Raw genomic sequence first — 57,040 nt, forward strand, 5'->3', positions numbered from 1 at the left:
GAGCGGCACCCCGAGGCGACGTGCCCCCGGACGCCGCAGTTGAAACACCGCGGGAGCCCCGGTGGAGATGATGGACGGTCGAAACGGCTTGACCCGTCCCGGCCCGACCGTGCTCCTTGCGCCTGCTGCCGTCGATGGTCGACGGCGTAGAGCTCCTCCGTCGGAAGGGTGGCTGCAGCCACCGCACGCCCGGCCGATGCCCTGCTGGCTTTCCGCCGCAGGGACAGAAGGTTGGCGTGAAGGAGGCGCGCCGCCTGGAGAGAGGTCATCTCGGCGTCCTCTTGTGCGACGACAGCGATGTCCAGGTCGTCTGCCAGGAGGAGGATTTTCTCCGTGACCATCGCGTCCACACCGTCGTCGTCCATACGGGGAAAAGCCGTCTTAGCCAGCGCCAGGAGACTCGTCCTGTATGCCAGGGGCGACTCCTTTTCACCCCGCTTGCGATCGTAGAACTGCTGTCTGCATTCTGCTGAAGGTCCATAGACCCCGGACAGCAGCTGTAGCGCCCTCGGCAGAGTAGAACGCTTCTCTCTCGGCGCCGATGTGAGGGCGGCGAGCGCGTCGGCGTCGAGGAGCGCCGGCAGCGCGCAGAGAGCTTCAGCGTCCGACCACCTTGCCATTTCTTGGTGGGCGATGAAGCGTCGCTGGAAGCCGCCCCAGTCGCCCTCCGCGCCAACAAATTCTTTAAGCGGAGGCAGCCGTTGTTGCAGCGCAGCGTTCGCCTTGGAAGCCTGCAGGCTGCTATCCCCGGGACTCGGCTGTACGTCGGCGCGAATGGCAGATGGAATCGCCTGTCGCAGCCGTGATGATGCTCCCTCCGCTGGCGATGATGCGGCTGTCCCAGCGAGAGCGGTGTCGGACCCAAGGTTGAGCCCGGCCACGCCGTCTGCAGCTGCCGTGGCGATGGCGGGAAATTCAAAGTTTGAGTCTTCAGAAATGGCGGGAAGGCGCTCCGGTCGTCGGCTCCCCTCGCCCCGTGGTGGACCACCAGCCCCCAGCCGCGTGATGTTTTCCAGCGTGGCGGCAGCGGCGTACAGCAGCTCCGCCAGCCTTTCGTGAGCCAGCCGTAGCGCGTCTGGCTGCGGCCCCTCTTCATGCCGATGCCCCGGTAGGAACGCGTCAGGCCCCGGCTGCACCATGTCTTGGTGAGCCGTCTCGGGCTCAACGATTTCAGCAGTGTCCTCCTCCGGTACTCTGGCTCGAGCTGTCTGGCGTGTTTCCATGTCCGTAGTTCTTCTGACACCAGATGAAGTACCGGTGAAGACGCTGGACACCCAGGTTGAGGCACACGTATATGTATTACAAGTTATTATTACAGGACAGCACCAGAGGGGGTATCGGCCCCCTCACCCGGATAACTGGGGATACACCCTAGCTAATCCTGACCTACCCCCAAGTCCTCCACTAACGGGCTAGGGGAGGCTATCTGGCCCGACACTGGTGAGTCGGGCTACGGTCTCCGGAGTCCCAGGGTACTGACCCTGGTTCACGGGACCACGCCTCTGGCTCGGTCCTGCGCAGCCCTTACAAGGGCGGCGTCTCAGGGGAGTCCAGGGCTCTAGCTAGAGGATCTTCTCTCTTCCTCCTTCGTTCCCAGACTGAGCCACGAGCTCTCTCTATCATCCCCCTTTATACCCCCATCAGGATCACAACCCCCCAGGCTGCCCGATGCGGACGTCGTTGCGGGCACCGCCCCGTGTACTCCCAGAGCTCCGCCCACTGTGTTTGTTCCCCGTTGGATCCTATGCACATACAGCCCTCCCGCAACAGCCCTACAACAGTATAGACGGTCTAGAGAGTCTAGTTGGTCTAGAGAGTCGAGATGTTCTAGATGTTCTAAATGGACTAGATGGTGTAGATGGTCGAGATGGTCTAGATGGTCTAGACGGTTTAGTTGGTGTAGACGGTGTAGATGGTCTAGACAATATAGACGGTCTAGAGAGTCGAGATGTTCTAGATGGTCTAGATTGTCTAGATGGTCCAAATGGTCTAGTCAGTATAGACGGTCTAGAGAGTCGAGATGTTCTAGATATTCTAGATGGTCTAGATGGTCTAGTCAGTATAGACGGTCTCGTTGGTCTAGACAGTGTAGATGGTCTAGACAGTGTAGATGGTCTAGTTGGTCTCGATGTTGTAGATGGTCTAGATGGTCTCGTCAGTGAAGAGGGTCTTAGTCGGTGAAGATTGTCTAGGAGGTCTAGATGGTGTTAGTGCTGAGTGCTGCACTGTAGTGTGGGAGTTTGGTTCTTTATCATCGTGGTCTTGGGGTCCGGCTGAGAAAGAAAAGCTGTGTTCACTTTACTCAGTTACTCTCTCAATAAAATGTAATCACAGCGGCGACGCCTGTGTGTGTGTGAGTAAATATGAGTGTGTGTAAGTGTGAGTGTGTGTGAGCTTGTGTGTGTACCTGTATGTGTGTTTGAGTGGGTGAGTGTGGTTGAGGGATGGCTCCCTGTTGCTCAACCATGTTATGTATGCCCACGACCTGGTAATTGCAGGTTACTCAGAGGAGGAGTTGGAGGTGCTGCTGCTGAACCTGGAACGTGCCACTAAGAGGTGGAACCTTACCATCAGCCCCAACAAAACTAAGTACCTGCCTGGGTATTTTGCACTACCAGCCACTCCACCCCGAAAAGTCCCAATTGGAGATGGGGCAGTTGTGGAGATAGTGGAGAGTTTCTCATACCTAGGCAGTTTGCTCCTGACCAGCTCCGGTTTGACAGCAGAGGTTTCACTCCGAATCAGTTGAGCGGCATTATCTTTTTATCGGTTGCGTAACATTGTATTGAAGCTACCTGGTCTGTCACTCCACACGAAGCTTCAGGTCTTTTTGGCTCCGGTTATGCCCTCCCTTTGTCTACGAGTGAAACATGGACCCCCTAATGGAAAATATTTGCCGGGAGAAAGGTTTAGGCCAGTCTGCTATGATCCATTTTGGGTTTAACCAGGCTGGATTGTGTGAGGAGCTCACACATCCTTGAAAGACCTGGACAAAGTCCTATCGTTCTCTGGGTCATGTAGCCCGCATATCCAGCCACCACATGCCGGATGGAGGGGGCTAAATGGGCGTGGCACGGGCTAGATAAGAGATGGAGTGATGTGGTACAGGAGGACGTGGAGCTGATTGGACTTGCGAATGACAGGTACCAGCGGTGTCAAGATTGGCCTCTGTGGAGGAGGCTCGTGAAGGATGCTATTGGGCAGTTGAAGGCAGTCGCCTTCCAGCAACAACGGAGGGCAAAGGAGCGATGTTTACAACAATGAGCAGAGCACCGGGCGGATAAAGCGCAGCAAGTGGGCATAGTAGGGGGCACAGGTGGTGCATTGGCCAGTCACCTCAGTCGACCCATGGCACCTTGGTCTGCCCCGTGACCTCCTGCCAACAGGCGTTTGACACTTCCCGTGGCCTTAACATGCACGTAGCCTGACACAAGCGTTGTGGTGACGTCACCACCACTTAGTGGCGAATGGTGGTTGTTGTTGTCTGTGTGGATGTTACGTGTGTGTGTGTCTGTGTGTGTCAGAGTTTGTGTGTGTGAGAGTCTGTGTGTCCGTGTGTTTGTGTGTGCGTCTGTGTGTGTGTCTCTATGTTTCTGTGTGGGTGTACGTGTGTGTGTCTGTGTGTATGTGTGTGTGTACATGTGGGTATGGTGACTCCACTATTGCAGACTCACAGGGAAGTGAAACAAAAAAAACATTCTTTCTTCCACTGCTGTCACTTCATTTTACGTTTTCATTTTTTTCTTATCATGCAATATCTACGATGGTATCACGTGGGAGAATGTACGACACCTCTTCTTAATTGGCGAGCACCACAATGCCTCCGCTCTTTGTTGTTCAGCCCCAACACGTTCCATTAATAATAATTATTTGCATTTATTTGTAAGGCGCCTTCCACTAATGTCTCAATGCGCCCTGTAAGACATAGGTTAAGGAAAGACCAAGAGAGAAGGAGGAGCTAAATAGAATAAACGGACTTCGGAAAATGTATTTTTAGACGCGACGTAAGAGTTTCCACATTGTCGGTTAAATGAATGTGCAATGATAGCGAATTCCACGACCGAGGTGCAGACACAGCAAGTCGCCCATTCACCCCATGAACACAGCCAGGGATCGAGGAATGCACAGAAGGGTGCAGAGTCTGCAGATCTTAACGACCTTGAGGGGGTGTACCGAACAGGACCCTGCGGGGTGGGCTGGCAGGAACGAATAACCAAAGAATATAAACATAATGTATTATTACACTTGTTTAGCCAGGAAAGCCCCACTGAGTCTAAAGGTTTTTCTAGGGTCCTGCCAAGTGTTTTCAGTAGGGGGCGATGTTGCTACACCTAATCGGACGATACGAAGGGAGAGTTTGAGGCCTAGTTATAGGCTTTAGGCCTAGCTGTAGGCTTTAGGCCGCTGTGAGATAATTTTTAATTTAAATGTTTAAATTATTTATGTAAAAGCTTTAAATGTAAATGTTTCTATTTAAAAACATCAGGGAATGTAACATTGTTAAACATTAACTCCCTTTCACACACGCGGGGGTACGATAGGAAGGGAGAGTTTGATGCCTAGTTCTAGGCTTTAGGCATAGCTGTAGGCTTTAGGCCGCCGTGCGTTAATTTTTAGTTTAAATGTTTTTATTATTTATGTAAACGCTTTAAATTTAAATGTTTCTATTTAAAAGCATCAGGGAATGTAACATTGTTAAACATTAACTCCCTTGCACACACACGGGGGTACAATACGAAGGGAGCGTTTGAGGCGTTGTTCGAGGCTTTAGGCCTAGCTGTAGGTTTAGGCCGCTGTGAGTTAAATTTTAATTTAAAAGTTTTAATTAAAAGCTATCTAAGGGAATTATAAGGGAATGTTACACTTGTTTAGCCAGGAAAGCCTCATTAATTTAAATGTTTTAATTAAAAGCTATCTGAGGGAATTATAAGGGAATGTTACACTTGTTTAGCCAGGAAAGCGTCACTGAGTCTAAAGGTTTTTGTAGGGTCATGCCAAGTGTTTGCAGTAGGGGGCGATGTTGCTACACGGACGGACGGACGGACGATATCATCTATTGTAGGCTGGTTCACTTCGTTCCTACCAGTATTCATTATCGCGTGAATATGTGGTGGTGAAGCCGGCCCATATAAGGTTTTGAAAACAAGTAGACCAGTACAAGGGCAATGCCAAGAACCTAAACACCACTTAGAGCTTGATGCTGTTTGGAAGTCAGAACACGACAGTGCGCCGCATTTAAATTGCACATACGGTCAGCGTTATGGGAATATGTTGCGGGACCTTTTTTTTGCCTGTTATCAAACAATGAAGAATAAGAAAGGAGTTGTGTACCCTATCTGGCAGCAGCAATACAACAGGGAGTTGTGGTTAAGATGTTCAAACACCACAACCGATAATACCTCTGCATTAACCACACATGCAGTAGTTGTGGTGGACGTGTAAACAAACATGGCTGTGATAATAATGTTACATGCATTGTCTTTAATAATAATGTAATTATATAATTATACAGATAGTGGGTTCAACTGAGTCGCAGACGTAGACTTGGAGGAAACACATTTATTCAACTCCAACACACGGGGTAACTTTGCCCCTTAACAGAATAACAACCTACAGTGGTGACCACCAGGCTAACGGTTTCTAGTTACAACGTAACTGCTACTACAGACCGGGACCAACAGCTTGGGGATGGGTCCACGTGTTGGAGACTCGTAGAACGTAGACGAAGGTTCCTTCAGGATGAACAACAACCCCAGTCCCTCTGGGGACCCGGCTACTATTCTCTGTGTCGTGGTTGGCTCCGCCATTAGCCACGTCCACCTTCCAGAATCCTCGGGAAGAATCTGGGTCCCAATCAGGTGACCACCCCTAGCCCCCAGTTGGGGCTCCTTTGTAGACTTAACTGGTCACGTGTCCTCCCGGGTCAACCAGAGTGCCATGGCCTCGAGTAACCTCATCTCTCGGCCGGCACACACACATGGGACTGTACGCAAAGCGTAGTGCCATCTAGAGCTATCATTCAGCGTTTACCAGGCCCCTCTAGGGCCGGTGTAACAGGCTAAAATAACCCCTGCGCCGATTAAACCCGGGTGTAGTTTGGCCCAGGCCATAGTATACCCGGGGGGATAAAGTGTCCTAGGCTAATCTATACCCCCCGGGGGATTAAACTAGACTGGGCCAGACCATACCCCTCCAGGCCAAAATATGCCCCATGAGAAAGTTCAAAGAACTTCAATCGACATCTAAAAAGCGTATAAATGGAAGTAAGAATCTCAATTTGATCAATTGAAGCATTTTTAGGGTTAGGAATAGGGTTAGGGTTATGGTAATAGTTAGGGTTAGAGTTAGGGATAGGGTTATTATTAAAGTTTTTTTTCTGGTTGAAGCAATCAAAGTCTATGTGTTTACAGTTTTAAATAAAATGTTGGAAAAATTTAGCAATTCATGTGTATATCGCTCAACACTATTACTATCATGGGGGTATAATTTGGCCTAGGCCATAATATACCCCAGAGTATAAATTGGCCTAGGCCATAATATACCCGGGTATAATCTAGCCTAGGCCGTTTTAACCCCGGGTATACTACGGCCTGGGGGTATACTACGGCCTCTTACACTGGTACTACACCCACACCCCTGTGGTATCCGCAATGTCGCTACAACGCACGCCGTGCCCCTTTAGGGCCGGCACTGCACCCAGCATGTTGACATCCAGCGATGTCACTACATAGGCATTGTCTTTGAAACGGATTGGTCTGCACCAGAGACAGCCTTCTTTAGGGCCTAGTCTCACTACCAGTGTTAGACCAGAGAACGCCAAAAGGCGAACAGCACAAAGACAATGCCATCTATCATCAGGGCATGTTTTTGATTTAAAGCTTTCGTGACTGCAGGGATTCATATTCTTGGTTCTTTCCGTAAAGTCACGTAGAAGGGAAACAATAAAATAATAAAAGTATAAAACAATAAAATTCTCACGACGTTTTGACTGCAACACAAGCAATCATCATCAGGTGTGTTAGCTGCCGGCTCTCTCCGCAGCTGGATGACGAGTCGGCACGACGCTCGCCGTCGGCGGTGCGCGATGATTCCGTCGTCAGATAGCGCACGCAGCTCTTCCGCTGGGCCGCCATTCCTCACTCTTGCTCATTCTCTTTGAGGCAGCAGCAGCAATGTTGCTTGTCCGCTGCTGGATGTCTTGGTTCCCAGCTGGTGCTTGTCGGTGTGTGTGTGGGTCGAACACACGGCGCTCTCGCTGGCGCTGACATTCTTGCTCACGGGCGGCTGGTCGGGCTCTTTCCACTGCTCCGTGCTCTCTCTCTGATCGTGCAGCTGCCAGCTTCACACAGACACCCGCCCTTACTTCAGGGCTGCGCTGGCTCAGGCTCTTCCCACTGCTCTGTTCTTCTCTGGCGATGCACGATGGCTCTCGTCGCTCGTCCGCTGGTTGCCGGTGCCGACGCCCTTGGTTGGTGGATGTGTAATAAAGGTCGTTGAAGCGACTTCTGGAATCCGGTCTTTATTCGTCTTTCATTACAGCACTTCCTTCACGCTGCTGACAGACAGCGTGAGAGGGATAGAAAGAGAGAGTCGCGCGCAGCCACGTGGCAGCCTGGACCACGTGGCAGCCTGGACCACGTGGCAGCCTGGACCACGTGGCAGCCTGGACCACGTGGCAGCCTGGACCACGTGGCAGCCTGGACCACGTGGCAGCCTGGACCACGTGGCAGCCTGGACCCCCGCTCTCGCGTGGCCTCTCCCCTTCGTTCGTTCCAGTTCTGACCACGTGTTGTTCGTCTCCACCCCTATTTAATACCCGGGTCACGTGGTACGTTTCCACCAATCCTGGTTAGCCTCTATGGAATCATTCCAGACTCCACCGTAGGCTCCCGGGACCACGCCCCTGACTCGTCTCCCCATTGGCTGTGGCTAAAGCCAGCAGAACCAATCCTCTACCTACTGCTGTCACCTTTCCATTACGTCAGGGCCACGCCCCTAGGCTTCCCCCCATTGGCTATGGATCAGGACCGGTAGAGCCAATCATCATGACGAGTTGTAATCCGTCAACGACCCGGATATATCCTCACATTACAGATGCTTGGTGCTTTCCGCCCTCTCTCCCTGTTGATTGCTCGTTAGCTCAACTCCAGCTGCGGCTGCTGGCATTCGCTCTCAAAACTTGTAATTGTATTCGCATACCTCTTAGCCGACAGTGAACGTTTAGTGCAATCAAACTTGTCGCAATCCTTGACTTTGCGAGCGACTCAACACATCAGGATAAATGTGAAATAAAACTTTCAGCGATACTCTGTCGGCTCATGCCGAACTCTGCTCTTAACGACACATCGTCCCTTCTCTCTGCGAGACACGACACCCATGGTTGATGTCGAGGCCGTGCCCCAGAGGCTGCCCCTCGCAAGCCTCCGTCACAAGAATAATGAGACTGCACGATCTGTGTTTATGCTTAAACAAAAAAAACGTGAAATTCTCTCCCCTCTTCACGCGACTTCTCGCAAAGGACCCAAATTCCCTTTGATATTGCTTTGCTGTTGGGGAGGGGGAGTGGTATGTGTGTCTGTGTGTGTGTTTGTTTTACTTTATTGGGGGTGATCATTTGCTTCCTAGAGTCATCCCGACAACAATGGAAGTTTGAATTTCGATTTAAAGCTTTCGTGACTACGTGACTGCAGGGATTCATCTTCTTGGTTCTTTCGGTAAAGTCACGTAGAAGGAAAATAATAAAATAATAAAAATAAAACATAATAAAATAATTATCACGACGTTTCGGCCACAACTCAAGCAGCCGTCCTCAGGTGAAGAAAGGTATGTCGGGAAGACAGCGTCTGAATGAAACACCCCAGGCTTGGAGCGTATATTTAAGCTGGGTTGGAGGTGGAAGAGCGCCTTGACCAAATAGTTTGCATATCAAGAGGAATTTAGCATATTTGTGGGAAATGCAGATATGGGATTAGTACTACTGTAGTACTCTTATGACTCGTTCACACCGGAGTTGGAGGCACACTTGTTTATTTAACACCACACGTTGTGACATACACACTGAGGGGGTATCGGCCCCCTCACCCGTCTATCTGAGGACACACCTCTAGGCTAAACCTAGCCTGCCTCAGAGTCCTCCTCTCGTGGACTAGGGGAGGCTATCTTGGCCCGACACTGGTCAGTCGGGCCCGGTACTCAGAGTCCAGACCAACCCTGGCTCTGGCTCTGGCACCACGCCACTGACTCGAGCCTGCGCGGTCCTGACAAGGACGGCGTAGCAGGGGGAGACCAGGGCTCTATCTGGGACGTCTTCCGTCTTCTCTTCTTAGCTAACCCAACTCTCCCTAGCCCCCCGATACATTTCCCTTTTATACCTGAGGGGTGGGGCCCCGGGGGATCGTAACGTCCGAAGCGCGGACGTCGTAGAGGGCACCTGCCCGTGCACTGACGTAGCCCCGCCCACTGTGCTAGTTTCCCGTTGGATCCCATACATATCAGCTCGACACATATTCCCTCCGTAAGACCCCTACATCACCCCCCCCTGTACAGCTCGCAGCCGTCCCGGCTGCAACATCGACAATAAAAGTTTATTCAGCCCTCGATACCCCAGCGTGTGCCTCATTTTTTTTTTTTTGAACAATAACGCAACGAGCATAACACCAGGAAGAAAGAAAAAAAATAATCCGACGAACCCCCCCCCGCGAATAAATACGAAAACCGTAGGACGAGCGTATATACACGTGTATCTTTACCTGGAGTCCCCCTCCAGCCCCCCCACAGACGACGCACAACACACACAACACACACAACACACACAACACACACAACACAATAATCGTACAACGCAGCGCGGCACGTGCCGGGAACACAGCACGGACGCCCCACACCGTGAGCACAACATGCGAATGTACACCGGAAGAGAAAGCACAAAAGACCCAAAAAAAAAAAAAATTTTCTTCTCTCTTTTTTTTTTTCACAAGAGTCTGCGCATTTTTGCGCGCGTTCTCGCCGCCGGCCCGTCACACGGGACAGGCGCGGCCGGCAGGTCGTCGGCCGGCAGGTCGTTGGCCGGCAGGTGTTCGTCACAGAGCGAGTCTGTTGCCGACGTCGCAAGACCCTCAGCATCCCCTGCGGGGGTCGTCGGGCGTGAGCCCGTCACTCCCGGTGCGCCTGGGGGTGGGACAGCCGGCAGCACGTTAGGCGGGAGCAACGGAGAAGACCCCTCTGAGTCGGACGCCCCCCCACATGCTTGGCCACGCGCGTGTGTAGTGGGATCTCGCACCGCAACGAAGGGTTTTAGCCTGGCAGGGTGTACAAACCACCGGCGCCTCCCCCATTGAATGCGCACGCACTGAGGTCTCAGGACCTCAACCACCTCGACGGGACCCCGCCACGGTCGCAGCAGTTTAGAGGAGGACGCGAGCGGTACCTGGGGACAGTGCAACCACGCCCTGTCCCCCGGCTTCCACTGTATTACATGCGCGCGACCCATTCTGAGGCGCTCATTAGCCCTCTGCCGCCTGGCAGAATTTTGCATGGCAGCATCCCGAGCCTCCGTTAATTTTTCCAGGTTGAATTTAACGTGTTCGGCCAATTGAGTCTTTCCGTGTGGCGCCGGGATCTGCAGTTGGGCCTGAACAGGTGGCTCCGGCTCGCGGCCGTACATAAGGAAAAAGGGGGAAAATCCCGTCGCAGTATGGGGGGCCAACCGGTATGCTGACAGGACCCCCTGAATTTTCAAATCCCAATCCGTCTGTGAGTCAGAAACGTGCTGCGACAGCATCGACGTGATGGTACGATGCAACCGCTCGACCATCCCGTCGGTTTGTGGGTGATATGGAGAGGTGCGAATCTTTTTAGTGCCAAGGATGTCACAGACCTGTTTGAGCAATTTGCTTGAAACATTTTTACCCTGGTCAGTCAGCAGCCTCTCGGGAGCACCTTTGTCAAGGACGTATCCCTGGACAAAGGCCTCCACGATGGCTGCCGCCGACTGGTTGGCCAGGGGCCAGGCCATAGGCCAGCGCGTGAAATATTCAACCCCGGTTAGCAAATACCTATTTCCCCTAGGGGTGGCGGGGAACGGTCCTAGAATGTCCAGCGCGACGAGTTCGTTCACCCGGGAAACCCTGATAGATTGCAGGGGCGGGTTCGACTCCTTCGCTGGTGGTTTGCGCTGCGCACATCTAGGGCACGATGCTAGCAGATCCCCGACATCCCTTGTCATGCCCGGCCAAAAGAAATCAAGTTGGAGCAAGGCCAGGGTCTTTTGGGTACCCAGGTGGAGGAGGCGCTCGTGAGCGGCCCACACCACCCTACCCCGTAACCCCGAAGGGACCACTAGCCGGTGGCGATGGGATTTCCCGTCGCAATGCATTAACAACCCACCGAGCATTTCCCATGCGTCGGCATCACCCCTCCCCCGCCCCCGGTCCCCGACGCGGCGGCGCAACGCAAGGAGGGAAGTATCTTCCATTTGTAACCGGCCCCATTCCGTAGCAGGCAACCCCAACAGGGAATCAGAACCCTGTTGTGCGATAGAATTTGTCATTGATGCTGCGTCATCAGCAGCCGCCAAGACCGGGACAGGCAATTCAGCAGGATGCCTGCACCGACCCGACCCCAGGAGGCATGCGCATTCGGGGGTGGTCGGCATGCGTGACAGGGCGTCCGCGTTGGTGTGGCGAACGCCCTTACGGTACGTGGTCTGAAATTCAAAATCCTGGAGAACCTCCAGCCATCGAGACAATTGTCCCGATGGTTGTTGGACTCGCAGGGCGTACTGTAGCGCTGCATGGTCTGTACGGACGGTGAAACACTGTCCGTACAGATACGGCCGGTACTGCTGGATGAAGTAGACAATTGCCAGCAGTTCCCGACGCGTGACACAATATCGTTGCTCCGCCGGAGACAACACTCGGCTACCGTACGCGACCACCCGTTCGACGCCCTCGACCACCTGGGACAGCACGCCCCCAATACCTGTGTTGCTCGCGTCAGTATCGAGCACAAAGGGTTTTGAGAAATCAGGATAAACCAGGGGAGGGGCATTAACCAGAGCGTCCCGAAGTGAGCGAAACGCAGCCTCCTCCTCCTGTCCCCAATGGAAACGGACCCCCTTTGACGTCAAAGCGTGCAGGGGTTTAGCAATGGTGGCAAAGTCCGCGACAAAACGTCGGTAGTATGACGCGAAACCCACAAAGCTCCTGACCTCTCCCACCGAGGTGGGAGTCGGCCAGGAGCTGACGCACTGCGTTTTGGCGGGATCGGTAGCAATACCCGAGCGCCCTACGATGTGCCCCAAATAACGTACCGATTCGCGCAACAAATGACACTTTTGGGGTTTAAATTTCAAATTAGCAGCCCGCATTTTGAGGAAAACGGCCCGCAACCTCTGGAGATGCTCGTCGAATGTTCTGCTAAAGACGATAACGTCGTCCAAATAGATTAAACACGAATCCCACTGCAATCCAGCCAAAACCAATTCCATCAATCGCTGGAAAGTCGCCGGCGCCGAGTGTAATCCCATCGGCAACCGGTTAAATTGGAAGAGACCATGTGGCGTACGGAAAGCGGTTTTAGGCTTAGATTCATCATCCAGAGGAAGCTGCCAGAATCCCGAAAGCAAATCCAATGTGGAGAAGAATCGCGCCCCCGCCAAGGCGTCGAGTGATTCATCAATACGGGGAAGCGGGTATGCGTCAGCAACGGAAATTTTGTTGAGGCGGCGAAAATCGACGCAAAACCGCAACGATCCATCCTGTTTCTTTACCAGAACGATCGGTGCTCCCCACGGGCTGGTAGAGGGAGAAATGATATCGGCGGCTAACATGTCATCAACAGCCGATTTGACATGTTCCTTCTCGGCGGGACTCAGCCGGAAGGGATTTTGGCGTATGGGCGCGCTGTCACCAGTATCAATATGGTGACGCAGCAATTGGGTGCAGCCCAGATCGAATTTGTTTTGACTAAACACATCGGCGAATTCGCGCAACAGTGTCCTAAGTTTTTGACGCTCTACATCCGACAGGTCCGTCGATCCCGCACAAAGCGCCTCAAGCCACCCTTCATCGGTGTCCGAATGTGGAGTCGGCAGAGTGGCAGCATGCACGTGATTTGTGACAGACTCCTCACAGGGCACCGGCGTTGCGTGAGCAAGCACGGTCCCCTGGGGAATTACCACGGCCTGCGACCCCACATTGAGGACCGCGATGAAGGGGTCCCCGTCCCCCCTCACAATGGTCTGAGCGGGAATCAAATGCGGCCCGCTAACCCCAGCCCTAGATGGGCCGAGCAGGACACCCTGGTCCCCAAGACCCTTAGCGAAGGGCCTACGAAGCTTCAGGGGTACCAACATTTGTGCCCCTGGCGGCACGCGAACCGTCTGAACTACAAACGCGGGTACCGTCGCGAGCGCCGAACGATCCGTAGTAGGGGAAGGCAAAAACGCCATCCGCCGTCCCGACGGGAGTTCAATGCAACCCTGATTAATCATGATCCGAATCGGCATTTTGCCCAAGAAATCCGTCCCCAGCAGGCACGGAACCGCCAGCGAGGAGGACACAAAAATAGGGCCGGACAATTTAATATCACCGATCGAAATTTGCGCGCGAATCTGCCCCATGATACCCAGTGAGCCCCCGTTAGCAGCGTAGAATGGCACATTAACCGGTAGCAAGGGACGACTTTGGACAGGGAGAATGTTGTATATTAGTTCCGAAATGATGGTTGCCGACGCACCTGTATCGACGAGGATACGCACTTCGATCCCGTCAATATACCCTACTACGGCCGACGAGCCCGACGGCGCAGCTAGAACGCGATGGGCCAACACGGACCACTGGGCTGGTTCGAATTTGGTCCCCATAGTGGTTCGTGTTGGCCCCATGGCGTGCAATGTTGGCCCCCCGTTCGTTGCGGTGTGTACATGTGTAACGGGTGTGTGCTTTGGCCAAACATGTGGGGTGCCGCGACTCGCCGGGTCATGTCGGTGGAGCTTGGGAGGAGGAGGAGGAGGGCCGGCGTCCCGGCGAGGCGTCGTCCCCCGCTGTCGAGGAGAACGGCACCCCAAGGCGACGTGGCCCCGGACGCCGCAGTTATAGCAGCGCGGGAGCGCAGGTGGTGAAGACGGGCGGTCGGGGCGGGTCGGGCCATCCCGGTCCGCCCGCGCTCCCATCCGTTGCTGCTGTCGGAAGTCGGCGGCGTAGACCTCCTCCGTCGGTGAGGTGACGGCAGCCACCGTACGGCCGGCAGCTGCCCTGCTGGCCTTCCTTCGCTGCGACAGGAGGTTGGCGTGGAGGAGGCGCGCCGCTTGGAGGGAACCCATCTCCACGTCCTCCTGCGCGACGATGGCGACGTCCAGGTCGTCCGCCAGCAGAAGGATCTTCTCGGTGACCATGGCGTCGACGCCTTGGTCATCCATACGAGGGAAGGCCGTCTTTGCGAGCGCCAGAAGGCTGGTACGGTAGGCGAGGGGCGACTCCTTCGCACCCCGCTGGCGGTCGTAGAATCGCTGCCTACACTCGGCCGATGGTCCGTAAACCCCAGCCAGCAATTGCAGCGCCATCTGAAGAGTAGAGCGCTTGTCCCTCGATGCGGACGTAAGAGCGGCGAGGGCGTCGCCGTCCAGGAGCGCCGGTAGTGCGCAGAGGGCTTCGTCGTCTGACCACCCCGCCATCTCTTGATGCGCGAGGAAGCGCCGCTGAAATCCCCCCCAGTCGCCCTCCTCAGCCACGAACTCCTTCAGCGGGGGTAGTCTTTGGTGTAGTGCCGCGACCGCCGTGGAGGACCGCACTTTGATGTCCCCGCGACTCGGCCGAGCGTCAGCACGAACGGCAGCTGTAATCGCCTGTCGCGCAGATAGTGACGCTCCGTCCGAAGGCGGTGACGCGGCAGCTCCAGCGGAGTCGATGTCGGACCCCAAGTTGAGGTTGGCCACGCCCTCGGCAGCTGCTGCGGCGATGGCGGGACTTTCAAAAGTGCCGACGTTAGAAATGGCGGGAAGGTGCAACGGCCGTCGGCTGTCCTCGCCTCGCGGTGGTCCAGCAGCCCCCAGCCGAGTGATGGTCTCGAGTGTGGCGGCAGCAGCGTATAGCAGCTCCGCCAACCTCGCGTGCGCCAGCCGCAGCCCGTCGGACAGCGACTCCCCTTCCTCCCGATGGCCCGGTAAAGACTCATTCGGTCCCGGCTGCTCGTTGGCCCCCTCAGCCGTCTCTGGTACCGCACTTCCCGCGGTGTCCTCCGCCTCCTGTACCCCGGCCCGAGCTGTTCGGCGCGTGTCCATGTTCGTTGTTTACTTCTGACGCCAGATGTAGTACTCTTATGACTCGTTCACACCGGAGTTGGAGGCACACTTGTTTATTTAACACCACACGTTGTGACATACACACTGAGGGGGTATCGGCCCCCTCACCCGTCTATCTGAGGACACACCTCTAGGCTAAACCTAGCCTGCCTCAGAGTCCTCCTCTCGTGGACTAGGGGAGGCTATCTTGGCCCGACACTGGTCAGTCGGGCCGGGTACTCAGAGTCCAGACCAACCCTGGCTCTGGCTCTGGCACCACGCCACTGACTCGAGCCTGCGCGGTCCTGACAAGGACGGCGTAGCAGGGGGAGACCAGGGCTCTATCTGGGACGTCTTCCGTCTTCTCTTCTTAGCTAACCCAACTCTCCCTAGCCCCCCGATACATTTCCCTTTTATACCTGAGGGGTGGGGCCCCGGGGGATCGTAACGTCCGAAGCGCGGACGTCGTAGAGGGCACCTGCCCGTGCACTGACGTAGCCCCGCCCACTGTGCTAGTTTCCCGTTGGATCCCATACATATCAGCTCGACACATATTCCCTCCGTAAGACCCCTACACTACTTGTGAAATGCGTTGGTGGGCGGGGGGTTTCAAAGTAATATTATGCCCGTGCATTATGCAGGATTAGCAGCATCAAAGGGAGGGGATAGGAGTAGCATTAATAAAGGGAAGGAATGTTAATAGTATGTAGCTGCAGTAACTAAACCACCACGTAAAAAGCTAAAGTACAAACTACATAGTAGCATCAGTATACTAAATATACTCTCTAATAAGCTGAGCTACTAACAGTATTATGTTTTATTTATATTATTTTATTATTTCCCTTCTACGTGACTTTACCGAAAGAACCAAAAAATATGGAAGTTTGCTCCAGATGGCCCCCTGGTGCGTCCCCTCAGTCCCCCCACCTTTCCTCGCGGTGTATTTTTAAAATTATATTTTATGGTTCATCTCCGGCTCTTTGTTTCTGAAAGGCAGCTGTGGTGTGGGGTGGTGGTTTCATTTTGTCTGTGCTCCAAACGACCCCGCGATTGATTATATGAAAAAAAAAAAAATTGGCAGAATTATTCTTAATATTGATAATGGAAAAATACATTTAATATGAGGATATAACCGGCTCACTGACGTATCACTAATTGTCATGGTGATTGGCTCTGCCGGTCCTGGTTTACAGCCAATGGGGAAAAGCCTGGGGGCATGGCTCTGACGTGATGGAAAGGTGACAGCTATGGGGATTGGGTCTGCTGGCTTTGGCCTCAGCCAATGGTCAGATGAGTCAGGGGCGTGGTCTCGGGAGCTGACGAGGGAGCCTGGAAGATTCGATGCAGGCTAACGAGGATTGGCGGAAATGTACCACGTGACCCGGGTATTAAATAGGGGTGGAAACGAACGACACGGGGTCAGAACGGGAACGAACGGAGGAAGGGGCCACGCGGGAGCGGGGCTCCGAGTTGCCACGTGGCAGTGCGTCTCTCTCGGTCTATCTGTCCCTTTCACGCTGCCTATCAGCAGCGTGAAGTAACTGTAACATAAGTGAATAAAAGACGGATTCCAGAAGTCGTTTCAACGAGCTTTATTACATACACAACAGCCCTCAGCAGGGGCGCTTGCCTGAAACTGGAACTACAAAGGTGGAGGAAGTCGGGGCTGACTGTTGTTGGAGCTGTGTCTACAAATGACTTTGAAAATGAAGACTTCACCTTTTTTTTCAAATGGACGTCTCCACGGAGCTTCTTTACAATCCTAACACAACTCCTGTTTTATTGTCAGAAAGGCCTCCTCTTACACTGGTCAACACACTTTGTTCTGGCATAAGGTATTCCAACGATTTCACGGTAATTTTGGGGTGCTGATTCCAAATCTGGCATCAGTTTTTGTCTATCACATCAGGTTTTTGAGATATAAAATATTGCATTTTCAATAACGACTGAAGAAGAAAATATTAAATAGATGTGGATATCTACATAAAATTATATTATAAACACACTATCCTAAAAATACAGCACCATATTTAACACTAAAGCAGTCACTGACTCGCAACAACTTGTGATCACAAGTGACAGAGTTAATTTCGGGTAAAATCAATGAAAATTTGGTATGCCAATAGCATAAAATGAGATGTGATAGAGCAAATCTGAGATCAGATTTGGAATCAGCACCCTGAAATTAGTCTAAAACAGCTGCAAAAGTCCAGGCCAGAAAAAAAGGTTTTTTTTGGTTGAACGGTGTTATTACTGTTATTTTTATCAGATGATGTTTATTGTTTGCATGTTCACTGCGAGTATTTGTGTGTGGGCGTTAGGGACTTGGATTCCTTGAGGTGTTTGGACCTCTTTATTTATCATGGTCATATTTTGCGACGGTGTTTGAACATCATTGGAACCTCATTTGCCAGTAAAAAATATGATAATTGGTTTTTCACCCTTCTATCTGGCAACAAAACTGACACCTTTTTTTACAAGGAGTCATGTTTGCATAGACCACAATACCTGCAGTCATAATGCAAACAAAAAACATAACTCCGATAATGTATGCACTGTCCTTGAAGTTGATTGGTCCACACCCGAGACAGCTTTCCTTAGAGCCTAGTCTCATATGGGTTGGACCAGATGACGCGAAAAGGCGCCTTTTATCGGAGTTGTGTTTTTTGTTTGCATTATGACTGCAGGTATTGTGGTCTATGCAAACATGACTCCTTGTAAAAAAGGTGTCAATTTTGTTGCCAGATAGAAGAGTAAAAAAAAAACAATTATCAACGGTCTTTGAACATCCTAAGCACGTAACTCTCTCATCGCCAGCGAGAAGTATAAAAAAAATCCTGGCTTCTCATTGTGTCCCCCATGACTTATCTCAACAGAACTGCATGGCCGGGCATTCTTTTGGTGGCCGTGCTCCGAGCGTAAGGGGAGGTTTAACGACCATCTATCTTCCCCTCACCCCGCTCTGGACACGTTTGCCCGTGCAGATTTTTCTGATATCGTTGCCAATTCCTCGCTTTTGTAACCTGTGGAACACCGCAACAACAACACGAAACTCACGTTACACATGAATAATAATATACATAGGTATGAGCGTTGGTTTTGTATCACGATCAACGAAACCTCAGCGTGAAGTGCTTGCTTAAACGTGGTTACTGAACGGGGAATTGGTTAGAGGTTCGGGGGGAGGGGAGATCTACAACACTGGAGAGTGTAGAAATACAACAAGGATGCGAAAAGGGCGGACGATTGACCATTCGTGAGGGGACAGTGAAGAAGTGATTGGGGAGGGATATATGAAGGGACGCACACACAGAAACCCGCATATACAAAGACAAACACAAATATTCCCCGTATAGCCTTAACAGACTGTAGGGGCAAGTGCTGTTAGCGAGCACCTATGAAGGCAGACACGGCACACGAGAGGGTGGGTAGCAAGTAGACATGAAGACAACAATCCCCAGGTAGCCTCTAGCAAGGCTGTAGGGGCAAGTGCTGTCAGTAGCAAGTAGACATGAAGACAACAATCCACATACTCTCTGGTTCTTTCGGTAAAGTCACGTAGGTAAAAAAGTGATCTGAAGAAACAATGTGGGTGGCACGTGACCACCCAGGTACACCCACAAAGACAAAGATCCAGGTGCTGTTAGCGAGCACCGATGAAGGCCGGAACGGCGCACGAGAAGGTGAGTGGCCAGCACCACGCCCGTCCGCCTTTGTCTCCCCAGTGGCGACGTTTACACACCGCACCAGGTACTCATTTGAGGCTGAGTCGACCTAGGGGAGGCCCAGGACCGGTTCAGATAATCGTCACTGGTGATGGCCATGAGCGGAAATCGAACCCGGGTCGCCAGTTTCATAGTGCAGCGCGATAACCGCTAAACTACTGTTCCCCATATACAACAACAACCGCCATTCGCCACTAGTGGCAGTGACGTCACCACGACGCTTGAGCCAGGCCATGTGCACCTTGAGGCCACGTGAAGTGTCGAACACCCACTGACAGGAGGCCACGGGGCAGACCCAGGTGCCACGGGTCGACTGACTGAGATGACTGGCTGATGCACCAACTGTGCCCCCTACTGTGCCAACTTGCTGTGCTTTAGTCACCCGGTGCTCCGCTCATTGCTGTGAGCATCGCTCCTCCGCCCTCCGTTGTTGTTGGAGGGCAACTGCCTCCAATTGCCCAGTAGCGTCCTTTACGAGCCTCCTCCACAGAGGCCGATCTTGACACCGCTGGTACCAGTCATCGGCAAATCCACTCAGCTCCACAACCTCCTATAACACATCACTGCATCGCTTCTCTAACCCGTGCTGCGCCCGTTTAGCCCCCTCGATCCGGCCGAACAAAAGCTGTTTGGGCATGCGGTGGCTAGGCATGCGGGCTACATGGCCCAGCCAACGCAGCCTTGCCTGCTGGAGGTGCTCACCGATGGGAGTTTTCCAGATCTTTCGAAGATTTGTGAGCTCCTCATACAATTCAGCCAGGTTAACCCCAGGAATGATCGTAGGCAGGCCAGCCTGAATGTTTCTAACCGGCGAAGATGTTCCATTAGGTGGGTCCACGTTTCGCAAGCGTAGAGAAGGGAGGGAATAACTGTGGCCGAGAAAACCCAAAGCTTCGTGCAGAGCAACAGACCAGGTTGCTTCCACACAGCGTTACGCAACCGATGAAAAGATAATGCCGCTCGACTGATTCGGAGTGAGACCTCTGCTGTTAAATTGGAGCGGTCACAGGTACACACACACAGACACACACACTAAAACACACAAACGGACACACACACACATCCAGACACACAAACGGACACACAGGCACACACACAGGTAGACACACTGACACATACACACAAATGGACACATGCATGGGACACTGCAAATTCGATCTGTCACTTCTGATCCTTCCCCACACGCCTGTGTATCTTTGATAGTTACACGGGGTATACGCGTTACGCATGGGTTACATAGGTTGTATGGGCTGCAGGCGTTGTATGGTACATCTTCGTGCACCCACCAGAAAGACGGCGAGCATGAGCGCTGTGATGGCGAGAATGGCGTAGCAAACGATGGCTTCCATCGAGAAACAATCAAAGCCACCGCCACCGTGATCACCATCACCACCACCGGCGCCACCAACTTCACCATGACCAAGACCACCACCATCAAATCCATCACCACGGCTGGTTTGAGACTCTGGTGCAGCGTCCGTGAAGCGTTTGGCCTGAACAGCCAAATCGGTGATCGTCTCTGCCACTGGGAAATGGAACGTACGGGTACACACACACAGACAGACACACAGACAGACACACAGGTAAACATACACACAGGTTACACACACAGGTAAACACACAGGTACACACAGTTTCACACGCAGATACACACACAGGTACACACACAGGTACACAAAGATCAAAGATCCCCTGCATAGCCTGTAACAGACTGTTTGGGCAAGTGCTGTTAGCGAGCACCTATGAAGGCCAGACCGGCACACGAGGGGGTGGGTGGCCAGCACCACGCCCGGTCGCCTTTGTCTCTCCAGTGGCGATGATTACACACCGCACCAGGTACTCTTTTAAGGCTGAGTCGACCTAAGAGAGGCCCAGGACCGGTTTAGATAATTGACAAATTTACTGTCCTCACTTGGTACATTAAATCTAGCTTTGACGGTCCCACCTGATGACTTGTGTTGCATCCGAAACGTCGTGATTTATGATTATATTTTGTTTCTATTATTACTTTTATTAATTTTCATTTTTTTGCCTACGTGACTGATGGCCTTAATCTAAGTTGTCTTGTGGTTGTTGTTGTTGTTGTTTGACTTCCATCCCCACTAGGATTTTTGCACACAGCGTTGGTGTACGGTGCTTTTATCTGCAATATTTTGCCATCTTTTCTTGGATTTTCTGTTTGCACTCAGTCACGTATTCACTTTAAGATGTTTTCTTGTTCAAGTTTTAGTTTTTTGTTTGTTGCGGTTGCACCCGATTCAAGAGCCGAATGGTTCACAGGGCGACATCAAATAAATGAACTTGAACCAAAAAAAACCTCAGAGCATAAACCACCCAGGCAAAGTTCATGGAAGGGGCCTTCTGGAAGCCCCGGGAATCTGCCAGTAGGTTCCAGAAGGGGGGGCATGGTGAGGGCAGAGCAAGACCACGTGGTGAGGGCGGAGCAAGACCACGTGGTGAGGGAGGAGCAAGACCACGTGGTGAGGGCGGTGCAAGACCACGTGGTGAGGGCGGAGCGAGACCACGTGGTGAGGGCGATGCAAGACCACGTGGTGAGGGAGGAGCAAGACCACGTGGTGAGGGCGGAGCGAGACCACGTGGTGAGGGCGATGCAAGACCACGTGGTGAGGGAGGAGCAAGACCACGTGATGAGGGTGGAGCAAGACCACGTGGTGAGGGCGGTGCAAGACCACGTGGTGAGGGAGGAGCAAGACCACGTGATGAGGGTGGAGCAAGACCACGTGGTGAGGGCGGTGCAAGACCACGTGGTGAGGGCGGTGCAAGACCACGTGGTGAGGGAGGAGCAAGACCACGTGCTGAGGGCGGTGCAAGACCACGTGTTGAGGGAGGAGCAAGACCACGTGGTGAGGGAGGAGCGAGACCACGTGGTGTGGGCAGTGCAAGACCACGTGGTGAGGGCGGTGCAAGACCACGTGGTGTGGGCGGTGCAAGACCACGTGGTGAGGGTGGAGCAAGACCACGTGGTGAGGGAGGAGCAAGACCACGTGGTGAGGGCAGAGCGAGACCACGTGGTGAGGGAGGAGCGAGACCACGTGGTGAGGGCGGTCAGAGGTCGCAAACGGGTACCCATTTGCGAGCCTGGTGCAGCTGGGTACGGGTACGGGTAGACCGTGAATCACCGGTGAGTCACCGTTTGTCACTCATTTCCCAACGTCTTGCCTCTTCTCACAATTCAAGTTCCTAGAATCAACCCACCCGCGCCTGCAACATGGCTTCATCCCAGAGGTCGCAATCAGGTACCCGATACCCGTACCCTACCCGTACCCGGCCGGGTACGGGTACGGTACGGGTACGGCCGGGTACGGGTACCCGTTTGCGACCCTGGTGCGGCCGGGTACAGGTACGGGTATGGGTAAGGAATCAAAACCCGTTTGCGACCTCTGCCATGCGAACATGTCACCACCATCGTCGCCGCCGTACTTCGACGTCGCTGGACGCCGCTAGCTCGAAAGCCTGCCAAACTTTTATAGCTAGATAGTGCGGCCAACGATGGACGGTTGCGTATGCGTGAAATATATATATGTGTGTGTGTGGCATACACCCAGTTTAACACGTAGGCATTCGCGACCGACTGCCGGTGTCAGAGGCCTCTCCTACATTAACATTAGCTGCCCCATCGATCTCTAAACCTTTATAAACAGCTCTCTGATTGGTGTAGACCTACTGCAGGTGTCGGAGGCCTCTCCTACATTAACAACTGCCCCGCCCATCTCTAAACCTTTATAAGCAGCTCTCTGATTGATGTAGACTTACTGCCCGTGTCGGAGGTTTCTCCGACATTAACATTAGCTGCCCCGCCCATCTCTAAACCTTCATAAACAGCTCTCTGATTGGTGTAGACCTACTGCCCGTGTCGGAGACCTCTCCTACATTAACAACTGCCCCGCCCATCTCTAAACCTTTATAAACAGCTTGCCCTCAGAGGCTAACCTCCCTTGTTTCTGATGACGCCCCCTTGCGTTGCGATTGAAACGTCGTGATATTTTTATTGTTTTCTATTCACTTTATTTTATTTTTTATTATTTTATTCTTATTATCTTTTTCTTCTATCTTCGTTACTTTACCGAAAGAACCATATAATGGTATTATTCATAATGACGTTTTTTGGGTTAGATCGCCTAAGTTTAAATGTGTCGCAACCCTCCTCCACGCGACATGGCCAATCAGTAAGAAATGTGTCACGTTAACAAAACGCCAATTAGTTACTTCTTCAGCCCACCGGTGTGCTTGAAGAGTGAATCCACAACATTTCGAATTTGAGGAACACGACGTTTCGCTGGCGATTGCATCCAGCATCTTCGTACACAGCCAATTTGTTACCAGTCCGGGTACAGGATGCAGGAATAGCTGCCCTCACCACTCACCTTAACTCACCAGCTCACCACTACCTCACCAATCCTCACCACCAGCTCACCTCTCACCACCACGAGCTTCTGCTTCTCCACGTGGACCACTCCACTGATCTCTGGGTACAGGATGTAGGAGTAGCTCCATTCACCACTCACCTTAACTCACCAGCTCACCACTACCTCACCATTCCTCACCACCAGCTCACCTCTCACCACCACGAGCTTCTGCTTCTCCACGTGCACCACTCCACTGATCTCCGGGTACAGGATGCAGGAGTAGCTCCATTGACCACTCACCTTAACTCACCAGCTCACCACTACCTCACCACTACCTCACCATTCCTCACCACCAGCTCACCTCTCACCACCACGAGCCTTGTCCTCTGCACGTGCACCACTTCGCCGAGCTCTGGGTACAGGTGGCACGAGTAGCTCCCCGCATCTCCTAAGCCGGCCCCGTCAATCTCCAGCGAGTTGTCGGGCGCCAGGCGGAAGCGGGGTCCGTACGCAGGGTTGTACTGCACTCCTACGTCGCCGCCGCCGCTATCACCGAGGTGCTTCACCAAGATGGTGTCATCGGCGCCCTCACCTGTCACCTGCGCAAGCACGCGGCCAAATCGTGATTATTGCAGGTGTAGTGCTGTAGTGTATAGTGCAGTGTATAGTAGTGTAGTGTATAGTGTAGTGTATAGTAGTGTAGTGTATAGTGTAGTGTATAGTAATGTAGTGTATAATGTAGTGTATAGCAGTGTAGTGTATAGTGTAGTGTATAGTAGTGTAGTGTATAATGTAGTGTATAATGTAGTGTATAGTAGTGTAGTGTAGAGTGTAGTGTATAGTAGTGTAGTGTATAATGTAGTGTATAATGTAGTGTATAGTAGTGTAGTGTATAGCGTAGTGTATAGTAATGTAGTGTATAATGTAGTGTATAGCAGTGTAGTGTATAGTGTAGTGTATATTAGTGTAGTGTATAATGTAGTGTATAATGTAGTGTATAGTAGTGTAGTGTAGAGTGTAGTGTATAGTAGTGTAGTGTATAATGTAGTGTATAATGTAGTGTATAGTAGTGTAGTGTATAGCGTAGTGTATAGTAGTGTAGTGTATAATGTAGTGTATAGTAATGTAGTGTATAGTGTAGTGTATAGTACTGTAGTGTATAATGTAGTGTATAATGTAGTGTATAGTAGTGTAGTGTATAATATAGTGTATAGTAGTGTAGTGTATAATGTAGTGTATAGCAGTGTCGTGTGTAGTAGTGTGGTGTACAGTAGTGTAGTCTATTGTGTAGTGGATAGTAGTTTGGTGTATAGTAGTGTATAATGTAGTGTATAGTAGTGTAGTGTATAGTGTAGTGTTTAGTGGTGTAGTGTATAGTTTCGTGTAATGCATCGTGTAGTGTATAGTAGTATCGTGTATAGTGTAGTGTATAGTACTGGTAGGAACCACCTGGTTCCACCAGCCCACAGGGGATTATTGTGTCCGTCCGTCGTCGTGTATCCAAAAATGGGATGGGTCGGGCTGGGTGGAGAGGGGAGGGTGGGGAGGGGCTGGGTGGGGAGGGGCTGGGTGGGGAGGGGCTGGTCACTCCGTGGTGCCCTTAAAAAACTGAACGTTTAACCTACTCACGCCGACTTGTGCCTGCCCTCACAGTCGGCCATATTTGCGGTATACACCACGCCGCCATTCACCCTGGCCATTGACCGAGCAACCTAACGTTCCTACCAGCTCCCTCCGCAGGAATATGTTATAGTGTAGTGTATATTAGTGTCTAGTGTAGTGTATAGTAGTGTATAGTGTAGTGTATAGTAGTGTAGTGTATAGTTTAGTGCATAGTGTAGTGTATAGTAGTATCGTGTATAAAATAGTGTATAGTATAGTGCCGTGTATATTAGTGTATATAGTGTATAGTAGTGTATAGTGTAGTGTATAGTAGTGTAGTGTATAGTGTAGTGCATAGTGTAGTGTATAGTAGTATCGTGTATAGAATAGTGTATAGTATAGTGTCGTGTATATTAGCGTATATAGTGTATAGTAGTGTATAGTGTAGTGTATTGTAGTGTAGTGTATAGTGTAGTGCATAGTGTAGTGTATAGTAGTATCGTGTATAGAATAGTGTATAGTATAGTGTCGTGTATATTAGTGTATAGTGGAGTGTATAGTAGTGTAGCGACATCGCTGGATGTCACTGTGTTTGTGGCCTGCTTGGCAAAGCCACGCGATACCATTTACTGTCATCACGAACACCACCGAGGGCGGATACAATACCGGTCCCAACGGCGCTCGAGGAGCACAGAATGACAGTGACCAGTGGCACCCTGAGAATAGGTTTTCCCCTTTTTTCTGGCAAACAAAACAGTTGTGTTACGATGTTAAAACACCAAACTGAAACCATTTTACAAGGAGTCATGTCTGCACTAACCACAATAATTCTGGTCAGAATGCAAACAAAAAAACATACTCTGATAAGATATGCATTGTCCTTTTGGTCCTCTGGTCGAGCACCAATTGAGATGGCGCTCAAAAGAAAGCCGTTTCTGGTGTGGACCAATCAGTTTCAAAGACAACGCACACATATTATCAGAGTATACTCCTTGCTTCTTTCGGTAAAGTCACTTAGTTATTTTGTTTTATTTCATTTCTAACCACGTGACTTTACCGAAATAACTAAAGAGTATGAATTCCTGCAGTCACGAAAGCTGAAAATCAAGATATTATCAGAGAGTGTTTTTTGTTTGCATTCTGACCACAAGTATTGTGGTTAATGCAGAGATCGCGATGTGCGGACTGTATGTACTGCACGGATACGGGTTGTGAGGTGCATTGTTGTGATCCTTGGTACGGATCGTTAAATTGTGATGGTGACATATGGTGCCAGTGATTTGGATTGTGATGCTGGCTGTGGCTTATCTGGGGCAAAGAGCCTGACCAGAATGCCCCTGTCATTGTTGCGTGTTGACACGAGTGTGGTCCCGTCATGCTGTGGCTGGCAGCTTGACTTGACAGCCCGGAGATCGAGACACTCCGAGGCGAGTCTGAAACAGTGAGCCAGAGGCTCAGGGAGCTTAGGTGAGTTGCTCTTGAGTTGGGTGCTGAGACCAGTGTAAATCCCGTGGTTGATGTCATAAGGGTTGGCAGGACAAGTGTGATTCGAACTCGCTGGTGGGTTCCTGTCTTTCGTTGCTCGACGAAAAGCAAAAAACTTTTTTTTTGCGAGGATGGCCCTTGGGTTCTACGTAAATCAAGGGTGCAAGGGGCTGTAAATTGCCGCCAAATGGCGTTGCTCTCTCCGCTCGCTTGCGTGCAGCCAAGGGCTGCATTGCGAGTTGGAGTGTGTTAGCGATGTGTCTTCTCAGCTCGGTTGGGACAGCTGATTGCTGCAACGCGAGTCTTGGAAATACACTTGTTTAAATTTCCCCCGTTACGGTCGATACGTGCAACGAACTGCGGCGACGCGCAGAGACCTCGGAGGATGTAAACATGGGACATGGATTGTCTGTTGTGATTCCCAAAGGAGTATGTATACTGGGATGCAAGTGCGGGGAGAACCGCGGAGATATGCGTGTGTGCGGGAATTGCGGGATTGCCGGACAAGCATACGGCCGCCATTTTGTGCGTGCGCGGGAACCACAGAGATGTTCGCGCGCTGGGCCGCCATTTTGGGCGTGCGCGGGAAGCCGTGGAGACGCCATTTTGTACGTGTACGGGTGGCCTTCGAAGATGTGGGGGTTGCACGTGTGAACCATTTCTGGGCAAGAACAGGCATCTTTTTTTGTGTCACGTCGATTTCACATAAATTCGAACCCATTACAGTAGTGTATAGAGTAGTGTATAGTCATGTCGTGTATAGTGGTGTAGTGTATAGTATAGTAGTGTATATGGTAGTGTATAGTAGTGTAGTGTATAGAAGTGTCATGTATAGTGTAGTGTATACTAGTGTAGTGTATAGTAATGTAGTGTATAGTAGTGTCATGTATAGTGTAGTGTATAGTAGTGTAGTGTATAGTAGTGTAGTGTATAGTCGTGTAGTGTCTAGTATAGTATCGTGTGTAGTGTAGTGCATAGTCGTGTACAGTGTAGTGTATAGTAGTGTATAGTGCAGCGTATAGTAGCGTATCGTAGTGTAGTGTATAGTATTGCATAGTATAGTGTATAGTAGTGTATTGTGTAGTGCAGTGTAAATGTAGTATATAGTAGTGTATAGTAGTGTTGTGTGTAGTGTAGTGTATAGTCGTGTATAGCGTAGTGTATAGTCGTGTATAGTGTAGCGTTTAGTAGTGTATAGTGTAGTGTATAGTAGTGCATTGTGTAGTGCATTGTATAGTGTAGGAAATAGTACTGTATAGCGTAGCGTATAGTCGTGTATAGTGTAGCGTATAGTAGTGTATAGTGCAGTGTATAGTCGTGTATAGTGTAGTGTATAGTAGTGCAGTGTATAGTGTAGGAAATAGTACTGTATAGCGTAGTGTATAGTCGTGTATAGTGTAGTGTATAGTAGTGTATAGTGTAGTGCATAATCGTGCAGTGTATTATTGAGAAATCGGCGCCATTGAGATAATTGAAGGCAAGTGCCATAGTGGGTTGGAGGGCGCTGTCTGATAGGGGCGGGGCCGAGAGGGTCTACAAGGGCAGTGAGTCATCCCCCGCCACCCCCCCGCAATCTGGGCGCTTGCCCGGAGATAGGCCTCGGCAAGGTAAGGTACTTTACCCTTTTTACCGGGTAACAGGGTAAAGGGTAAAGGTGTCGACATGCCAAGGGGTAAGGTAAAGGGTAGGGTAAAGGTAGCTCGGAAGAATTACCCGGTAGGGTAAAGGTAGCGCGAAGTATTACCCGGTAAATACGGTGCCTTGTTTACCGCTAGAAGCTCCGTGGCGCAGTCCGTGGCCTCCATTTAATAAGTAATATTAAAAATAAACTTTCTTAAAAACACGCTTTTATTAAATGTGCGAGTAATGGCAGAACTCCACGACTCCAGGAAGTGGCCCCGAAGCTTGCCATAACGTAAGGGACCGTGGCCAATTACAGCCAACGTCAGTTGAGCGTGGACAATTAGACCCAAGCCGAAACATAACGTATAAAAAAGGATTTTATGATAGAATATAGTGGTGTCATCAGTATGACATACGTATACCAAGTTTGCAGTCGATACCACATTAGGAAGTGGGTAAAAATTTTGTTACAAGATTTGAGGATACAACAACGACGACAACGACGACGACAACAACGACAACAACAATGACAACAACAATAACAACAAGCGTGTAAAATTGGAATCATCGAGAATATTCTATATGAATAAATCGCTCTACCTAGCATTTACCGTTATAAACCTTGTTCATGTGTAATTCCCTAGTAATTACCCTGTAATTGGGTAATTTGTATGGGGTAAGGGTAAAAGGTAGGGTAAAAGGTAGGCTCGTTGCTTTTTACCTTTTACCTTACCTGCTAAAGGGTAAAAGGTAGGGTAGAGTGATTGTATTGTGGTATAAGGTAAAATGTAGGGTAAAAATAGACTCGTTGTTTTTACCTTTTAACTTTTACCTTACCTTGCCGAGGCCTACCCGGAAACCAACAAGCCACGAGGTGGAGGACATGGGAGCTGACTGTTCGCGGAGATGTATGTCTCCGCTATTCTTGAGAAATTACAGGTTTCACCTTTTCTTAGAATGGACGTCTCCAAGGAGTTTCTTTGCAGTAGTCTATTGTATAGTGTTGTGTGTAAAGTAGTGTAGTGTGTATAGTAGTGTAGTGCAGTGTATAGTAATGCAGTGTATGGTAGTGTAGTGTAGTGCATAGTAGTGTAGTGTGTATAGTAGAGTAGTGCAGTGTATAGTAATGTAGTGCAGTGTATAGAAATGCAGTGTATGGTAGTGTAGTGTAGTGCATAGCAGTGTAGTGTGTATAGTAGTGTAGTGCATAGTAGTGTGTATAGTAGTGTAGTGCAGTGTAGTGTATGGTAGTGTAGTGCAGTGTATAGTAGCGTAGTGTAAAGTAGTGTAGTGTATAGCAGTGCAGTGTATAGTATAGTAGTGCAGTGTATAGTAGTGCAGTGTATAATAGTGCAGTGTATAGTCGTGTTGTGTGTAGTCTATAGTAGAGCATAGTAGTGCAGTATATAGTAGTGCATTGTATAGTAGGTATAGTGTGTATAGTATGTGTAGTGTGTAGAGTAGGTGTAGTGTATATAGTCGCTGTAGATTAGTGTAATGTATAGCGTATTATATTGTGGTTATCGGCTTCCTTAAAGGCGGAAATAAGATTAGGGTGTTTTCCAGAACCTCGCTTGCTACGCACGAGTTGTGAATTCGACCCCAGACCCTAACACCATGGTGTTTCGTAGATGTTAGCTACCTTTGCTGCTACTCAGGAGGTCGCGGGTTCGATACTGACAACTAACGCCACGGTGGCCAGGAGATGTTAACTACCTCACCTGGTATGCAGGAGGTCGTGGGTTCGGTCCCGGACCCTGACGATCATTGCCGTTGCTATATATTTGTGCGTGTGGTGTCTGTAAGTGTGGGTGTCGTTCATAGGCGTGCGTGGCGTTCCTAAGTGTGGGTGGTGTTCATGAGCGTGTGGGGCGTTCTTAAGTGTGGGTGGTGTTCGTAAGTGCTGATGGTGTTCGTAAATGTGGGTGGTGTTTCTAAGTACGGATGGTGTTCGTAAGTGCTGGTGGTGATCGTAAGCGTGGATGGCGTTCTTAAGGAAATGCAGTTGTTCATAAGTCGTGGCTCTTATAAGTTGGGTGTTCGTAATCTGAGGACCGCCTTACCTTGCTCCAATTCAGTTCGTTGTACTTGGCGTATTGGACAAGGCTTTGTGCACACCTCAGCAAGACTGAGGTGCCCTGCTGAGCCCAAACATCCTCCACCATGGCATCTATGGCCTCGTCTGTCAGTCTCTGTCAGTTTCTCTCTTTGCACATTCACCCCCCGTATATCCTGCACACACACAGACAGATACACAGACAGATATACAGACACACAGACACACAGACACACAGACAGATACACACGCAGACTGATACACACACAGACAAACACATATAGATACACACCACACACACACACACTACCCCGGTCGTGTGTTGGAGAGCAAACAACAGGAGGTACAAGAACATTGCACATGCATAAAGTTTGTTATAGACTATACGGGGGATCTTTGTGTATCTATTTGTGTACCTGTGTGTACCTATGTGTGTGTACATGTGAGTGTACCTGTGTGTGAGTGTACCTGTGTGTGTGTGTACCTGTGTGTGTGTACCTGTGTGTGTACCTATGTGTGCACCTGTGAGTGTACCTGTTTTTGTACCTGTGAGTGTACCTTTTTGTGTACCTGTGTGTGCATGTACCTAGGTATTTACCTGTGTGTGTACTTAGGTATTTACTTGTGAGTGTACCTGCGTGTGTGTGTACCTGTGTGTGTGTACCTGTGTGTGTATGTACCTGTGTGTACCTGTGTGTACCTGTGAGTGTACCTGTGTTTGTACCTGTGAGTGTACCTGTGAGTGTACCTTTTTGTGTACCTGTGTGTGCGTGTACCTAGGTATTTACCTGTGTGTGTACTTAGGTATTTACCTGTGAGTGTACCTGCATGTGTGTGCGTACCTGGGAATATACCTGTGTGTACCTGTGTGTACCTGTGTGTACTTGTGTGTACCTCCATAATATTGGGTTTTTTTCGGGTTAGTTCACGAAAATATAAATATTGTGTCGTTAAACCCTTCACCACCCGACACAGCCAATTAGTAAGGTTTGTCACGTAAACAGAACGTGCCAATTCGTTACTAGTGTAGCGACTGACTCAGAGACACTGAGTGTAGGATGCACTCTGTTTATTAACACGGCCTAACAGTTAACACTCGGTAACTATGGTTCCCAGTCAGGACAGCTGGTAGACTGCCTGACTGGCGACGCCGAGATGGTGAAGACTCCAGCAGCGTGACGGGATGCCACTCCACACGACAACCCCGAGCTCCCCTCCCGGGGCCCCTCTTTTACTGCCAGCGTGGCCTGGCTCCGCCCCCAACCACGCCCCCTTCTGGAACCTCCAATCGGGTTCTCGATGTGCCCCTTCCGTAACCTTTCCCCTACATCCATCTCTCTGGTCTATCACGTGACCTGCTGTCAGTCAGGCAGAGGTCGCAATTGGGTACCCGATACCCGTACCCTACCCGATACCCGGCTACCCGTACCCGGCCGGGTATGGGTACCCGTTTGCGACCCTGGTGCGGCCGGGTACAGGTACGGGTAGGCCGTGAGTCACTGGTGAGTCACCGTTTGTCACTCATTTCCCAACGTCTTGTCTCTTCTCACAATTCAAGTTCCTAGAATCAACCCACCCGCGCCTGCCACATGGCTTCATCCCAGAGGTCGCAATCGGGTACCCGGTACCCGTACCCGATACCCGGCCGGGTAGGGGTAGCCAGGTATCGGGTAGGGCACGGGTACGGGTACCCGTTTGCGACCCTGGTGCGGCCGGGTACGGGTAAGGAATCAAAACCCGTTTGCGACCTCTGCAGTCAGGGCTGCTGTATGCTGCAGATCTCCTTCCCTGCCAGCAGCCGGTGCTATGCTGCTACGTGATCAATTTTACGTCACTACACTAGTATAGCACACCGGTTGTGTTGGATCTGGCTGTCGCCTGATGATGCCGATTGTAATTATTGGTGAAACGTCGTGCTCAGATTGTAAATGTTGCCGATTTGTTCTCCAACACACAACCGGTGTAGTTGCTGTACGAGTACCGAATTGGCCACGTTCTGTTTACGAGACACTCAACCTTGCTGTGTCGGGTGGTGACGGGTTTAATGACACAACCTTTAAGTTTTCGCGATCTAACCCAAGAAACAACCTATATAATGGATGCAATTGTTCGCAAAAACCTACGTGATTGTAAATGTTGTGGATTTTCTCTCCAATATTTACTGAGTACTCATGTTGTAAATGTTTCGGTAAAGTCACGTAGAAGGGAAATAATAAAACAATAAAAATAAAACATAATAAAATAATTCTCACGACGTTTCGGCCACAAGAAGAACAGGTCCCTTCTACGTGACTTTACCGAAAGAACCAGGAAGATGAATCCCTGCAGTCACAAAAGCTTTAAATCGAAATTTAAAGTTGTAAATGTTGTGGATTTTCTCTCCAACACACAGCTGATGTGCTGTACTAGTGTTGTGGTATAAACCTCTAGGAGACCTCTTCTTAGCGGCAACACGTTTATTGTAGATAAACGACAACACTAGCCGAAACACTGAGGGGCATGGCCCCAGTAACACTAAGGGGTTTGGCCCGTTCACCCGATAACCTAAGGGAGGTACGGCTTCCCTTCTAGCAGAGCCCTACAGACTCCGGGCTATGCACTCACAGGTCATCCGCTACGGGACCTACGGAAGGCCAGGGTACGGGTCCCACCACTGGTCTGCTACAACCCGGCTCTTACAAGAGCCTCGGTTGAGGGTTCCAGGGTGCTGCTCTAGTCTTCAGACGTCTTCGCGTCTTGAGTGGATGAACTGTGCCGGTCCCGTTGAGAGGACCGGCTTTTATACACAAGTTGGGGCTTACCCCGACCCGAGCCACACCTTCCCTCGAACCTTCTAGAAGGGTCTGGAAGGGTCGGGAATGGACCGTTGGCCCCCAGCCCCCACCCCTTGGGGGTCTGGGGTCTCAACCTCTGGTCACGGGGCAACCGGGGGGGGGGAGGTGGTTACCCCAGGTTAACCACCACACCTCCCGTTCACTCTCCCGGCCGCCCCCTATCGGCCTGTGAGTGTGGTGACAGTAAGAAGACATATACAGAGCCTTGGTATGGCCCAACACGAGTAACGAATTGGCCACGTTCTGCTTACGCAACCTTACTAAGTAGCTGCGTCGGGTCGTGGCAGGTTTAACAACACAACATTTACATACTCTTAATTTTTTTCGGTAAAGTCACGTAGGTAAAATAATTAAATTAAAATTTATAAAAAAATAAAATAATAAAAATAATAAAAATCACGACGTTTTTAGCCCCCCCCCCCCTTCCAATACGTTATCATGTGCACCAACAGGGGCTTGCGCACGAATACGTCCATGTCGACGTCTACGTACACCTTGTGCTCTCTTTTAGCCCCGCCCCCCTCCCAATACGTTCCATTCATTGGCTACCACATTCTAAGCCCCCCCCCTCTCCTCCCCCTTAACTTGTATTTAAGAACTTGCATCTTGGAATCCCTGCCTCACTTAATGCAGCAAATCTGGCTGTGACGGTCCCACCTGATGATGGAGACTTGTGTTGCCTCCGAAACATCGTGATTTATTATTTTGTTTCTATAATTTCTTCTATTAATTTAATTTTTATTTTTCTACCTACGTGACTTTACCGAAAAAGCCTAAGAGTATGAATCCTTGCAGTCACGAAAGCTTCAAATCTAGAAACAACATTTACACTTAAGCGATCTAACCCAACAAAAACCTATATTACGAATGATACTGATCGTGGAAGCTTCAATGTTATTTTTTCCTGTGCACGACATTGTGGGGAGTTTGGGGGTGGCTAGGGTTTGCGTGTTGTGTATAAGGTTTGGTCAGCAGTATGGATCGTGTGGTTTGGGTATTTTTTAAACCCATTTGTTTAACTGCCGCAGCGTGGGAAAATTGGCATAGAAGTTAACCTATTCTTAGGTTTTTTCGGTAAAGTCACGTAGGTAAAAAAATAAAATTAATAAAAGTAAAATAAAAATAAAATAAAAATCACGACGTTTCGGAGGCAACACAAGCTTCCGTCTTCAGGTGGAACCGTCACAGCACGATTGCTGTTTCACGATTGCTGTTTCAAGTAACAGCAATCGTGCTGTGACGGTTCCACCTGAAGACGGAAGCTGGTGTTGCCTCCGAAACGTCGTGATTTTTATTTTATTTTTATTTTACTTTTATTAATTTTATTTTTTTACCTACGTGACTTTACCGAAAAAACCTACGAATATGAATCCTTGCAGTCACGAAAGCTTCAAATCTAGAAGTTAACCTGTTGGGGAAAGGGCGGTATTAGTAGTAGCGAGTAGCAGCAACAGCGTCTATGAAGGCCTGCACTGTGGCACGCACAGACAAAGATAAAGATCCCCCGTATAGCCTTAACAGGCTGTCTGGGCAGGTGCTGTTACCGAGTAGCACCTATGAAAGCCGGCATGGAACACGAGGGGTTGGGTGGCCAATACCACGCCCGGCCGCCTTTGTCTCCCTCGTGGCGATGTTTACACATCGCACCAGGCACTAATTTGAGGCTGAGTCAACCTAGGAGAGGCCCAGGACCGGTTCAGATAACCGTCACTGGTGTTGGCCATGAGCGGGAATCGAAACCGGGTCGCCACTTTTGTAGCGCAGCGCGCTAACCGCTACACTACCACTCCCCACACACAGACAAAGATGACAATGATCCCCCATATAGCCTTAACAGACTGTAGGGGCAAGTGCTGTTAGCGAGCACCTATGAAGGCCGGAACGGTACACGAGGGTATGGGTGGCCAGCACCACGCCCGACCGCCTTTGTCTCCCTGGTGACGATGTTTACACACCGCACCAGGTACTCATTTGAGGCTGAGTCGACCTAGGCGAGGCCCGGGACCGGTTCAGATAATCGTCACTGTTGTTGGCCGTGAGCGGGAATCGAACCCATGTCGCCGGGTTCATAGCGCAGCGCACTAACCACTACACTATCGCTCCCCTCAGACAGGAGGTCACGGGAAAGACCCAGCAGGTGCCATGGGCTCTCTGACGGAGACGACTGGCCGAACGCCACCTGTGCCCCCTCCTGTGCCAACTTGCTGTGTTTTAGCCGCACGGCACTCTGCTCTTTGTTGTGAGCATCGCTCCTTTGCCCTCTGTTGTTGCTGGAGGGTGACTGCCTCCAACTGCGCAGCAGCGTCCCTCACGTTCCTCATCCACAGAGGCCGATCTTAACACCGCTGGTACCAGTCTCAGCTCCCATCCTCCTGTACCACCTCTTCTCTAGCTCATGTCGTGCCCGTTCAGCCCCCTCTATGCGGCCAGACAGAAACTGGTAGGGCATGCGGGCTACATGACCCAGCCAACGCAGCACTTGCCTGCCGGAGGAGCTCACCGATGGGACTTTGTCCAGATCTTTCAAGGATTTGTGAGCTCCTCACACAATCCAACCTGCATGTTAAACCCAGGATGGATCGTAGGCAGGCCAGCCTAAATGTTTCTAAGTAGCGAAGATGTTCCATTAGGGGGGGTCCACGTTTCGCAAGCGTAGAGAAGGGAGGGCTTGACCGTGGCCGAGAAGACCTGAAGCTTCGTGTGGAGCAACAGAGCAGGTAGCTTCCACACAGTGTTACGCAACCGATGCAAAGATAATGCCGCTCGACTGATTCGGAGTAAGACCTCTGCTGTCAAACCAGAGCCGGTCATAAGCACACTGCCCAGTTATGGGAAACTCTCCACTCTCTCCACAACTGCCCCATCACCAATTGGGAGTTTTTGGGGGTGGAGTGTCCAATGGTACAAAATACCAGGGCAGGTGCTTAGTTTTGGTGGTGCTGATGATAAGATGCCACCTCTTAGTGGCATCATCCAGTTTCAGCAGCACCACAGCCAACTCCTCTTCTGAGTGCGAAGCAATCACCAGATCATCGGCATACGTAACATGGTTGACCAATAGGGAGCCATCCCTTGACCGCACCCGAGCATCAATACGCCTCTCATTGGTGGGGCTGATGGTAAGGCCCCTTAAACACTATCCCCTATATACACACACAAATAAGCTCACAAACTCCCATACCCAAACAATCACTCCCCCACTCACTCCCCTACTCACTCATACACTTCCTCCCCCACTCACTCCCCTACTCACTCACTCCCATACTCACCCACTCATATACTCCCTCACTCGCACACTCATACACTCACTCCCCTACTCACTCACACACTCACTCCCCTACTCACTCACTCATGCACTCACTCACCCGCTCACTCCCCTACTCATTCACTCTCTCACACACTCCCCCACTCACTCCCCTACTCACTCCCAGACTCGCTCCCTTACTCACTCACTCATACACTTACTCCTCTACTCACTCAAACACTCACTCCTCTACTCACACACTCACTCACTCATACACCAACCCCTACTCACTCACTCACTCATACACTTATTCCCCTACTCACTCACTCATATACTTACTCCCCTACTCACTCACTCATACACCCACTCCACTACTCACTCACTCCCATACTCACTCACCTCGCTCTCTTTCCTCTCCAACTGAAAGTGAATATTTGTAACGTCTTGGCAGCCTTGAAGTCGTTTCGAGAAACGACGTCACTGCTCGAAAGTGCATTTCGCATCACAAATCACTAACCAATCACTCACCGATCAATCATAAATCACTACACACCGGCACGCTTCCTGTGACGAGCGGCACCGGAGCCGCAAGTCGACTCGTTGCCGCCCACCCCGAACAACATTCAAGAGCAGAGGTGACGGAGCGCCGGTGGCTAAAGCACAGCAAGTTGCCACAGTAGGGGGCACAGGTGGTGCATCAGCCAATCGTCTCAGTCAGTCGACCTGTGCCATCTGGGTGTGCCCCGTGACCTCCTGCCAGCGGGCGTTCGACACTTTACGTGGCCTTAAGGTGCACATAGCCTGGCACAAGCGTCGTGGTGACGTCACCGCCACTTACTGGCGAATGGCGGTTGTTGTTATTCAGTCTATGTATGTATGTGTGAGTCGATATGTGTGTGGAACTCTATGTGTGTGTGTCAGTCGATTTGTGTGTGTAACTACAAGTGTGTGTCTGCCTAATACTCCGATTGATGCTCCTGCTGTTGTGGAGTGACTCATTCAGCCAGCTATGGCTGCAGGGTTTTGGTAATACATGTTGTTTACGTCGTTTATTGTGAAAATTCTATCAGTTCCTATGATCACTGTTTCATTGCTTTATTTTGGTGATTTCGAAAAGATTACTGGTTTGGCCATGTTTGTTTGTTGTAGTACGGAGTAAGATTAATGGCGTTAATCTAAGTTGTGTTATGGTTGCTGTTATTGTTGTTTGACTTGCATCCCACTGGGATTTTTGCACACAGCGTTGGTGTACGGTGTTTTTTCTGCAATATTTTGCTGTCTTTTCTTGGATTTTCTGTTTGCACTTAGTCACATAGTCACTTGAAGATGTTTTCTTGTTCATGTTTTTGTTTTTTGTTTGTTGCGGTTGCACCCGATTCAAGAGCCGAATGGCTCACAGGGCTACACCTAACACATGAACTTGAAACTTGAACTGGATAAATCTTGACTTAAAGTTTTCGTGACTGCAGGAATCCATATTCTATGGGTCTTTACTTTTTCACTTGACGATTTTTTGTGTTGCGATCGAAACGTCGTGATTTTGATTTTGGTTATTTTTTTCTATCTACGTGGCTTTACCGAAAGACCCAAAGAATATGAAATGGATAACTTTATTTTCGGTTTTTTCAACTCTGAACCAACTATACACTTTTATATTTTACTGGTTGGTAAGGCACCACAACTGAGTTGTTGTCTCTGTTCAGAAGTGTTAACTGGCCAGAAGCGACCCAAACTCATAGAGACCCATAGTGACCCATACTCAACGAGAACCACAGAGACCCATATTCATAGAGACCCACAGAGACGCATACAAATAAAGACCCACAGAGACCCATACTCACAGAGACTCACAGAGACCCATACTCAACGAGAACCACAGAGACCCATATTCATAGAGACCCACAGAGACCCATACAAATAGAGACCCACAGAGACCCATACTCACAGAGACTCATAAAGACCCATACTCAACGAGAACCACAGAGACCCATATGCATAGAGACCCACAGAGACCCATACAAAGAGACCCACAGAGACCCATACTCACAGAGACTCACAGAGACCCATACTCAACGAGAACCACAGAGACCCATAATCATAGAGATCAACAGATACCCGTATTCATTGATAGGTATACTTATAGAGCCCTATACTCATATAGACCCACAGAAACCATCACTCATAGAGACCCAAAGAGACCCATATTCAAAGAGACCCATTATTATGGAGACCCACAGAGACCCATACTCATAGAGATCCACAGAGACCCATTCTCATGGAGACCCACAGAGACCCATACTCATAGAGACCCAATCTTATAGAGACCAACAGAGACCCATACTCATAGAGACCCACAGAGACCCATACTCATAGAGACCCACAGAGACCCATATTCATAGAGACCCACAGAGACCCATAATCATAGAGATCAACAGATACCCGTATTCATTGATAGGTATACTTATAGAGCCCTATACTCATATAGACCCACAGAAACCATCACTCATAGAGACCCAAAGAGACCCATATTCAAAGAGACCCATTATTATGGAGACCCACAGAGACCCATACTCATAGAGATCCACAGAGACCCATTCTCATGGAGACCCACAGAGACCCATACTCATAGAGACCCAATCTTATAGAGACCTACAGAGACCCATACTCATAGAGACCCACAGAGACCCATACTCATAGAGACCCACAGAGACCCATATTCATAGAGACCCACAGAGACCCATACTCATAGAGACCCACAGAGACCCATACGCATAGAGATCCACAGAGACCCATACTTACAGAGACCCACAGAGACCCATACTCATAGAGACCCACAGAGACCCATACTCATAGAGACCCACAGAGACCCATACTCATAGAGACCCACAGAGACCCATACTCATAGAGACCCACAGAGACCCATACTCATAGAGACCCACAGAGACCCATACTCATAGAGACCCACAGAGACCCATACTCATAGAGACCCACAGAGACCCATACTCATAGAGACCCACAGAGACCCATACTCATAGAGACCCACAGAGACCCATACGCATAGAGATCCACAGAGACCCATACTCATAGAGACCCACAGAGACCCATACTCATAGAGACCCACAGAGACCCATACTCATAGAAACCCATACTTAGAGACTCACAGAGGCCATGCTCATAGAGACCCATTCTCATGGAGACCCACAGAGACCCATACTCATAGAGACCCACAGAGACCCATACTCATAGAGACCCACAGAGACCCATACTCATAGAGACCCACAGAGACCCATACTCATAGAGACCCACAGAGACCCATACTCATAGAGACCCACAGAGACCCATACTCATAGAGACCCACAGAGACCCATACGCATAGAGATCCACAGAGACCCATACTCATAGAGACCCACAGAGACCCATACTCATAGAGACCCACAGAGACCCATACTCATAGAAACCCATACTTAGAGACTCACAGAGGCCATGCTCATAGAGACCCATTCTCATGGAGACCCACAGAGACCCATACTCATAGAGACCCACAGAGACCCATACTCATAGAGACCCACAGAGACCCATACTCATAGAGACCCACAGAGACCCATACTCATAGAGACCCACAGAGACCCATACTCATAGAGACCCACAGAGACCCATACGCATAGAGATCCACAGAGACCCATACTCATAGAGACCCACAGAGACCCATACTCATAGAGACCCACAGAGACCCATACTCATAGAAACCCATACTTAGAGACTCACAGAGGCCATGCTCATAGAGACCCATTCTCATGGAGACCCACAGAGACCCATTCTCATGGAGACCCACAGAGACCCATAATCATAGAGACCCATTCTTATAGAGGCCTACAGAGACCCATACTCATAGAGATCCACAGAGACCCATTCTCATGGAGACACACAGACCCATATTCATAGAGACCCACAGAGACCCATACGCATAGAGATCCACAGAGACCCATACAAATATAGACCGACAGAGACCCATACTTACAGAGACCCACAGAGACCCATACTCATAGAGACCCACAGAGACCCATACTCATAGAGATCCACAGAGACCCATACTCATAGAGACCCATACTTAGAGACCCACAGAGGCCATGCTCATAGAGATCCATAGAGACCCATTGTCATGGAGACACACAGAGACCCATATTCATAGAGACCCACAGAGACCCATACGCATTGAGATCCACAGAGACCCATACAAATATAGACCGACAGAGACCCATACTTACAGAGACCCACAGAGACCCATACTCATAGAGACCCACAGAGACCCATACTCATAAAGACCCATACTTAGAGACCCACAGAGGCCATGCTCATAGAGATCCATAGAGACCCATTGTCATAGAGACCCACAGATACCCATACTCATAGAAACCCATAGTGACCCATACTCAACGAGAACCACAGAGACCCATACTCATAGAGACCCACAGAGACCCATACTCACAGAGACCCACAGAGACCCATACTCATAGAGACCCACAGAGACCCATACACATAGAGACACACAGATACCCATACTCGGAGACCCACAGAGCCCCATACTCATAGAGAAGCATACTTATAGAGACCCATACTCATAGAGAATCACAGAGACCCATACTCATAGAGACACACAATTATAGAGACCCATACTCATGGAGACCCACAGAGACCCGTGCTCATAGAGACCCACAGAGACCCATACTCATAGAGACCCACAGAGACCCATACACATAAAGACCCACAGAGACCGATACTCAGAGACCCACAGAGCCCCATATTAATAGAGACCCATACTAATAGAGACCCAAAGAGACCATTAATCATAGACCCACAGAGCCCCATTCTCAGAGACCCAACATTATAGAGATCCATATTCACGGAGACTCACAGAGACTTGTGCTCATACAGACCCATACTCAAAGAGAATCACAGAGACCCATACTCAGAGACCCACAGAGACCCATACTCATAGAGACCCAAAATAATAGAGACCCATACTCACGGAGACCCACAGAGACCCATTCTCATGGAGACCCACAGAGACCCATACTCATGGAGACCCACAGAGACCAATACACATAGAGACCCACAGAGACCGATACTCAGAGACCCACAGAGCCCCATACTCATAGAGAATTATACTTATAAACATCCATTCTCACGGAGACCCATTCTCAGAGACCCACAGAGACCCATTCTCATAGAGACACACGAAGACCCATGCTCATAGAGACCCACAGAGACCCATAATCATAGAGATCCACCGAGACCCATACACATAGAGACCCACAGAGACCCATACTCATAGAGAAGCATACTTATAGAGACCCATACTAACGGAAACCCATATAGACCCATATTAATAGAGACCCAAAGAGACCCATAATCATAGACCCACAGAACCCCATTCTCAGAGACCCAACATTATAGAGATCCATATTCACGGAGACTCATAGAGACTTGTGCTCATACAGACCCATACTCAAAGAGAATCACAGAGACCCATTCTCATAGAGACCCACAGAGACCCATACTGATAGAGACCCGCAGAGACCCATTCTCATGGAGACCCACAGAGACCCATACTCAGAGACCCAAAATTATAGAGACCCATACTCACGGAGACCCACAGAGACCCATATTCATAGAGACCCGTAGATCCACAGAAGCCCATCGAGCTACATAGAGAGCCATAGACTAAACTCACCTATTTTGTTTTACCAGCCAAGGTTCCACTGAGCGACCTGGCTATCACAAACGATGACAGCTCAATTTTCGATTTAAAGCTTTCATGACTGCAGGGATTCATCTTCTTGGTTCTTTCGGTAAAATCACGTAGAAGGGAAATAATAAAATAAATAAAACATAATAAAATACAATTCTCACGACGTTTCGGCCACAACGCAAGCAGCCGTCCTCAGGTGAAGGACAGGTCTGTCGGAAAAACAGCGTCTGAATGAACACCACCAGGCTTGGCAGCGTATATTTAAGCTGGGTTAAAGGAGGAAGGGCGCCTTGACAAAGGAATTTGCATAGGTTAGTGTAAATGCGATTGGTATTACCTTCGAGTCGCGGCATCTCTTCAGAAAGGTGAGAGACTCGATTAGCTGAGCCTTCTTATCCCGGATGAGTGGCCGATACCACCACCACCACCATCATCAGTGTGTGGATATTTATAGCGGCAGCCAAATGCTCTAAACGCGTAGAGACGTTGACTCTCAACGTGGAGGAAGGAAAAACCGGAGGAGAACCAGGAAAGGGAAATCCACGCAGTGACCACAACGAGCAGAGAGAGAGAGGCAAGCTCCAAATATACAGCAGCAGCAGCAGCAGCGAGCAGGGTCAGCATCGAACCCACGACCTCCTGTATACCAGGCGAGGTTGTTAACATCTCCCAGCCACCGTGATACTGCTGAGAGAGTCAGTCGACCCGTGGCACCTGCTGGGTCTGCCCCGTGACCTCCTGCCAGTGGGCGTTCGACACTTCACGTGGCCTCAAGGTGCACATGGCCTGGCACAAGCGTCGTGGTGACGTCACCGCCACTTAGTGTTTGTGTCTGTGTGTCTGTGTCTCTGCGTGTCTGTGTGGGGAGCGGTGGTGTAGTGGTTAGCGCTATGCTGTACGACGTGACGATTATCTGAACCACCATGAGTGACGATTATTTGAACCGGTCCTGGGCCTTCACTAGGTTGACTCAGCCTCAAATGAGTACCTGGTAGTGTGTAAACATCGCCACTAGGGAAACAAAGGCGACCGGGCGTGATGTTGGCCACCCAAGCTCCTCGTGTGCCAAAGTGCCGGCCTTCATAGGTGCTACTCACTAACAGCATTTGCCCCTACAGCCTGTTAAGGCTATACGGGGGATCTTTATCTTTGTCTGTGCAGGCCACAGTGCAGGCCTTCATAGACGCTGCTGCTGCTACTCGCTACTACCAATACCATCGCCTTTGCCCCAAGAGGTTAACTTCTGTGCCAATTTTCCAGCACTGCGGCAGTTAAAACAAATGGGTTAAAAAAATACCCAAACCACACGATCCATACCGCCGACCAAACCGTATACACAACACGCAAACCAGAGCCACTCCCCACAATGTCGTGCACAGGAAAAAATTACATTTAAGCTCGATAAGAAAAACTATTTTTTACACGCAGTAGGCTTTCGCGACCAGTATCATTCATGATATAGGTTTTTGTTGCGTTAAATCGCGTATAAATGTTGCGTTGTTAAACCTGCCACTCCCCGACACAGCTAATTAGTAACGTTTAGTGTGACGTAAACAGAACGTAGCCAATTCATTACTCGTGTAGTGGTACTGGCAAAGGAGGTCCCCTGCTGTAGCTGCTTACCCCAAGCTCTCATTACTCTGGTAGTGCGTTGTCTTTGAACTGTGCGCCTTTTGGCGTCATCTGGTCGAACACCATATGAGACTAGGCTCTAAAGAAAGCTGTCTCTGGTGTGGACCAATCCGTTTCAAAGACAATGCATAAATTATCAGAGTATTGTTTTTTGTTTGCATTTGACTGCAAATATTGTGGTTAATGTAAGCATGATTCCTTGCAAAAGGTGTCAGTTTTGTTGCCAGAAAAAAGGGGAAAACCCCTATTAGTGCCTCCTGCTTCGTGTCGCTGAGTCAGCCACTACACTCGTGTAGTGTTGTGGATTCCAGAGACGTCGGACGCAAGTCTTGGAGGCAACACTATTTATTCCATTACAATGTCCGGCAGGACAACCCGGCACACTCAGGGCAACGGCCCTTCCATTACCCTTGCCTAGGGAGGTACTGCCTCCGGGCTAACTCAGCCGATACGGGACTGCTACTCTAGGTCCTCCGGCTATGGGTGCCTAGGGGAGGCTAATCTAACCAGAACTAGCCAGGGTGCCGGGTTCCGACCACTGGGCCGCTCAGACCGGGCCCTTACAAGTGTAACGGTGTAAGTAGTGCAGGAGACGGTTGACGGAGGCAATACGTATTTATTTATAACACACAACAGTAACCGTCAGTTATACAGCCTAGGAACACAGCCTACGGCTAGCGTACCTGACACCGGCTACGCTCTCAGGTCCTCCGGCTATGTATTTCCTAGGGGAGGCTATCTGACCCGACCTAGCCAGGGTACGGGTCCCAACCACTGGCCCGCTCGGACCCGGCCCTTACAAGGACATCGGGCCAGCGGTTCCCAGGGTCTCACCACTGAGCCACACAGAGTCCCGGCCCTGATAAGGTCCCAGGGTCCTAGCTAGCTTGCTCCCTCTTCGTTCTTCACTGGCTCTTCTGCTCCAACGACTGCCTCGAGCTCTCTCGCGCACCGCCTTATATACCCAACTGCCCCCCCCGAAGGGCAGGGCTGTATGCGGACGTCGATGTAGACACCCCACGCACGGACTGTGATGTAGACACCGCAACGTAATGGCTTGCTACACCCGGTACGTACCACCTCTACACAAGGACATAGGGCCAGGGGTTCCCAGGGTCTCACCACTGAGCCACACAGAGTCCCAGAGCCCTGACAAGGTCAGCGGGTCTCAGGGTCCCAGGGTCCTAGCTGACCAGTCTTCTTGCTTCTGTCTTCAACTGGCCATGAGCCTGTAGAGGTCCGCTTATATACACCTCCCCACCCAAGGGGCGGGGTCCAGAGAGATCCTAGGACACCCCACGGCCCCCTCCTGCTCCGGGGCTCGGGATATTGTGACTGCCCCTGCTGGACTATGTCAGTCCTTACAGGTAAGTGTACACAGTTCGGCATCGCCAGTCAGGCAGTCTACCAGCTGCCCTGACTGGGAACCGTAGTTACTGAGTGTTAACTGTTAGGCCGTGTTAATAAACAGAGTGCATCCTACACTTAGTGTCTCTGAGTCAGTCACTACACTAGTAACGAATTGGCACGTTCTGTTTACGTGACAAACATGATTAATTGGCTGTGTCGGGTGAAGGGTTTAACGACACATTTATCTTCATGTGATCTAACCCAAACAACACCTATATTATGGAAGTACACACAGGTAAATACATAGGCACATACACACAGGTACACAAAAAGGTACACACACAGGCACACTCACAGGTACAGACAGGTACACAAATAAGCACACAAAGACAAAGATCCCCCGTATGTCCTGTAACAAACTTTATCAATGCACAATGTTCTTATACCTCCTGTCGTTTGCTCTCCAACACACACCCAGTGTAGTGCTGTACTAGTGGCTTTGTCGGGTGGTGGCGGGTTTAACGTCACAACCTTTATACGTATGCGATCTAACCCAACACAAACCTCTATTATGGAGAAAAATGATTAAGAACTTAGCCATTATCCGGCTGGTTATTTGGAGAAAAATGCCGTTCGGTCTTGGTGTAGCACGTTGAAGTTAGTGGCGGTCCCCAGACCCCCCTTACAATCTAAGCGACAAGGTTTAAATTTCGATTTAAAGCTTTCGTGACTGCAGGGATTCATCTTCTTGGTTCTTTCGGTAAAGTCACGTAAAATGGAAATAATAAAATAATAAAAATAAAATATAATAAAATAATTCTCACGACGTTTCGGCCACAACGCAAGCAGCCGTCCTCAGGTGGAGAACAGGTCTGTCGAAAAGACAGTCAGACGCTGTCTTCCTGACAGACCTGTTCTCCACCTGAGGACGGCTGCTTGCGTTGTGGCTGAAACGTCGTGAGAATTATTTTATTATGTTTTATTTTTATTATTTTATTATTTCCATTCTACGTGACTTTACCAAAAGAACCAAGAAGAAGGTTTAGTGTCATGTAAACAGAACGCGCCAAGTCGTTACTAGTACAGCACACCGGTTGTGTTGGATCTGGCTATATAGCAGATAGGCAGCAGTGGTCTGACATGGGAGGGTGATGATGATGTGACTGATCTGCTATTGCAGATACGGAGCGGTGTTGTTAATTGGGAGGGTGATGATGATGTGTTTCTGATACGCTATTGCAGATCGGCAGCGGTGTTGTGACGTGGGAGGGTGATGATGATGTGGTTGATCCACTATTGCAGATACGCAGTGGTGTTGTGACGTGGGAGGCTGATGATGACGTGGTTGAACCATTATTGCAGATACGGAGCGGTGTTGTGACGTGGGAGGGTGATGACGATGTCTTTGATATGCTATTGCAGATAAGCAGGAAGAGTTGTGACGTGGGAGGGTGATGATGTGGTTCATCCACTATTGCAGATACGCAGCGGTGTTGTGACATGGGAGGCTGATGATGTGGTTGATCCACTATTGCAGATACGCAGTGGTGTTGTGATGTGGGAGGCTGATGATGTGGTTGATCCACTATTGCAGATACGCAGCGGTGTTGTGAAATGGGAGAGTGATGACGATGCATCTCTGAACCGCTATTGCAGATACGCAGCAAGTGTTGTGACGTGGAGGGTGATGATGCGTCCCTGATCAACCCCATGGTGGCTCGTAGGTTATGGAGTTTTCCCCACCACACTTGACTTGTAACGATGGCGGCGATCACCTCACTCTCCCTCCAGAGTCCGAATTATTCTCCACCTGCTTGACGATGCCTCCATCGACCTGGAGAACTTGTGTCCTGCAATGGAATCTTCATCATTTTCCCGTGTCACCTCCAACATCTGGGCCATGGCTTGTAAAACTGGCACGAATTTCTTCCACCGCAGTCCCCCCTTGTCTTTCCTGTAACTGCACGGTGAGGTTCACCATCTCTCTCTGCCTCCAGAGTCCGAATTCTTCTTCTCCACGGGCTTGACGATGCCTCCATCTACCTGGAGATCTTGTGTTCCGCAATGGAATCTTCATCATCTTCCCGTTTCACCTCCAATTCCTGGGCCACAGCTTGTACACTGCTACTCCCTTCGGCAGCCCCTCTTGACTTCCTCGCAACTGCACAGTGGTGGCATCCCCTCACTCTCCCTCCGAGTCCGAATTCACCTCTTGCTTGACGATGACGCTTTTCACCTGGCAGTCGGATTCCAGAGCCGAATCCTCCTCCTCCTCTTCCCGTTTCACCTCCACTCCGGGCCACGTTTCAAAGCCTCCGTCTTCCCCCGCTTCCCGTTTCACGCGAGGTGGCAGGCTCGTTGATTCCGTCTCCTCCTCCTCCTCCATCTCCTCCTCCTCAGTCTCCTCCTCAGTCTCCTCCTCAGTCTCCTCCTCCCCCCCCACCACCACCACCGCCGCCGCCGCCGCCGTGGCCTCCTCGCCCTCCAGCGCGTGAGTCTTCCGGTGGGCGTTGCGCGCCGATGAGCGGGCGAACGCCTTGCCGCAGCGCTCGCATGCGAAGGGCTTCTCTCCCGTGTGGGTCCTAGCGTGCACGCTCAGGTGGGAGGCCTGCGAGAAGGCGCGGCCGCAGCGGGGGCACGCGAACGGTCTCTCCCCCGTGTGCGTCCTCAGGTGGTTCGCGAAGTGCGACGAGCGCGCGAACGCCCGGTCGCAGCGCTCGCAGCGAAACGGCCGGTCTCCCGCGTGCGTCCTAGCGTGGTTGCGGGCGTTGGAGGCCCGGGCGAACGACCGCCCGCACACCCCGCAGTGAAACGGCCGTTCGCCAGTGTGGACGCGCGCGTGGATGCGCAGAGAGGACGCCACAGGGAACGCCTTGCCGCACACGTCGCAACGGAACGGCTTTTCGCCCGTGTGGGTCCTGGCGTGGATCTGCAGGGTGGAGGAGACGGCGAACGACTTGGGGCAGAGGTCGCACGCGAACGGTCTCTCGCCGGTGTGAGTTCTCTCGTGGATGCGGAGGTCCGACGGCTGCGTGAACCGCCGGTCGCACACGGGGCAAGCGAACGGCCTTTCGCCCGTGTGGGTCCTGGCGTGGATCCGCAGGGTGGAGGAGACGGCGAACGACTTGGGGCAGAGGTCGCACGCGAACGGTCTCTCGCCGGTGTGAGTTCTCTCGTGGCTGCGGAGGGCCGACGGCTGCGTGAACCGCCGGTCGCACACGGGGCAAGCGAACGGCCTTTCACCCGTGTGAGTCCTGCGGTGCTTCTCCATGTGGCTCGCGCGGTCCGTCACGTAGGGGCAGTGGTCGCACTCGTGGCGGTTGCCCGGGGGCCGCTCGACAGGCCTCCGCTCCATGCCCGTGGGTTTTGCGCTACCTGGATGGAAGCAGAATGGAAAAACGGTGGCGAAAGCTATTTTTTTATTTTCTTTCTGCGTAGCTCTCATTCAGTCATCATGACTGGAAGCAGAGCCAGTCCACCGGACCTCCTGAATACTGAACAAGTGCCACATCATATTGTTTGGCAGTCTCCTGCACCGAGTAGAGGACTGTCCACCCCTCATGGTGGCAGGAGCCAGAGCCGGTCCACCGGACCTCCTGAATACCGCAAGAGATTCAGGTGACACCTGTCCAGCTCCCGACAGAGGAGTGGCAGCCTCTCCTCTGCAGCGAGCGCTCGGACATTCCATGTGGCCACCCACAGTGGCTTTTTGCCATTTCTGGAGGAAAACCGAGGGTAAGGATTCAGTCTCCTGGCTCCGCCAAATGGGGTTTGGCAAGAATACGTCATGGACGCCCGTCCCCCCGGGGGCCTCCGGCACAAGCTTTGCTCGATATTTATCCCGCGTTTTTGTGGTACTTGCATTGAAGGTGGAGGGGTTACCAGTCCCCTCGCACCCGTCCAGAGCCGCCATTGGCCAACTGTGATGGCCACAAGTGCCAAGAAGGGGTAGAGCCCATTTTCAAATTGTCTGTTCTCCCCATGGCATTGCTCACCACAGCGATACCATCAACTGAGGAAGTAGTGGGTTGTTTTTGCCCGACACATAAGACTCACACATCGGTCCATCTCTTCTCACCCAGTCACTCACTCACCCACGTACTCACCCACTCAACTCACCCATTCACCCACCCACTCACACACTCACCCCGTCACACATCAGTTTTTCTCTTCTCCAGCCCATGCCGTGCTCGTTTAGCCCTCTCTATCAGTCACTAACTCAGTCACCCATTCATCCACTCACTCACCCATTCACCCAACCACCCTCACCCAACTACTCACCCACTCACCTCACCCACTCACCTCACCCACACACTCAACAACCATTTACTCATTCACCCACTCACCTACCCGCTCACCTCAACCACTAACTCTCACACACACACACCTCACCCACTCATCTTACCTCACCCACACATTTACCTCACCCATTTACGCACTCACCTCACTCATCCACCTCAAACACTCATCCACCCACCCACTCACCTACCCGCTCACCTCAACCATTCAATTCACCCACCCACCCACTCACTCACCCACACACTCACCTCACCCACTCACTTACCCACACACTCACCTCACCCACACATTCATCTCATCCACACACTCACCTCACCCACCCCACACACACTCACCCACACATTCACCCATCCAATCACCCAACCACACTCACCCACACTTACTCATCGGTCTATCTCGTCTCCAGCCAGTACCACTCACCCATCCACCCACTCACCCACCTACTCACACACTCACTCACTGACTCACTCACCCACTCACTCACCCATACACTCACCTCACCCACCCCACACACACTCACCCACACATTCACCCATCCAATCACCCAACCTCACCCACTTACTCATCAGTCTATCTCTTCTCCAGCCAGTACCACTCACCCATCCACCCACTCACCCACCGACTCACACACTGACCTCACCCCAACCACACACACCTAACCCACTCACCTCACTCGCTCACCTCAACCACTCATCCACCCACTCATCTCAACCACTCAATTCACCCACCTACTCACCCACCCACTCACTGACTCACCCACACACTCACCCACACACTCACCGACTCACCCACACACTCACCCACACACTCACCTCACCCACTCACTTACCCACACACTCACCTCACCCACACATTCATCTCATCCACACACTCACCTCACCCACCCCACACACACTCACCCACACATTCACCCATCCAATCACCCAACCACACTCACCCACACTTACTCATCGGTCTATCTCGTCTCCAGCCAGTACCACTCACCCATCCACCCACTCACCCACCTACTCACACACTCACTCACTGACTCACTCACCCACTCACTCACCCATACACTCACCTCACCCACCCCACACACACTCACCCACACATTCACCCATCCAATCACCCAACCTCACCCACTTACTCATCAGTCTATCTCTTCTCCAGCCAGTACCACTCACCCATCCACCCACTCACCCACCGACTCACACACTGACCTCACCCCAACCACACACACCTAACCCACTCACCTCACTCACCTCAACCACTCATCTCAACCACTCAATTCACCCACCTACTCACCCACCCACTCACTGACTCACCCACCCACTCACCCACCCAACCACCCACCCACACACCCATTCACCCACCCACACACTCACTCACTTACCCAACCACTCACCCACACACTCACTGACCCACACACTCACCCACTCACTCCCTCGCCCACACACTCACTCACCCACACACTCACCCACTCACCCACACACTCACTCACCCACTCACTCACTCACCCACCCACACACTCACCCACTCACCCACACACTCACTGACCCACTCACCCACCCACTCACTCACCCACTCACTCACCCACCCACTCAACCATTTACAGCCAACCGTGCTAATCAGAAGCGCGGGAGGACAACGAACAAACGAGCATTTATCAATAAACGAGTTTTTCAATATACATTAAGATTATTTTAAAGTGCACCATAGCGCACAGTGGCTTCCTAATATCGAAATCTAAACTATTGCTCATCTGCAATGGGCGGACACCAATCCGGACTGCGTATTCCAATCGCGCCCGCTCATCCGCACTATGTATTCAAACCGCCCGTACCTATACGCGCTACTTATTCTAAAAGCAACCGCTTATCCCGACTACGAAATACATCGCGATTCCTATCGGGCTTGGGGGGGCTTGGGGTGACCCACGCCCGCCTCGGCCCCCCGGGGGAGAAATCTAGGAAAGACCGAGGCTCGGGCCTATAAGCCCCTCGGTCTCTACGATTCACGGTGGGACCGCCTCGGCCTCCCGGGGGAGAAATCTAGGCAAGACCGAGGCTTGGGCCTATACGCCGCTCGGTCTCCGCGATTCGCCTCGGTACGCCTCGGCCTCCCGGGGGAGAAATCTAGGCTAGACCGAGGCTCGGGCCTATAAACCCCTCGGTCTCTACGATTCACGGTGGGACCGCCTCGGCCCCCCGGGGGAGAAATCGAGGCAAGACCGAGGCTTGGGCCTATAAACCCCTCGGTCTCTACGATTCACGGTGGGACCGCCTCGGCCTCCCGTGGGAGAAATCTAGTCAAGACCGAGGCTTAGGCCTATAAGCTGATTCGCCTCGGTTCGCCTCGGCTTCCCGGGGGAGAAATCTAGGCAAGACCGAGGCTCGGGCCTATAAACCCCTCGGTCTCTACGATTCACGGTGGGACCGCCTCAGCCTCCCGGGGGAGAAATATAGGCAAGACCGAGGCTTGCGCCTATACGCTGCTCGGTCTCCACGATTCGCCTCGGCTTCCCGAGGGAGAAATCTAGGCTAGACCGAGGCTCGGGCCTATAAGCCGCTCGATCTATGCGATTCAGGGAGCCACAAGCAGTTGGGCGAAGACGCCGTGAAACAAACCCTCCCCACCTCGGATGAGTTACTTGTTTGTTTGAGTAACAAAAAGACGATCGCTAAATTACTCGAGACGGAGGTTTTTAAAATACTCACAGAAAGCCAAGAACCAAGCCAAGAATAGATTCCAAATAATGTGGGAGGATGGAATCGTTTGCATCGATTCGCGAACCGATTTCTCCGCCGTCCGTTTATGCAGAGAATTGCGGGAAATCGATTCCTTCAAGATAAAATATACAAAGTTATGAAATCGATGCTCGCGTCGATAGCAGCAGCAACAACAAAGGAGATTTGCCGTAGATGACGATTATTCGAATCGATTCCCTCTGGTGAGGTTTGTGTGGGGGGTGGGGTGGGGTGTGTGGTGGGGGGGCAGACACAAGAGTCGTGGTGACGTCACCGCCACCTAGTGGCGAATGGCGGTTGTTGTTGTTTGTGTGTATATGTGTGTATGTGTGTGTCTCTGTGTGTGTCTGTGTGTCTCTGTGTGTGTCTTTGCATCTCTTAGAATCTCAGTGTGTCTGTGTGAGTCTTTGTGTGCCACAATGCCGGCCTTCATAGTCTCTGCTGCTGCTGCTGCTGCTACTGACACTGCACTTGACAGCCCTGCTGGAGGCTGCACGGGGGAGCTTTGTCTAGCACATCGGAGGGAGTGGGTGGCCAGCACCACGCCCGGCCGCCTTTGTCTCCCCAGTGCTGCTATATACACACACGCACACTGCACCAGGGACTCATGGTCAGGGGTGTCCAAACTTTTTGCAAAGAGGGCCACATTTCATAAAGTGAAGATGCCCGGGGGCCAATAGTTCCTTTTGACATTTTTTTAACCACAAAAGTTACGTGGGAATACACATCGTTATAAAACAATTTTCATTGTCACAATTACCTTTATTTTCCAAATGACAATGTGACCAAATATAAGCCACTCAGGCAGACGCGAACAACTCTACAAACGCAATTCTGCCTTTCATTCAGTCAGATAACATTGAACAAACTCTATAGAATACCTTAAATTTACATGAGTTTTATGATGTATTTATTTTTCGATGTAAAGCTTTCGTGACTGCAGGGATTCATCTTCTTGGTTTTTTCGGTCACGTAGAAGGGAAGTAATAAAATAGTTAGTTTTTTTAAGTGTTGTTTAGTAACTGCAGCTACATACTATTAACATTCCTTCCCTTTGTTAATGCTACCCCCATCCCCTCCCTTTGATGCTGCTAATCCTGCATAATGCACGGGCATAATATGACTTTGAAACCCCCCGCCCACCTCCTACGCATTTCCCATAAATATGCTAAATTCCTCTTGATATGCAAATTATTTTGTTAAGGCACTCTTCTTCCTACCTCCCCCCCTCCAACCCAGCTTAAATATACGCTCCAAGCTTGGTGGTGTTTCATTCTTCACCTGAGGACGGCTGCTTGCGTTGTGGCCAAAACGTCGTGAGAATTGTACTTTATGTTTTATTTTTATTATTTTATTACTTCCTTTCTACGTGACTTTACCGAAATAACCAAGAAGATGTATTTATTCTGACAGAGTTGGCGAGCCATAAATAAGACATTATAAGACCGAAGCTGCGGGCCGTATGAAATCTGCCCGCGGGCCGGACTTTGGACATGCCTGATCATGGTGAAGCTCAAATATTCGCCACTCATGTTGGCTGTGAGCGGGCATTTAACTCGGGGTTACTAGGGTCGTAGTGCACTGCGCTAACTATTACACCTAGCCTGGCACAGCAGTCAACCCATGGCACCTGCTGGGTCTGTCATGTGACCTGCTGCACCTAGCCTGGCACAGCAGTCAACCCATGGCACCTGCAGGGTCTGTCCCGTGACTTCCTGCACCTAGCCTGGCACAGCAATCAGCCCATGGCACTTGCTGGGTCTGTCCCGTGACCTCCGCCTCCTGCACCTAGCCTGGCACAGCAGTCAACCCATGGCACCTGCTGGGTCTGTCCCGTGACCTCCGCCTCCTGCATCTAGCCTGGCACAGCAGCAGTCAACCCACGGCACCTGCTGGGTCTGTCCCGTGACCTCCCCCTGCACCTAGCCTGGCACAGCAGTAGTCAACCCATGGCACCTGCTGGGTCTGTTTCGTGACCTCCCCCTGCACCTAGCCTGGCACAGCAGCAGTCAACCCATGGCACCTGCTGGGTGTGTTTCGTGACCTTTGCCTCCTGCACCTAGCCTGGCACAGCAGTACAGTCATGGCATCTGGGCCTCTGTGTGATGAGTCTATGGGTTTCTGTGTGGTGAGTCTATGGGTCTCTGTGTGGTGAGTATATGGATATCTGTGTAATGAGTCTGGGTCTCTGTGTGAAGAGTATATGGGTCTCTGTGTGGTGAGTATTTGAGTCTATGTGTAATGAGTCTATGAGTGTCCGTGTGATGAGTCTATTGGCCTCTATGTGGTGAGTCTATGAGTCTCTGTGTGGTGAGTATATGGCTCTCTGTGTGGTGAGTCTATGGGTCTCTGTGTGGTGAGTCTATGGATCTATGTGTGATGAGTCTATCGGTCTTTGTATGGTGAGTCTATGCGTCTCTGTGTGGTGAGTATTTGAGTCTATGTGTGATGAGTCTATGGGTCTCTGTGTGGTGAGTCTATGAGTCTTTGTGTAAAGAGTCTATGTGTCTCTGTGTGGTGAGTCTATGAGTCTTTGTGTAATGAGTCTATGAGTGTCCGTGTGATGAGTCTATTGGCCTCTATGTGGTGAGTCTATGAGTCTCTGTGTGGTGAGTATATGGCTCTCTGTGTGGTGAGTCTATGCGTCTCTGTGTGGTGAGTCTATGAGTCTCTGTGTGGTGAGTCTATGAGTCTTTGTGTGATGAGTATATGGGTGTCTGTGTGACGAGTCTATGAGTATCTGTGTGATGAGTCTATTGGTCTCTGTGTGATGAGTCTGTGGGTATATATGTGGTGAGTTTATGGGTCTTTGTGTGATGAGTCTATTGGTCTCTGTGTGGTGAGTCTGTGGGTCTCTGTGTGATGAGTCTATGGGTCTCTGTGGGATTATTCTATGGGTCTCTGTGTGGTGAGTCTATGGGTCTCTGTGTGATGAGTCTATGGGTCTCTGTGGGATGATTCCATGGGTCTCTGTGCGGTGAGGCTATGTGTCTCTGTGTGATGATTCTCCGAGTCTATATGTGAAGAGTCTATTGGTCTTCGTGTGGTGAGTTTGAGTCTCTGTGTGATGAGTCTATCGGTCTCTACGCGATGAGTCTATGGGTATCTGTGTGAAGAGTCTATTGGTCTCTATGTAATGAGTCTATGAGTCTCTGTGTGATGAGTCTATGGTTCTCTGTGTGGTGGTGAGTCTATGGGTCTCTGTGTAATGAGTCTATGTGTGAAGAGTCTATTGGTCTTCGTGTGGTGAGTCTGAGTCTCTGTGTGATAAATTTATCGGTCTCTATGTCATGAGTCTATGGGTCTCCGTCTGGTGAGTCTATGAGTCTATGTGTGATGAGCCTATTGGTCTCTGTGTGAGGAGTCTATGGGTCTCTATGTGATGAGTCTGTGGTATCTGTGTGGTGAGTCTATGGGTCTCTGTGTGATGATTCTATTGGTCTCTGTGTGAGGAGTCTATTGGTCTCTATGTGATGAGTCTGTGGTTCTCTCTCTGCGCGAGATTCCCCCCTCTACTCACCTCCTCCCCCTCACTCAAATCTCTCCCAGGGTCTTTCTCTATCTTATCTCTCCACCCCTTTAGTTTGGCCCCAACACTCCTCCAACCTCCTCCCTCCACCTCCTCCAACCTCCTCCCTCCACCTCCTCCTACCGATATAAAGTCCCTGTCTCTCCCCATTCTCTGGATAGTACCAACTCGCCCTTGAGCCGTTGAGTATCGACCATGACTCCTGTCCAGTTCCTCCTCCACCACCTCCTTCTCCTCCACCTCCTCCTCCACCACCAGAACCACCACCGTCTTGTCGGAGCTGCTGCTCAGGACGACTCCACGGAGCGAGCGGATGTCCCCGACAAATCGGAGCCTCTGAGAATCCTCACCGTGTCGCTCATCGGTCAGCGATTCGTTCGTTTGAGTCCACCATGAGTCTATGGCTCTCTCTCTCTCTGTGTGGTGATGAGTCTATGGGTCTCTGTGTGATGGTGAGTCTATGGGTCTCTGTGTGGTGATGAGTCTGTGGGTCTCTGTGTGGTGGTGAGTCTATGGGTCTCTGTGTGGTGATGAGTCTATGGGTCTCTGTGTGGTGATGAGTCTATAGGTCTCTATGTGGTGGTGAGTCTATGGGTCTCTGTGTGGTGACGAGTCTATGGGTCTCTGTGTGGTGATGAGTCTATGGGTCTCTGTGTGGTGATGAGTCTATGGGTCTCTGTGTGATGGTGAGTCTATGGGTCTCTGTGTGATGGTGAGTCTATGGGTCTCTGTGTGATGGTGAGTCTATGGGTCTCTGTGTGGTGATGAGTCTATGGGTCTCTGTGTGGTGATGAGTCTAAGGGTCTCTGTGTGGTGATGAGTCTATGGGTTTCTCTCTGGTGATGAGCCTATGTGTCTCTGTGTGGTGGTGAGTCTATGGGTCTCTGTGTGGTGATGAGTCTATGGGTCTCTGTGTGGTGATGAGTCTATGGGTCTCTGTGTGATGGTGAGTCTATGGGTCTCTGTGTGGTGATGAGTCTATGGGTCTCTGTGTGGTGATGAGTCTAAGGGTCTCTGTGTGGTGATGAGTCTATGGGTTTCTCTCTGGTGATGAGCCTATGTGTCTCTGTGTGGTGGTGAGTCTATGGGTCTCTGTGTGGTGATGAGTCTATGGGTCTCTGTGTGGTGATGAGTCTATGGGTCTCTGTGTGGTGATGAGTCTATGGGTCTCTGTGTGATGGTGAGTCTATGGGTCTCTGTGTGATGGTGAGTCTATGGGTCTCTGTGTGGTGATGAGTCTATGGGTCTCTGTGTGGTGATGAGTCTATGGGTCTCTGTGTGATGGTGAGTCTATGGGTCTCTGTGTGGTGATGAGTCTATGGGTCTCTGTGTGGTGATGAGTCTAAGGGTCTCTGTGTGGTGATGAGTCTATGGGTTTCTCTCTGGTGATGAGCCTATGTGTCTCTGTGTGGTGGTGAGTCTATGGGTCTCTGTGTGGTGATGAGTCTATGGGTCTCTCTGTGGTGATGAGTCTATGGGTCTCTGTGTGGTGATGAGTCTATGGGTCTCTGTGTGATGGTGAGTCTATGGGTCTCTGTG

The 57,040-nt window shown here is 50.8% G+C and overlaps 2 protein-coding genes across 3 annotated transcripts; both read right to left on the bottom strand.

The window, feature by feature from the left end:
* Window positions 1-16,857: 16,857 nt before the first annotated feature.
* LOC144737895 (uncharacterized) lies at window positions 16,858-42,370 on the bottom strand. Of its 2 annotated transcripts, none has more exons than XM_078620782.1 (5): window positions 42,303-42,370; window positions 30,146-30,314; window positions 23,734-23,971; window positions 20,292-20,530; window positions 16,858-18,303 (listed from the first exon to the last, which is right to left on the bottom strand). In XM_078620782.1, the coding sequence occupies exons 2-5, from the start codon at window positions 30,245-30,247 to the stop codon at window positions 18,211-18,213; spliced, it is 672 nt and encodes a 223-aa protein (XP_078476908.1). In that variant the 5' UTR covers window positions 30,248-30,314; window positions 42,303-42,370; the 3' UTR covers window positions 16,858-18,210. The 2 variants fall into 2 exon arrangements, with proteins under 2 accessions (XP_078476908.1, XP_078476909.1); XM_078620783.1 differs by lacking the exon at window positions 42,303-42,370 and adding an exon at window positions 36,616-36,771.
* A 3,866-nt stretch (window positions 42,371-46,236) lies between these two features.
* LOC144737893 (uncharacterized) lies at window positions 46,237-52,030 on the bottom strand. The gene is made up of 2 exons (XM_078620779.1): window positions 51,943-52,030; window positions 46,237-48,322 (listed from the first exon to the last, which is right to left on the bottom strand). Exons 1-2 carry the CDS (start codon window positions 52,004-52,006, stop codon window positions 47,130-47,132), a joined length of 1,257 nt encoding a protein of 418 aa, XP_078476905.1. The 5' UTR covers window positions 52,007-52,030; the 3' UTR covers window positions 46,237-47,129.
* Between the last annotated feature and the right edge of the window lie 5,010 nt (window positions 52,031-57,040).

The sequence above is a fragment of the Lampetra planeri genome, chromosome 75 (assembly GCF_965212315.1).
Source record: "Lampetra planeri chromosome 75, kcLamPlan1.2.h2, whole genome shotgun sequence".
Classification (NCBI taxonomy): domain Eukaryota; kingdom Metazoa; phylum Chordata; class Hyperoartia; order Petromyzontiformes; family Petromyzontidae; genus Lampetra; species Lampetra planeri.

Excerpts from the sequence above, each read along its gene's own strand:
- LOC144737895 (XM_078620782.1), bottom strand. The coding sequence starts at position 30,247 with ATGGTGGAGGATGTTTGGGCTCAGCAGGGCACCTCAGTCTTGCTGAGG. Across the intron at positions 23,972-30,145 it reads ACGAACTGAATTGGAGCAAG|GTGACAGGTGAGGGCGCCGA; the intron begins GTAAGGCGGTCC and ends GTGCTTGCGCAG. Across the intron at positions 18,304-20,291 it reads TCATGCTCGCCGTCTTTCTG|GTTACAAAAGCGAGGAATTG; the intron begins GTGGGTGCACGA and ends GGTGTTCCACAG.
- LOC144737893 (XM_078620779.1), bottom strand. The coding sequence starts at position 52,006 with ATGCAAACGATTCCATCCTCCCACATTATTTGGAATCTATTCTTGGCT. Across the intron at positions 48,323-51,942 it reads GGCTTGGTTCTTGGCTTTCT|GTAGCGCAAAACCCACGGGC; the intron begins GTGAGTATTTTA and ends GCTTCCATCCAG.